This window comes from Oncorhynchus clarkii, unplaced genomic scaffold (genome assembly GCF_045791955.1).
Source record: "Oncorhynchus clarkii lewisi isolate Uvic-CL-2024 unplaced genomic scaffold, UVic_Ocla_1.0 unplaced_contig_708_pilon_pilon, whole genome shotgun sequence".
Taxonomy (NCBI): domain Eukaryota; kingdom Metazoa; phylum Chordata; class Actinopteri; order Salmoniformes; family Salmonidae; genus Oncorhynchus; species Oncorhynchus clarkii.
Genome location: NW_027258332.1, coordinates 8,649 through 79,822, shown reverse-complemented (window position 1 = coordinate 79,822; position 71,174 = coordinate 8,649). Strand labels below are relative to the sequence as shown.

General features: G+C 42.5%; 5 protein-coding genes across 5 annotated transcripts in view; 3 read left to right on the top strand and 2 right to left on the bottom strand.

The window, feature by feature from the left end:
- The first annotated feature begins 20,539 nt into the window (after positions 1-20,539).
- LOC139396687 (E3 SUMO-protein ligase CBX4-like) lies at positions 20,540-28,385 on the top strand. Its single transcript, XM_071143630.1, has 5 exons — positions 20,540-20,898; positions 20,998-21,041; positions 21,930-21,995; positions 24,674-24,740; positions 26,250-28,385. Exons 1-5 carry the CDS (start codon positions 20,554-20,556, stop codon positions 27,687-27,689), a joined length of 1,962 nt encoding a protein of 653 aa, XP_070999731.1. The 5' UTR covers positions 20,540-20,553; the 3' UTR covers positions 27,690-28,385.
- Positions 28,386-37,104: 8,719 nt separating this feature from the next.
- Positions 37,105-41,239, top strand: LOC139396688 (chromobox homolog 8a (Pc class homolog, Drosophila)). The gene is made up of 5 exons (XM_071143631.1): positions 37,105-37,273; positions 37,405-37,448; positions 37,826-37,891; positions 38,051-38,117; positions 38,674-41,239. Exons 1-5 carry the CDS (start codon positions 37,205-37,207, stop codon positions 39,520-39,522), a joined length of 1,095 nt encoding a protein of 364 aa, XP_070999732.1. The 5' UTR covers positions 37,105-37,204; the 3' UTR covers positions 39,523-41,239.
- Positions 41,240-43,994: 2,755 nt separating this feature from the next.
- Positions 43,995-50,633, top strand: LOC139396689 (meteorin-like protein). The gene is made up of 4 exons (XM_071143632.1): positions 43,995-44,264; positions 44,513-44,916; positions 47,117-47,176; positions 48,626-50,633. Exons 1-4 carry the CDS (start codon positions 44,173-44,175, stop codon positions 48,961-48,963), a joined length of 894 nt encoding a protein of 297 aa, XP_070999733.1. The 5' UTR covers positions 43,995-44,172; the 3' UTR covers positions 48,964-50,633.
- A 5,623-nt stretch (positions 50,634-56,256) lies between these two features.
- On the bottom strand, positions 56,257-63,556 carry LOC139396686 (aquaporin-8-like). Its single transcript, XM_071143629.1, has 5 exons — positions 62,926-63,556; positions 62,064-62,190; positions 61,561-61,775; positions 58,372-58,506; positions 56,257-58,067 (listed from the first exon to the last, which is right to left on the bottom strand). Exons 1-5 carry the CDS (start codon positions 63,183-63,185, stop codon positions 58,025-58,027), a joined length of 780 nt encoding a protein of 259 aa, XP_070999730.1. The 5' UTR covers positions 63,186-63,556; the 3' UTR covers positions 56,257-58,024.
- Positions 63,557-65,152: 1,596 nt separating this feature from the next.
- The window catches only part of LOC139396685 (aquaporin-8-like), a 6,849-nt gene continuing 827 nt past the window's right edge, over positions 65,153-71,174 (bottom strand). Inside the window, exons 2-5 of the mRNA XM_071143627.1 lie at positions 71,016-71,142; positions 67,289-67,503; positions 65,898-66,032; positions 65,153-65,195 (exon numbers count right to left, since the gene is read on the bottom strand). Coding sequence (XP_070999728.1) covers positions 65,153-65,195; positions 65,898-66,032; positions 67,289-67,503; positions 71,016-71,142 — 520 coding nt within the window. The remainder of the gene's footprint in view (positions 65,196-65,897; positions 66,033-67,288; positions 67,504-71,015; positions 71,143-71,174) is intronic.

Sequence of the window (71,174 nt, the reverse complement as noted above, 5' to 3'; positions counted from 1 at the left end):
AGTTTTCATCAGTCTGCAGTGTGATCTGGGTCTTGTCTGGCATTCTGCAGTGTTTCTTGTCTGGCATCAGTCTGCAGTGTGATCTGGGTCTTGTCTGGCATTAGTCAGTAGTTTTCATCAGTCTGCAGTGTGATCTCTGGCAGTAGTTTTCATCAGTCTGCAGTGTGATCTGGGTCTTGTCTGGCAGTAGTTTTCATCTGCAGTGTGATCTGGGTCTTGTCTGGCAGTAGTTTTCATCAGTCTGCAGTGTGATCTGGGTCTTGTCTGGCAGTAGTTTTCATCAGTCTGCAGTGCCGTCTGGGTCTTGTCTGGCAGTAGTTTTCATCAGTCTGCAGTGCCGTCTGGGTCTTGTCTGGCAGTAGTTTTCATCAGTCTGCAGTGTGATCTGGGTCTTGTCTGGCATTAGTTTTCATCAGTCTGCAGATCCGTCTGGGTCTTATCTGGCAGTAGTTTTCATCAGTCTGCAGTGTGATCTGGGTCTTGTCTGGCAGTAGTTTTCATCAGTCTGCAGTGTGATCTGGGTCTTGTCTGGCAGTAGTTTTCATCAGTCTGCAGTGCCGTCTGGGTCTTGTCTGGCAGTAGTTTTCATCAGTCTGCAGTGCCGTCTGGGTCTTGTCTGGCAGTAGTTTTCATCAGTCTGCAGTGCCGTCTGGGTCTTGTCTGGCAGTAGTTTTCATCAGTCTGCAGTTTGATCTGGGTCTTGTCTGGCACTAGTTTTCATTAGTCTGCAGAATGATCTGGGTCTTGTCTGGCATTAGTTTTCATCAGTCTGCAGTGTGATCTGGGTCTTGTCTGGCAGTAGTTTTCATCAGTCTGCAGTGTGATCTGGGTCTTGTCTGGCAGTAGTTTTCATCAGTCTGCAGTGTGATCTGGGTCTTGTCTGGCAGTAGTTTTCATCAGTCTGCAGTGTGATCTGGGTCTTGTCTGGCATTAGTTTTCATCAGTCTGCAGATCCGTCTGGGTCTTGTCTGGCAGTAGTTTTCATCAGTCTGCAGTGCCGTCTGGGTCTTGTCTGGCAGTAGTTTTCATCAGTCTGCAGTGCCGTCTGGGTCTTGTCTGGCATTAGTTTTCATCAGTCTGCAGTGCCGCCTGGGTCTTGCCTGGCATTAGTTTTCATCAGTCTGCAGTGCCGTCTGGGTCTTGTCTGGCATTAGTTTTCATCAGTCTGCAATGCCGTCTGGGTCTTGTCTGGCAGTAGTTTTCATCAGTCTGCAGTACCGTCTGGGTCTTGTCTGGCAGTAGGATTTCTGGTCTGAAAACTACTGGTCTGGAACATGTGTTCTCCTAATAGCTTTAATATGGCTGGAAATAAGAGAGGCAGAACCTAGAGTCATAGTCACATGACAATGAACACAGCTAAGGGGTTTTTATAAGCTGCTATAGAACTTGTGTGAGTGTGTATATGTATGTATATGCTGATTGAATGTGAGTGGTAGCAACATGCAGGCAGCTCTTAACCTGAGCCTCTGCTTAATTAGGACTGTCTCTGTTGCCATGGTTCTCCATTAAGGCACTGAGATTAAACACTGATTTGCATGTGAATGGGAGAGGAGAGGAGAGGAGAGGAGAGGAGTCTGAAAAAAAGTCTGAAATATCTTCTAGTTGCATCACCCCTGTCAACTAACTCCATACAACTACAGTGCTTGTTGTGTCAAAATACCCTTTATTGTAGTTGCCTTTACATTGCAGATGTATGTCTTGGCCTTGGACTGTGAACTCTCTCTCTCTCTCTCTCTCTCTCTCTCTCTCTCTCTCTCTCTCTCTCTCTCTCTCTCTCTCTCTCTCTCTCTCTCTCTCTCTCTCTCTCTGGGTGTTTCATTAGCTGTTATCCGCTGTGGTGGCTGTCAGTGTGGTTTCACTCTGTGTAGAATAGCAGCAGGCCACAGCGCAGGGTGCTGCTGTCCCGGTAGACAGCTGGGCTTTTACATACTGTATGTAGGCTGACACTACATCTGCCTCTCTTGGTTTCCTATGAACATCCTGAGAGAGAGGGAAGGAGAGAGAGAGAAAGAAAGGGAAGTAAGGAGAAAGAGAGAGAGGGAAGGATATATATATATATATATATATATATATATATATATATATATATATATATATATATATATATATATATATATATTTAGGAACTTATTTAGAATAGGGAACCAATTTGAAATGTGAAGAAAAATAATTTGATGGCAAAAATGAGCGAGTACAGATGGTGTAATATGTTGTTGATGTTGAGTTTGTTTTTGAGAGATTGCCAGACTGGATCTGAATGGATCTGGGTGCACATAGTCACTGAGGTGATGAGTCATCTCTCTCGCTCTCTCTCACTCTCAGACTCTCTATTCAATTCAATTCAAAGGGCTTTATTGGCATGGGAAACTTATGTTTACATTGTCAAAGCAAGTGAAATAGATAATAAACAAAAGTGAAATAAACAATAAAAAATGTTCAGTAAACATTACACTCTCTCGATCTCTGTCTAGCTCTGTCTCTTTCTCTCTCTGTCTCCCCCTCCTTCCCCCCTCACTCAGGAAGTTAATTAGAAACCAAAAAACAAGAAGTGAAACAAGAGATATTTCTCTTTCATTCTGACTCACCTTTCCACAACACTCAACCCAAAACAATCCTTATGTACATCCAGTCTACAACAACCAAACACTGATTCTAGACTACATATTCATAACAGCACAAACTTCTGCAGTGTCTATAAATTCATAATGATAATCCAGTCTTTGAGTATTCACAACAACAGAAGCCACTAGAGAGTCTGTATATTTTATATTAAAAATAACAAAACTCATACAGAGAGAGAATAAGCATGAATATTAATGCTGAGTACGGGGGAGGCTGAGGAGGCCATAGGGTGGAAAACCTTAAAGCCTCCTCCAAATCCTCAGCAGATAAACGGAGGAGGAAAGAGATCATTACACGCATCGTTTTTCACAGGGCTTCCCAAATCTCATTTTCCGTAGTGTATTTTAATGGGCTCCTCTCTCGCAGCTCTGTGTGTGTGTGTGTGTGTGTGTGTGTGTGTGTGTGTGTGTGTGTGTGTGTGTGTGTGTGTGTGTGTGTGTGTGTGTGTGTGTGTGTGTGTGTGTGTGTGTGTGTGTGTGTGTGTGTGTGTGTGTGTGTGTGTGTGTGTGCAACCTCTGCAAAGGCTCAAGGCTGAGGGTGTCTCCTCCACCAGTGTTCTGATGATTTCCCACATCAAGTGATTTTTTTTCCTGCGTTGGAATTCGGGAGGGAAGGGGAGCCCGGTGAGCCTGTGTGTTCACGGTTTGTAATGCTTGTCAAAATGTTGTCTTTGTACGGTGTCGTGTGGATCCCTGTGTGACATGTAAATGCAGCCTGAGCAAATACAAAGCTCCTGAAGCTAGATAAATGAGATTGGATACAGAATAACTAGGAGAGGAATCAAAGTCATTTCCCTCCAAAAGATTGTGTGATTTATTATTTATTATTATTACCATGTGTAGCACAGATTATTGGGGTGTATTTATCAAATACAGTATCATGGAAACCTAATGTAACAAGGAACTCAATGCTGTATTAGACTGAGAAAGACACCTCAACAAAACCAATCCCAACAGCTAGATGACCTGAAAATAGCTGTGCCGCGACGCTTCTCATCCAACCTGACAGAGCTTGAGAGGATCTGCAGAGAAGAATGGGAGAAACTACCCAAATACAGGTGTGCCAAGCTTGTAGCGTCATACCCAAGAAAATTCAAAGCTATAATCACTGCCAAAGGAACTGAAACAAGGTACTGAGTAAAGGGACTGAATACTTATGTAAATGTGATATTTCCATTTTTTGTATTTCTATAAATTTGCTAAGAAATTCTAAAACCCTGTTTTTGCTTTTTCATTATGGGTTATTGAGTGTAGATTGATGAGGGAAAAATGATTGAATCCATTATAGAATAAGGCTGTAACTTTCCGAATGCACTGTCAAAGATAAGGATATACAATGTACAAGGTATCTTTGACTAGAAAAGTTGTAGGAATGGCAGTGAGTGGGCTACAAGGTCATTGAAGAAAAACTGCTTCGTGCACCTGCTGTGGTTACTGATTGACTCAATTCAACTGACTGGGCACAACAACCCCCAAATAATAAGCTTTTAAAAAATATATATTTAAAAAATTCACCTTTATTTAACCAGGTAGGCTAGTTGAGAACAGGTTCTCATTTACAACTGCGACCTGGATGTCACGTTCTGACCTTAGTTCCTTTGTTTTGTCTTTGTTTTAGTATGGTCAGGGCGTGAGTTGAGGTGGGCAGTCTATGTTTGTTTTTCTATGTTGGTTTTTGTGTTCGGCCTAGTATGGTTCTCAATCAGAGGCAGCTGTCAATTGTTGTCCCTGATTGAGAATCATACTTAGGTAACCTGGGTTTCACTTTTGGTTGGTGGGTGTTTGTTTCCGTGTGAGTGTTTGGGCCACACGGTACTGTTTGGGTTTTGGTAAATTCACGTCATTTATTGTTTAGTGTTCTGAGTTTTAATTAAACATCATCATGAACACTTACCACGCTGCGCTTTGGTCCTCCTCTCTTTCTCCCGACGACAACCCTTACACTGGCCAAGATATAGCATAGCAGTGTGAACAGACAACAACACAGAGTTTCACATGGAGTAAAGTATAAACAAGTCAATAACACAGTAGAAAAAAAAGAAAGAGTCTATATACATTGTGTGCAAAAGGCATGAGGAGGTAGGCGAATAATTACAATTTAGCAGATTAACACTGGAGTGATAAATGATCAGATGGTCATGTGCAGGTAGAGATACTGGTGTGCAAAAGAGCAGAAAAGTAAATAAATAAAAACAGTATGGGGATGAGGTAGGTAAATTGGGTGGGCTATTTACCGATGGACTATGTACAGCTGCAGTGATCGCTTAGCTGCTCAGATAGCAGATGTTTAAAGTTGGTGAGGGATATAAAAGTCTCCAAACTTCAGCGATTTTTGCAATTCGTTCCAGTCACAGGCAGCAGAGAACTGGAAGGAAAGGCGGCCAAATGAGGTGTTGGCTTTAGGGGTGATCAGTGAGATACACCTGCTGGAGCGCGTGCTACGGGTGGGTGTTGCCATTGTGACCAGTGAACTGAGATAAGGTGGAGCTTTACCTAGCATGGACTTGTAGATGACCTGGAGCCAGTGGGTCTGGCGACGAATATGTAGCGAGGGCCAGTCGACTAGAGCATACAGGTCGCAGTGGTGGGTGGTATAAGGTGCTTTAGTAACAAAACGGATGGCACTGTGATAAACTGCATCCAGTTTGCTGAGTAGAGTATTGGAAGCTATTTTGTAGATGACATCGCCGAAGTCGAGGATCGGTAGGATAGTCAGTTTTACTAGGGTAAGTTTGGCGGCGTGAGTGAAAGAGGCTTTGTTGCGAAATAGAAAGCCGACTCTAGATTTGATTTTAGATTGGAGATGTTTGATATGAGTCTGGAAGGAGAGTTTACAGTCTAGCCAGACACCTAGGTACTTATAGATGTCCACATATTCTAGGTCGGAACCATCCCGGGTGGTGATGCTAGTCGGACGTGCGGGTGCAGGCAGCGAACGGTTGAAAAGCATGCATTTGGTTTTACTAGCGTTTAAGAGCAGTTGGAGGCCATGGAAGGAGTGTTGTATGGCATTGAAGCTCATTTGGAGGTTAGATAGCACAGTGTCCAAGGAAGGGCCAGAGGTATACAGAATGGTGTCGTCTGCGTAGAGGTGGATCAGGGAATCGCCCGCAGCAAGAGCAACATCATTGATATATACAGAGAAAAGAGTCGGCCCGAGAATTGAACCCTGTGGCACCCCCATAGAGACTGCCAGAGGACCGGACAACATGCCCTCCGATTTGACACACTGAACTCTGTCTGCAAAGTAGTTGGTGAACCAGGCAAGGCAGTCATTGGAAAAACCGAGGCTACTGAGTCTGCCGATAAGAATATGATGATTGACAGAGTCGAAAGCTTTGGCCAGGTCGATGAAGACGGCTGCACAGTACAGTAAGTAGTTATCAAGCAGAGCATACACATGTTAAAGGATAAGACCTCTCCACATGTTAAATGATAAGACCTCTCCACATTTAAATGATAAGACCTCTCCACATGTTAAATGATAAGACCTCTCCACATTTAAATGATAAGACCTCTCCACATGTTAAATGATAAGACCTCTCCACATTTAAATGATAAGACCTCTCCACATGTTTATTGATAAGACCTTTCCACATTTAAATGATAAGACCTCTCCACATGTTAAATGATAAGACCTCTCCACACGTTAAATGATAAGACCTCTCCACATTTAAATGATAAGACCTCTCCACATGTTAAATGATAATACGTCTTTACTTTCAGAATTCCTCGTACTTCAGAGATTCCGTTGCTCTGCTATATGTCTGAAATCTAAAGACTTCCTAATATGGATGCTCTACTGTTATCTGGTTTCCTCCTTATAGGGTTGATTTGTAATTCTGGAGACTCAGACTCAGACCCCAAACACACACTAGGGAGTGTTTAATTACAAACTCATTCTGCAAGTGTCCATCCATAATTCAATATCTCCAATAAGCTGTGATGAAATCCATAATGCCAATGTGACCTCACTCTGAGACAAGGTCATCTCTATGTAGCTCAACAATACCTTTAGAACCATGTCACTGTTTACCACCTGCTATTTACATTCCAATGACATAGTAATATAGGTACTTACTTAATAATGACCTAATCATTTCTCTGTTGTTAGAGCACAAAAAAATTACAATTTTCTACCAGACAGTTACCCTTAGTTTAGTTCTGTTTGGTAAGTACCAATATTGCTTGTTATGCTTCTCAGTGCAACCTGGTAAACACCTGCTGAAAGAGGTAAGTACATTTTAAAAATCTTTTTCATTCATTTTTAATGATGTGATTTCTGAGTGCCTCATGCAGTGGCTATGAAGTATCGTATTGAGAGACTAAAGCTGTTTATGTTCATCTTCAAACGCTTATCGTTGCCCTGGAATTCCCTGTATGTTCCGTATGTTCCTAAAAGCAGTCTTCTTTGAAGTAGCTAGCGCTTTAGTGCCAAAGAGGGAGTAAGTGTACAGTAGGGAAGGGAGGGACTGTTACGCAGCCGTCAGGTTTTCTACTGTCAACTTCTGTCTCTCAGGTTACCCAGGCTGTAAACAGTAGAGGCGTGTGTATGTGGTGCTAAATGCCCCATCTCTACTCAAACATGCCATCCCTATGTCTGCCTCTCAAAGAGCTGACCATACAAGGCAAATATGCCTATGTGCTTTTAGGAACACACTGTCTGTGTGTGTGTGTGTGTGTGTGTGTGTGTGTGTGTGTGTGTGTGTGTGTGTGTGTGTGTGTGTGTGTGTGTGTGTGTGTGTGTTGTGCAATAGTAAGGGTGTGTGTGTGTGTGTGAGAAGAGAGAGAGAGAGAGAGAGAGAGAGAGAGAGAGAGAGAGAGAGAGAGAGAGAGAGAGAGAGAGAGAGAGAGAGAATAGCACACTGTCAGGCAAGATTGGGGAGGGGAGGATGTGAGTGTTAGATTAACATCATACCTCCCACCCCCAATCTCACCCATCAAACTGACAAAGACCACAAATACACACAGAGGACAAGGAGAAGAAACACAGTGTCAAGTGTGTGTGTGTGTGTGTGTGTGTGTGTGTGCGTGCGTGCGTGCGTGCGTGCCATAGGCTGTGTGTGTGTGTGTGTGTGCGAAATCTGCCCATGCATGAGTACAGCAACAGCGAACATTGCAGTGTGTGTGAGTGTGTGTGTTTGCAAAGGTGTGAGGCACATCCTGTGGCTTGTGGCCTTGAAGGCAAGCAAAGGGCGGTACCTTCTCACTTTCACACTTCGACTGATCATGAGGAAGGTGTCCGCACGAGAGAGAAGAGACATAAACAGCAGAACAACATCACTATGTGCAACATTTTCATGCACCGTTCAACTCAACGTTTCATTTCCAACTTTTCCAATAGCTTTGTCATGATCCTAGAGGAGTACCATTTCCTCCTCTCTCTATCTGACCATTGGTATTCAAATCACATTAGAGACAATCCCATTGAAAAGGCATCAGATAGGTTTTCTCTGGTCCTTTAAAGAGATGAAAATATTGGATTGATGTAGACCGTTCTACCAATTGAGGTGCTCAAATAGCTTTACACAGTAAGGGGGGAACTCACCTCATCCACCACCAATGTGTGGCACCCACCTGGGTGATGCAGGCAACCATTTTTTTGTGCCAGAACGCTCACCACACATCAGCTAGCATAGAATGATCTCCAGGAACCAGAGGGCCTGGCCTAGGGAGCTACCCAGGAGAGAGCTCTCCAATGTAGGCAAAGGGGAGACAATGAGAGGCATTGTCTGACTGGCTGGGAGTGTATGTGGGCAAGAATGGAGAGATATGCAGGAACAATGGCACTGTTGCTGCTATCTGCATCATGCAGTGCCTTCAGAAAGTATTTATACCCCTTGACTTATTCCACATTGTATTGTGTTACAGCCTGAATTCAAAATGGATTATAAATATAGTTTTTTCTCTCACCCACCCCATAGTTACATAGTGAAAACTTATTTTTATAAATGTTTGCAAATATTTACATAAGTATTCACACCCCTGAGTCAATACATGTTAGAGTGTTGAAAATATGAAGAGTGGTGTTCAGTGATGTGTGGTGTTGGATTTGCCCCAAACAACACTTTCTATTGAGGACAAATAGTTCATTTCTTTACCACATTTTTTTGCAGTTTTACTTTAGTGCCGTGTTGCAAAGAGGATGCATGTTTTAGAAATGTTTTATTGTGTACAGGCTTCCTTCTTTTCACTCTGTCATTTAGGCTAGTATTGTGGAGTTACTACAATGTTGTTAATCCATCCTCAGTTTTCTCTTATCACAACCATTAAACTCTGTAACTGTTTTAAAGTACCATTATGGTGAAATCCCTGAAAGGTTTCCTTCCTCTCCGGCAACTGAGTTAGGAAGGATGCCGGGGATATTCAACGCCTGCTTTTGTTTTTTACCCATCTACCAATAGGTGCCATTCTATGCGAGGCAAAGGAAAACCTCCCTGGTCTTTGTGGTTGAATCTGTGTTTGAAATACACTTCTCAACCTTACAGATAATTGTATGTGTGAAGTACACAGATGAGGGAGTCAATCAAAAATCATGGTAAACACTATTATTGCACACAGAGTGAGTCCATGCAACTTGTAATGCAACTTGTTAAGCATTTTTACTTCTAAACATATTTAGGATTCCCATAACAAAGGGCTTGAATACTTATTTAAAAACATAATTCCACTTTGACATTATGGGGCATTGTGTGTAGGCCAGTGACACAAAATATCAATGTAATCTATTTTAAATGCAGGCTGTAACACAACAGCATGTGTAAAAAGTCAAGAGGTGTGAATAATATTTCTAAAGGCGCTGTACCTGAATCATCTAGTAATCTTCCATCCACACCCTCCACCTCCCTAGCCTGGTCTCAGATCTGTTTGTGCTGTGTAGCCAACTCCTATGGTTGTTGGCATTACACTTAGCAAAGGAGTAAACAAGAAAGCACAAACAGATGTGGAACCAAGCTACCACAGAGTGAGAGAAGAACATGAAAATGTGACACAGGCTATCAGCTGTGGTGGTAGAAATAATTAAACAGGATTTAGTGTGATTCCTTGACCCCTACACAAAGCAAAGGTGACGTCAGTGTGAGTGTGGTGACTGAATGGCTGGTGACTCACGCAAGGGTGTGTTGCTGCTGGTTGTTGTGTTAACGATAGGAAGAGAGAGGAGACTGAGATCATGGAAAGGCTTCTTGAGAGGATCCATCCATCTCACCTTCTATGTCATCAAGCATGAGTTCATGACTACAGTGGTGGGTTTTCTTTTTCTCTTTTTCTCTTCTCCTTTTCTCTTCTCTTCTCTTCTCTTCTCCGCTTTTCTCTTCTTCTCCTCTTCTCTCTTCTCTCTTCTCTTATCTCTTCTCTTCTCTTCTTCTCCTCTTCTCTCTCTTCTCTTCTCCTCTTCTCCTCTTATCTCTTCTCTTCTCCTCTTCTCTCTTCTCCTCTTCTCCTCTTCTCTCTTCTCTTCTACTCTTCTATCCTCTTCTCCTCTTCTCTCTTCTCTTCTCCTCTTCTCTTTTCTATTTTACTCTTCTCTCCTCTCTTCTCTTCTCCTCTTCTCCTCTTCTCTTATCTTCTCTCTCCTCCGCTTTTCTCTTCTTCTCCTCTTCTCTCTTCTCTTCTCTCTTCTCTTCTTCTCCTCTTCTCTCTCTTCTCCTCTTATCTCTTCTCTCTTCTCTTCTCCTCTTCTCCTCTTCTCTTCTACACTTCTATCCTCTTCTCCTCTTCTCTCTTCTCCTCTTCTCTTTTCTATTCTACTCTTCTCTCCTCTTCTCTCTTCTCTTCCCTTCTCCTCTTCTCCTCTTCTCTCTTCTCTCTTCTCTCTTCTCTTCTCTCTTCTCTTCTCTCTTCTCTTCTCCTCTCCTCTTCTCTTCTCTTCTCTTCTCTTCTCCTCTCCTCTCCTCTCCTCAGTTTTCATGTTTTCATCTCTGCCCGTACTATTCTGTTTCCCAGAATGAGTTACTGTTCTGTTCCTCTCCCATATTTCAGTGCTGTCGGAAAATGCAGAGAAATTCATAAGTCATGGTAACAACCTGTCCCTCCTCCCTTCCCTTCCCTGGGCCCGTGGAAATATCCCTTTTGGAACATGATGTCAGACGACTGCAAGCTGACAGGATTCTCACACACACGCAGGCTTATGGGTACACATGCGGACGCATGCTCATACACACACACTCGCAAACATACACACTTACACGTTCCCAATCCAAACAAAACAGGAATCGCACACACTTAAACTTCACTCTGTTCTGGCTAGAATGCATCTGCTTTGTACAGCATTTCTCTCTACAACATTCTGTATGTTCTGGCCAATAATAACCTCCAATATTCAAACAACCAAATATTTATTTGTACTTTTTACCCCTTTTTCGCTCCAATTTCGTGGTATCCAATTGGTAGTTACAGTCTTGTCCCATCGCTACAACTCCCGTACGTACTCAGGAGAGGCGAATGTCGAGAGCCATGCGTCCTCTGAAACACGACCCCACCAAGCCACACTGCTTGTTGACACATTGCTCGCTTAACCCAAAAGCCAGCCACAGCAATGTGTCGGAGGAAACACCGTACAGCTGGCGACCGAAGTCAGCGTGCATGCGCCCGGCCCGCCACAAGGAGTAACTAGAGCACGACGGGACAAGGACATCCCGGCTGGCCAAACCCTCCCCTAACCCGGACAACGCTGGGCCAATTGTGCGCCGCCTCATGGCACCACTTCATGGGTCCCCCAGTTTCGTCCGGCTGCGACAGAGCCTGGGATCGAACCCGGATGCAGTGCCTTAGACTGCTGCGCCACTCAGGAGGCCCCAACCAACCATACTTACAGTGATAGGGCGTTGGTGCTCAGTAAAAGTATAAGAAAAAGTCAAACATAAACCAGCCCATTAGATTAAAAACAGCAGTTTAAATATATATTTATTCATATTGTTTCTGTGTTTCCACTTCAATTCCGTCTCCCATCTTTTATCCAGCTAGGCTATTGATTTACCATTAAGTTGAATGGGGGAGAAAATCCATACCGCTCCCTCTAAATAACCATCACACAGACATGAGACATATAGTATGTCATATAGAAACAATATTGGAGACCTTGGGTGAGTCCCAAATGACACCATATTCCCTATATAGTGCACTACATTTGACCAGGGCCCTGGTCCAAAGTAGTGCACTATAAAGGGAATAGGGTGCCATTTGGGGTGCAGGCCATTTGAGAGGCTTGAAATAACCAATGCAATCCTCCTATCCTGGTAAATACCCTCTCTCCTGCTCTCAAATATATTTCTAATGAAAACACCCATAGCATTGTTATCAATTAAACACTTTGCTGAATAAGACCTTTTACAGCTTAAAATGTATCAGCTTTTCATTGCTTACTGTGTAGTGCTTTCCTCTATCTGTGTAGTGGAGGCTGGTGAGGGGAGGACGGCTCATAATAATGTCTGGAATGGAGTCAATGGAATGGTAACCACCACATGGAAACCAGGTGTTTGATGTGGTGGTTACCATTCCATTGACTCCATTCCAGCCATTATTATGAGCCTTCCTCCCCTCACCAGCCTCCATTGTATCTGTGGTATGTTGTCTCTTTGTCTTGGGAAGCACATTATGAAGCAGGGTCTCTATTGTTGGTAAGCTGGTATATGGATGCCACTGGGAGGGTCTGCTAGGTGAAAGAGGGGACAGATTGACTGAGAGTTACACTTCACTGTGGGACATGACAGTGATTTCTTTCTCTTTTTTCAATGCATGTTACAAGGTATGTCAGGCGGATGAGTGGTTGAGACACACACATACACACGCATGCATGTGCACACATAGGCACGAAAGCATGCACACACACACACACATACACATACAAGTGCACACCAACATACACAAACACAGAGAGAGAGAGAGAGAGAGAGAGAGAGAGACAGAGAGAGAGAGAGAGAGAGAGAGAGAGAGAGAGAGACAGAGAGAGAGAGACAGAGAGAGAGAGAGAGAGAGAGACAGAGAGAGAGAGAGAGAGACAGAGAGAGAGAGAGAGAGAGGGGTAGAGAGAGAGAGACAGAGAGAGAGTGAGAGAAAGGAATGCCGTAGGACATCAGCCTCAGGTGTAGGTAAACATGAGAGGAGGAAAGTGGGAAGTACATTTGTGTATTGTGTTATTTGTGTGTGTGTGTGTGTGTGTGTGTGTGTGTGTGTGTGTGTGTGTGTGTGCGCGTGCGTGCGTGCGTGCGTGCGTGCGTGTGCGTGTGCGTGCGTGTGTGTGTGTGTGTGGATATTTACAGTATACGTACTGTATGTTTATGATTTTTGACACACAAGTCCCTCAAAGAAAGAAAGAGAGAGAATACTGAGAGAGGGAGAGAGAGGGAAAAAGAGAGAAAACAAATCCATTCATCCATGTCTTTGTTTCTTATGTGCCAATCCCAAAACGCAGTGGACTGCAAATGTCTAAGTGATTGAAACAAAACGTCAGTCCTCCTACCCCAGCCCTACTGTCTCTATAGATTTAATACAAATCTCTAATCCACATTGTGCTCTTTGCCCAAATAAGAAAGCCAGTCTTATCTCTGGACCATTCTTCTGAACTCCTCTTTGCTTTCCCAGAAGCCAATCAAAATCAAGTCTGAAATAAAAAAAAGAATCAGCATGGCAGGAGCCAGAGTGACTGAATTTCCATATAGATAGGCCGGCACATTAAACTGTCTGTCTGCCTCCTCTCTTCTCCCCTCCACCCTTCCTCTTATTAGACCTGCTCTTTCCATCTACATCATCGACTTCTAACATCCAGCCGCTCTCGCTGTCAATTCTATCTGGCCAGACAGTTGATTGTTTTTGAACCTCCACTGACCTCTCATATACACTATAGAGTAAACCAGGTTGTGATATATACCTGCTGGTTTGTTGTGTTGACTTGGAGACGCGGTGTGGGCTGCGCTTGACATTGCTATTGTTGTATGTTAGAGGTCTCTTAGAATATGAGAGACAGAGAGAGAGAGAGAGAGAGCTTCTCGTCACAGCCTTTCCAGGCTATTGTAAATTAAAATGCAATTAAAACAAGCAAATAAGCCGTCCCAAGAGACGGAAGGGGAAGACAACAAGGATCATAAGCACTCAGCCAAAGACGACGGGCCTAGCTATGCCACTCATCATTAACATAACAGGAGCCAGGAAGAGGAAGTGAATCTGAAGAAAGAGCTCCGGTTATGGGATGTCAGCCTGAGACACTAATGAATGGACCCACTCCACGTTACAAGAACAAAGAGACAGTGGGCTGTAGTTCATAAAGATGAAACCACATCCTAACGGTCAAACATGGAAACAGACATTGTCTCACAGCTGGCGTGGGAAACTGCGTTTGCTACATAGGTATAATTGAGGGCAGTAGTCTGTATTTATTCCTTCTGTATTTGTGTGTTATGCCTGCCCTGTAGAATCCAAAGTGTACATAGACTGCATCCCAGGCCAGCATAGCGCCGTGGCTCGATACACTATTGACAGGTCTGCTACAGCGGATTCCACCACACACACCCTGCTAGACCTCCCATCCCCAGGGAGCATGGTGCTCTCTATCAGCCCCCCTCCCCGCTCCCCGCTCCCCCTCACTCCCACCCACACACCCTGCTAGACCTCCCAACCCCAGGGAGCATGGTGCTCTCTATCAGCCCCCCTCCCCGCTCCCCCTCACTCCCACCCACACACCCTGCTAGACCTCCCATCCCCAGGGAGCATGGTGCTCTCTATCAGCCCCCCTCCCCGCTCCCCCTCACTCCCACCCACACACCCTACTAGACCTCCCATCCTCAGGGAGCATGGTGCTCTCTATCAGCCCCCCCTCCCCGCTCCCCCTCACTCCCACCCACACACCCTACTAGATCTCCCATCCCCAGGGAGCATGGTGCTCTCTATCAGCCCCCTCCCCGCTCCCCCTCACTACCACCCACACACCCTACTAGATCTCCCATCCCCAGGGAGCATGGTGCTCTCTATCAGCCCCCTCCCCGCTCCCCCTCACTCCCACCAACACACCCTACTAGAGCCCCAATCCCCAGGGAGCATGGTGCTCTCTATCAGCCCCCTCCCCGCTCCCCCTCACTCCCACCACACACACCCTACTAGATCTCCCATCCCCAGGGAGCATGGTGCTCTCTATCAGCCCCCTCCCCGCTCCCCCTCACTCCCACCCACACACCCTACTAGAGCCCCAATCCCCAGGGAGCACGGTGCTCTCTATCAGCCCCCCTCCCCGCCACCCGCTCCCCCTCACTCCCACCCACACACCCCTTGCTCAGGCTCCTGGGTATGGGAGTAGAGGGGGGTCGCAGGAGGGGTGGTTAGGGGGGGCGGGGACTGAGCAAGCCCCACACGACGACAGGCAGGCAGGGAGGAAAGTGAGGCAGCCCACCCTCACAGGGAGCTCCTCTCCATGGACCAGCCCCACACGACAACAATGGGCCTGACAAAGACACTGGAGGAGGAATTTCCACTTCCCTCCCGCATTAATACACACAGCCCATACAGCCTGATGCAGAGGCTGTAGGCTACATTAAAGGTCGAATGGAGCCATTTTTATCACAATATCAAATCATTTCTGGGTAATAATTAAGTTCCTTCCCGTGATTGTTTTCAATTAAAATGGTCAAAAAGAAAGAAAAATTGCTTCTTAGCAAAGAGCAATTTCTCAAGCAAGAATTTGGCTTGGACTACCCGGGAGTGGTCTAAGTGAGGAGGGGGAAACTGAAAATGAACTGTTATTGGGAGAGAAGTTTGGAACTCTCTTTCTCTATTTGTCTATTAACTAATTTACCGGCATCATCTGTAACTCCATCCCACCAAAACAAGCAGAAATTTCAGGCGGTCTTTTCAAACAGCTCTTACACTAGAAGGGCATTGTCATCATTTTCACATTTTCACAGTATCATTCCAACCTCATAGTGTGGAAATATATATAAAACACAGGAAATCACGTTTTTGACTACACTGGGCCTTTAACATCTGCAGCGTGCCAAGATTAATTGGATACTAATGGCTTTCATTTGTTACCATTATCATAATTGAACATATGTCAGAAAAAGACCAAGATGAAGGGAGATAGCTGCATTAAAACCTCAATGCTAGGAGTCTGGATTTAAAATGACCAGCTGTATTGTCACATCATTTTCAATGAATTCATATGTTTACTTGGCATATTCAACTATGACAGAATTGATCTAAATGAATGCAGTGATTACAATGCATTGATTATGCTTTTTTTCCAAGCGTGCAAACAAAATCACTTCCTTCCCCATAATAGAGTTGCTAATTCGACAAGGCTTGGAATAAGCTAAACCGCATTGTCGAAAATCCAAGTGTTTCAAGGTTGCCAGATATACAGTGTACAGCTTGAAGAATCTCAAACTGCATTCTCATGGAGGGAAAACGTCCCCTCCTAATTCTGTGCGTCTCCCCCTCTCCCTGCCACATCAGCCTGTTTGATAGGGGGGCTTAATGACCGCCCACTGAGCGTTGTGAGAATGGCTGTAGGGCCCTCTTAACATTTTTGTAATACCCCCCAACCCCTTCTACCCCTCTACCCCTCCACTCTGTCCCCTCATCCAATCCTCTTTTCTTCCATCTTTCTGTGAGAGATGAATCAGATGCTTGGCTGAGCAATGCAGGCATCCGTTGTGGTCCTGCTGCTGTTACTGCTGCTGGTGCTGCTGCCTCTCTCTCTCTCTCTCTCTCTCTCTCTCATATCTCTCTTTTTCTCTCCTCTTTCCCTCCTCCCATCCCTCCCTTTCTAATCCTATTCTCCTTTCCTTTTTGACATTTCCTCTCCCTCTCTTTGCCCTCTTCACTCTCTCCTCTTTCTCTTGTATTCTCTCCCTCTTCTGTCCCACTTTGCCCCGCCACCCAGATCTCTCCATTTCACCAGTTGGCACAGTCTGGGCACTACAAGTGCCAAGCCCTCTCTAAGCAGACACCATTTTGTGGGTTGGATGATTATACAGGCAGGCTGTGAGAGAGAGACTGTGAGCGGAGAGAGAGAGAGGCTCTGGGATGAGTCTGTGAAAAGGTCATAGTCTGGGATCTCACCCAGCATCTCTCTCCTCACCGCCTCATGACTCCCCACGGTGAGGGGAGCAGAGATCACGGTTTAGCCTGACCCTGGGCCCTGCTGAACACACACAGATATACACACACGCACACAGGCACACACACAGGCACACACATACACAAACATGCACACACCTCTTTCTCAATCTCTTTTACTCTCTCACTTCCTGGGGATCTGCAGACCTCTCTTGCCATATGAGGTATAGTGAAGATCTACACACAGCGCAAATGTACACAAGTAATAACGAAATACAACATATGAGACTACAGCATTTGTGTATTCTATAAAGTATGTTCCTGCCCAAAGGCTTAGCCCAGTCTGATAAACAGTGGTAAACCATCAGTTATTTAATGTATTAAATGGCACAGTGCTTCCACCATCCATTCTATGATAAATGAGCTACCCATGGGATGACGGAACAGAAAGCTTCTACATTCTAACCCAGGCCCATGTATGTACATGCATATCTAACATTCGTTTTCTGTAACACCGTCATGGACATTCCAACAGGAGTTGCAATCCACCGCATTTTGACCTTCATATCTGATAGCTTAACAGTAGCAGAAATGTTTTACATTTTTAGAACATGTGCCATGCCATTTCTCATTTGAAAAAATGTATTCTGTCTTTTTGGCTCGACTGTTGTGTCAATTTTACAGTTGCTTTACACCACAAAAACGATGTATTTTGTTTCCCAGACTCGAGAAGTTAGTGTGAATAAGATAACGTAGTAATTGTGGGTTAACATCGTCCACGGTTCATACAAGATGGTATACTTTATCCGGTCACAAATAGACACAATTTATATAGACTTAGACTGTGAACGTATGTCATGGAGAAACGTTGAGATACACTGCGAGCAGCATTGGTACATTGTGCCTACCGTTTTACGCATAGGCCTATTCCCGCTTTATAAAGTGCAATTATCTGTTAATAAACTTCAATCAATTCAAGTATTTTTTTTGTTCAATTACTGCTTTCATAACTATAGAATTATTTTACAATGTTTGGATTCAACCTGGCTAAATAAATGCTCTCTATAAAATAAACAATGTGGTGCTATAGAAACACTGTCGGAATGGAATACCTACTATCTTCAATACACATCCAACAATATGAATTAGAAACGGTTGTATTTAGGCATCCTAATCCTTTATTAGTCGGAATGAACAATCGAAGTTGATTGCCTTTACCTAAAACTATTGGCACAGCTATTGACTAGAGATGCATCAGAGCCTGGAGTCAAACCAGTGAGTTTTTGCACCTGTGTGTTCAGAGGCGGATATAATGATCATATGGTCCGAGAACAACATTGGCTATAGGCCAACACGGCGGGAAACGTTTCATGTAATCAAGGTGTGAGACCATGTATTAAAAGAGTCTACTTGCAAATGTGCAACCACACCCAAATGATTACCAATTCTCGCAGGGTTGGCAGGTTGGTTGATTTAGCCTATACCTGAATTCTCACAGCCTACAGTAGTTTGTGAGTCTGGAATAGGGTTTATTAAATGGGGCGGCATTTGTTTTACTTGAAAAGTAAATGCTGAAACAAAAACAAAAACTACAACATAAAACCATATCACGTAGTTCAAACAGACAAATACCTTCTGAAACAACAATGTATTATGTGCAATGCGTTTCTAAGCCTACTTTAGTAGGCTCGTTCGTTTCTGTTCAGTGGTGATTATACAAGGTTAGTGTGTAGACATTTATGTGGTTGTGCTGACTTGGATGTTTGTATCGACGTGAGAGACAACACAAAAATGCACTTGCGACATTCCATCAAACTCTTATCAGGAAAAAGTCGGCAGCAGCATTGCAGAATGGCTGCGTCAGGAGCAGCCAATGAAAAATGAATGTGTCATAAAATCATCCCTACTAATATCACTTCATGGAAGGGGAATGAGCCTACTACTATATACAATTTAACAGCCATTGAAAATAACACCTATAAATGATAGATATCGTCTTCACTCCACGGCTTCATGTTGCCTCCAGCCATGCATTTCGTTTCTAAAACGCTTAACTAATAAGACAGGAAATTCGCAAACGATAGAAAAACGTGAGCGCTACCTATGACATTTAATTACGGGCTGTATTGGCTCTATAGTCCCAGTTAAATTGTATTTCGCTCCGAATGCTGTTGCTAAGGGAGCAGGGCGTATTCGCTCTCTGACCGCAGTTGAAGGGCAAATGAAAACCGTGAATATGATCCAAATCCGTCGTTTTCACGAGCGCTTTTACGGCAGGTGGTATCAGGACGTCGCCCAGTATGTATTTCGAGTGTGAAATATGGCTTTTAATTATTACACGGTGTGATATTACACTCGTTTCTATCCATTACCTTATAAGGAAGGGCAGCGCTGTATCGTGCCTGGTTGCAATAGGCTGGCGGTTGCCGCTCTATGGAAGATCGTGCATTAACCCCTGTGGTGCTGAATTATAGTTGAGAGGGAAACGCTTTATGTATCAGCTAGAATACTTGGCATTTTGGTGTTGACTTCTCGATTTACCCCTCGTCTAATCGTTTCGAGGTAGACCTGATCAAAATGTGTCACCATTGCGGCATATACACCAAATGCGCAATGGTGTTATCGGTCGTCTAATCAATCATTAATTTCCTACAAACGAGTAGCTTAAATATTAATGGCACAACTATTAAATTAAGTAGTACCCGACACAGCAGGGTAGCATATGAAGTTGCTTTACTATAGCTCGTATCTTTCTACACATGCATTTTAATAGCCTATTGAAATATTATTGAGTTACATTTTAGAGAGCACATTTAGCCATATATGGCTAATATAAGCCTAAAGTTACGCAAAATATCGATTACAGCAGTCGTCTGATGTCTATCAATGTTCAAATGGCATTTGTGAACGACCGGAGCATACGAAAGTGGTTTCGGTGTAGAGTAGCCTAGTGCATGACCTAGATATTTGGTAACCTCATAACCGATAGGCTCTCCACATTTTAAAATAATTCAAGCAGGCTACTGCATTGAGTATGATCATGAAAGTCAAAAGGTAAAGTCAATAGGCAGTTTATGGTCGTCGTTGAAGAACATGACGCATAGCCTAGCCTACTGGGGTCGCATTAAACCAATGCCCACTGAATGCCCCTCTTCATTGAATTGTGCCCATTTCTTTAGGAAACCTTAAAATATGACCCAATTTCCCTTTGAATAATGTAAAGTTATTATTAACATTTTCAGCATCCACAACAACACGTTTATATTAATCTGAAGGTTGACACGTGTTGTCCCACTGACCAATTTCGGCTCTTAGGCTTCATTATGAAAACTCTTTCATAACGTATTTTGATTAGCAATTCTTGAATCCATTGCATAATGTATCTATTACATTTACAGACACGATCATCGTATCGACAGGCTCTTATGTGCCTAACATTCGGAGAACACTTTGCACCTGCGTCTTATATTATATTCTGTTCAATTCCTTTCCATTCCCAGCAAGTTGATGATACAAATTGCCAAGTATAATTTTTGGGGAACATAGACTATAAAGCATCAGTAGCATGTTGTTATACACCTCTGAAAAGTCCTAAACATGAAACATGTTCTCAAACTACATTTTTGTATTTTATTTTTCTAAATGGCATTGGAAGATTCCAATTCAACATACATATTGTGCAGATCGAATGAACCTGGTATAGGATACATATTTAGTCAACAAAGGTATGGTTTGCTCGAGGATGTAAATTATACAGTAATGGATTATCATTTCCATAGCTGCCTGTCTCTTGCAGCCCAACTCTGCTCCACACACACGGAGCGGGTACAAACCTCTGCCTTTCACCTCCCCCTCTTCGCTCTGACGTCATGTGCCTGGCTATTGCATGAAGTGTTCTTGCAGCCTCACTAGTGTGGACTGTGGATATCTTTCTGCTTACTGCCTTCGAGCCAGGACCCAGCGAGAGTGTGTGTGTGAGAGAGAGAGAGGAGAGGGCAAGAGAGCGACAGAGAGAGCGAGAAGGAGCGAGAGAGAGGAGTGGTGGAGGGATTACAGTTTGGTTTCTTATAACTGGAAAATTACCAAAGGAGAGAACGCACCGAGTGAACGAAGGCATCAACGTATTTCAACGTTCGTTCGCTTCAAACGGATTCAAGCCAGAATGGAGCTACCTGCCGCGGGAGAGCACGTCTTTGCGGTGGAGGGTATCGAAAAGAAGCGCATTCGGAAGGTAAAACTTCTCTCCAATGCACATTTCAATAGCGTTGAGCTCAATTAGAATGTTATCGGTTTTCTCACCAAATCTCTCTCTTTCTCCCTTCTCTTACAGGGCAAAATAGAATACCTGGTAAAGTGGAGAGGGTGGTCTCCCAAGTAAGTGTGAAACATTGTATTGCTCATATGATTTTAAATGCTCGGACACACGATAGTACCCATATGTGGATTTTGCAGGCAGCAACCGATTTTGTTTTTCAACAAAAAAATCCTCGCTCGAAAGGCAGCTACGGGGACGCGCGCGCGAGCTAAATAGAGATAGAGGGGAGCGAGAAAGCCAGCGAGAAAGAGAGGGAGAACGATACGGATGCCTTCACTAATTTATGCGAGGGAAGGGGGTAGGCACAGCCATGTAATCCCGTTTTAATTATTTCTGCACTGCCAGCGAATTTACGAGACAGTGGTGTTAAAATGGCCGACTGTAACTCGGTGCACAGTGCAAAGAGTATTGGTCTTATACCGTTCGCGTTTGGATAGAGCAGGGACCCTACCCTGTCTTTTGAATGGTGTACTGCTCTCTCTCTCGCGTAGCCTACTTGAGACACAGCCAGGGTTATTTGCTATGGCAGGCATGATCCGCATTTGTTTTGGAATTGTCTTCCCTTGCGAGACATAGTGAATCATCCAAGAGATGAACCCGTTAGTAGGCTATAACACATTTTTGGAACATGCTGGTGTATAGGCTACTTTACGCATGAAGACTACTGTAACGACGTTGTGGGCTAGAGTCAAGGATAGTATGTAATTCATAAGCTGACAAGGTACAAATCTGTCGTTCTGCCCCTGAACAGGCAGTTAACCCACTGTTCCTAGGCCGTCATTGAAAATAAGAATTTGTTCTTAACTGACTTGCCTAGTTAAATAAAGGTAAAAAAAAAAAAAAACTATAATATATTGAGACAACCTTAGCCTCTATATTGTAAAAGGAAATAGCCTATGTTGTTTTTCTCAACATGAATTACATATTGTTTTCTGTTCTTTCTACAGATACAACACATGGGAACCCGAGGAAAACATCCTTGACCCGCGCCTTCTCGTGGCGTTCCAAAACAGGTGAGAGACCTTGGATATGGCCTAGCAGCCTCGAGTTGAGTCGTGACCTTATATGGTCACGAGAGGAGGGGGGCGGTGGGTATAGCAGCGCATGTTATTCATACACCACACCGCCTCCCATGGGGGGATGTGTTTGAATGTTGGGAGAACTCCAAAGACACGTTTATGGGTTGATTAGATACACGCACGTGTGCATAGTTTTAGGATTCAATTCTGCATTCTGCATTTTAATAGCCTAGACTATTCCATGGGTTGTTGTCAAGGTCTGGGTCTCAATGAGTCCATGATCCACGGCATGGCAGTTAATGTAGGCTAGTCCTATGCAAAGAACTGCTACAAAATAAAATAAACTTGAGAAAAATAAACGGAGGAAGATGTTGTAATTAGACATTCGGTGTGAGGTTGTCCATCAATAAACTGTGTAAATATATGTATAAAGTCAATATCCTTCATTAGCAATCTTCCTATTGGCCTAATTTACCCTCTTACGGCCCTATTGTGTAGCCTATTACAATCGAAGACTTGGGCTGCTGTCAAAAGTGAGCCAGTTTTGGAGAAAATAACGGCGCTGGGATGCCATTGTGAATGAACGACGAATTTGCGCATATAGGCCTAATACTATTTTGATAGTCTGGTCCCTGTGAGTCAATTCATGAATATGTCCTTGTGAAAGTCCTTATAATGACAAAACCACTCTTGTGTAGTCAGAAACATGGGCTGATTTCAACAATTAGCTTTAAGATTCAGGCGACGAATGATTAGGCCTATCGTTTGGCTACATTCAAACGCAATGGGATATTTAAACCACATTTTATTTCATAACTATTGATCGGAATACTCTTTGTATTAGCTAAAACCTTTGGAGTATCTATAAGAGTTGATTATAAGCAAGGCTGCATAAAAGTATCATGTCTGTGCGAAAGCCTATAGGGCTTAAACAATTTTGCCCCGCAAATTCACAAATAGCCTACATCACATGCAATGTCATGCATACTCGATTGCGTTAATGACCACATATGTCGCAATCATTTCACTCCAACAACGTATCACAACAGCATTGCTTGGTGCAGGTGGCTGGTCTCTCTCTCACCCACTGGATAACCTAGGCTACCCGCCCCAAAGGCCACCACCACCACTCCGTGCTTCAAGTCGGTGTGGGGACAGGGAGATGCATAGAAAGCTGAAAGCCTAAAGTACGGGGGATGGGTATCACATTTATGGAAACCGTAATTGACATCCACTGCTCTCCGGCATTTCCAGTTGGCGACCTCATATTCTCCAGTCCCCCGGCGGCCTTGTCTGTGTCGGCTGGACGGTCGGTCTCAGAGCGCTGCCTCTGCGCTGTGTGGGGAGGGAAGGAGCAGGCCTGTGTGTTCGGCTCGCTCTGCTCTGGTCCCGGGGGATGGGGGAGGGGAATCGACATGGGAGGTTGTAATTGCCAAATCTTCTATAAAGGGAGGTTGCCCCGCTGGACGTCTCCGGTGTAAAATTACACCACGTTATTGCTTTATGGTGCAGAAAGTTCACGGGGACTGGCCGTGTCATCACGGGTTTGCTCAGTGTTTTGCTTAAACATTCATACCGTAGCATATAATACCTACTACATTAATGCTGTGTGTTAGCCACATGCGCTAATGCACAGCGGTGCGGGTGCGTCGAGTCCAGCTGCCATTGGGCTAGTGGGTCATATTTACGAGAATGTTATGACATAAGGCCTCAACCAGGGAGCTATTATTTCATATGGACATGACTGTGCATATGATCACAACAGAATAATAACGTCCTGCACAGCTCTCTCTCTTCTTTTTGTGGGAAGAGTTTTGTAAACCCAAACAAATCTAATGTTATTCTTGGTAGGCTATAGTTCTCTGGAATCTAGTTATAAATTCATTTATTCAGTGAGTGTAATTTACTCGGGAATACAACCCAATATATTCAAATGTGCATAGTTAATAATAGACCATTGTGTTCACCTAATCCTTATGCAGGGTAGATGCTGTTGTGCTGCAGTTATTTCATTTTCAGTAAACCTTACTTCAACCTTGTATTTATTCAATTTCATACACACCTTGTCACCTAATTTTTATGCAGTGTAGATGCTGTTGTGCTGCAGTTATTTCATTTTCAGTAAACCCTACTTCAACCTTGTATTTATTCAATTTCATACACACCATGTGACCCTAATTAGGATTTGACTGTGACAGAACCATTGGGAGGTGTAAGGACTGGCGGTGGGAGAGGATGTGGAAGAGAGGGGGAGATTCTCCCCCTGCTGTAGAACTAATTGAAATCCTTCATTATAATGAGAATATGGAATGATGGGCATATTACTATGGAGAGAGTTATGCAAATACAGACAGACCAGAATGCTTTGCAGCATGTCACACACGGGTCTTCATTAGCCTTCAAAATCAGAATTCCACTTTTGACCTTGAAGAGATTATTTCAAAAATAAATTGGTCTAGAGATGCTACGGAATTATTAATAAGACCAATAGAGAGATATATTTGCAAACTTAGTTCTGTTTGTGCACATCTGTCAATGTGTACAGTTCATTCATATTTTGTAAAGCTACCAGTATGTCAATACGTCAAACATCTTTTGATGACACAAGATGATGTTTCCTGCCAACCTCCACCCTCATGGTAAATATATGTTTTTTTCATCATCTTTTACAGAGAGAGACAGGAACAGTTGATGGGATATCGTAAACGTGGACCAAAACCAAAACATCTCTTAGTCCAGGTAACGATCATCATCCCCGCCTTATTGTCCATATTGTTTTTATGTTTAATAGTTCCATTTGTTTAAAAATAACAGGATTTTCAGTCAGCCATTCTGTTGCCATGCCACTGAACAGCAGAGAGAGAGAGAGAGAGAGAGAGAAAGAGAGAGAGAGCGCAGAAGTTCCTGTAACACACCAGTGTCAGGTGTTTTGGAGATCCCTGTCATTATATCTGTGGTTATTTTGAGTAGATTTGCATTAGGAAAGAGAGAGAGAGGTATGGGGCCCTCCAGCTGGTCTGACCTACACACTCATCATGAAACCCAGTTTGTTGCCTCAGGCTCTGGAAGTATTGCTTGAGCGCATTCATTTTATTTTATGCTAATAGCCACATGTGCAAATGGCTGTTTCCCTTTTAAGATTTTACAAGTGTTATTTTCTCCTCCCCAAATGAATAACCATGTTGCCTATGGGACATTTGGTATGCCATTCCATTTTCACGCGAGCAATTTGTTAGCTCTAAAATGTGCCTTTTCTAGAATTATTCAAAGCAGAAGTGAAAGAATAACAGAACATAGTTCACAGTTCCCTGAGGTTGAGTATTTTGTAAGAACACACTTGGAGCCAGATTTAATTACAAAAGGCTAGTGATTTAGTGCCACTGTGTTTATTACTACGAGTAGTCAAGCCCTGAAAGACCCACTTCATTTGAAAAACAACAAAATGGCAGCCCTGCCACTTAGTTTGCTACAAAGCTGATGGATAAGGCTGGAGAAATGTAACCACTCTCAAGTTCATAGATATGGATGCAAGGATAGACAATCCTCAAAAATGTCTGTACAAAGTGGGCCTTTAAGAGACACACCACTTTGCTACAACCACACGTGGTTTGACATCAAGGATCATGCGTGACATGTCTAGTGGCACCTAAGTGACCCTGAGGTCACAGACATAGCGTCTTCCTCCCCTTTCTGAAATAGCATTCTCATGGCCTGGGGGGTGGGTCATGCATGGGAAGTGGAGAGGGAAAGAGGGGGGAGGGATCTGAGAAGATGGAGGAAGGAATCCCAGACCGAGAGCACTGACTGGATGCTCTCCTCACACAAAGTTATAGATCGGTTGTCTGTGTCCTTTATGCCAGGTTAGCCAAGAACTAGAATGTAATGTTCCGATAACATCTGAATCCCAATGTACAAATGTAGCCATTAGCCAAGGCCTGTGTGTTGCATTTAGGCTTACAGTATGTGGATAATTTATGCAATGATATTGTATTCTTGTGCTCCGACAATGTCTTGAATTACCCTTGAGGGGATTTATAATGTCCTTTTGAATTGGATTGGATTGCTGGCTACGGCTAAGGACTAGTTATGAGAAGCAACATAGCATAAATGTAGACTTAGGATAGATTTCTGTTGGTTATCTTTTGCCTTTTCTATTTCCCTCATCAGTTAAACCCGAACAATAAAAGATGAAAGGAGTGCCTTCATTTTTCAGAATAATAACCTTCCATTGTCTTCCGACTTTTTCAGCTTCCCTCGTTTGCACGGAGATCCAGCATCCCTGCTGGATTTGAGGAGACGTCTCCGGAGGCCGAGAACTACCTCAGGTCAGACCCGATCCAGATGCACCGCTCCCAGCCCCAACAGTACCAGCTGAACAGCAAGAAGCACCACCAATACCAGCCCAGCAAACAGGAAGTCTCAGCAGACCAGCTGGGCAACGGGAAGAAGAAGTTATTCTATCAGCTCAACAGCAAGAAACACCACCACTACCAGCCTGACCCTAATATGTACAACACCCAGTCCACCAGGCTCAAAGACATGGTCAAAGGTCAGGAACCCAGTCCGCCCACCAATCCCAACCCTGGGTGGAACCTGCCACCGGCACTGCAGCAGAAATGGGTTCGCGACAAAAACACGGGCTGCCTGAGCAAAGTCAAAGACGTGACGGTGGTGGAGATGAAGAAAGCAGCGGTGCGTGTCAACGAGGCTGAGAGCGAATGCGCCCTGAAGCCCAGCCCAAAGGAGGCAGCCCTTCCCAGTGCTGTCAGCAGCAAGATGAAGATCATCAAGAACAAGAACAAGAATGGACGCATTGTCATCGTCATGAGCAAGTACATGGACGGCAACAAGGCTGGGGCGGCCAAGGGTAAACACTCTTCAGACTTGACTGGAGAAGAGAAACCTCAACACGCTGAGCAGTCAGACATGTCCAAGGTACAGGGAACCACCAATGTCCCTAAAGAGATCTGTAATGCCAGTTCCACGCCGGCCGCTGAGCATCCCAAGAAACGCTCTCCAGAAGACGGACATTTCTCCAAACCATCGCCCAGCACGGCTGAGGAATACAACACAGAGGTTGCGAGGGGCCAGGCGGACTTACCGGATGATCACCCCCTACAGCTAACCACCAACCCAACCCCTTCCCCCTGGGCGATGGATACTAGCCTCCCCACCCCTAGCCCTATGGACCAGACACGGACACTCCCCACCACAAATAACGACCGCAAACGCAAGCTCTCCCACCCCGAGGAGGACAGGGGCGCGTGTAAAACGTTTCTGAGCTCCAGGAGCATCAGTGTCCCCAGTGCTGTGCCCACTCCGCCCCAGGACAAACCCATGGACCTCCACCTCATTGTCCCCCGCCGGAGCAGCAGTAGCGGGTATGGGTATGAGATTACGGACACCAGCATCAGTCAGGAAGAACCTATGGATCTTAGCTGTTCTAGAACCAGAAAGCAACCTGAACCTGAGCCAGTGCCAGAGCCAGAACCGGAGCATAAGGATCCAACTGCAGTGGTACAGGAGTCAGAGACAACAACAACGACAACAACAACAGCAACAACAACAACAGAGGAGGCTAAAGAAGAGTCTGTCTTAATGTTCTCTCCTTTTATGGGCAACATTGTCATCACTGACATCACCACGAACTGTCTCACGGTCACTTTTAAGGAATACGTTTCTGTTTAACAGTCCCTGGACCTATCGAAACAGAGGACTACTGATTTGACGGCCTTATCAATATGTGTATATGTAAAAAGAAACGTGAAGATTTGTACATATGGAGATTTATAATTTATAATTCAAAATCAATACATTTCTTATGATGTTTTATACTTCAACTCTTCGGTAATGTGGTTGCCAAGAAAGTGCCCTCATGGATTTCAGCGACTGCATTCAGGTGGATGTTAATTACTAGTGAAATGTCCATTATGAAATATCAAGTCATATAGAATAGCTTTTGCTGTTGTGGCTTGATGGTATATACCAAACATATACAATCTTAGAAAAAAGGGTTTGAAAAGTTTTTTTTGTCTGTCCCCATATGAGAACCCTTTCTGGTTCCAAGTAGAACCCTTTTGTGTTCCATGTAGAACCCTGTGTGGAAAGGGTTCTACATCGAACCCAAAAGGGTTCTACCTGGAACCAAAAGGGTTCTACCTAGTACCGAAAAGAGTCCTACAAAGGGTTCTCCTATGTAGACAGCCGAATGACCCTTTTAGGTTCTAGATAGCAGCTTTTTTTCCCTAAGAGTTTAGCCTGAGATGTAAGCCGTTTTATACATACAGTATGTTCTACTTAATAATGGCGGTTATTTTGGTCCATAAATAGATGATGTTGAGTAACTATGGTGATCAAAGATCCGTTTAAAAGCACTTCATTGCATTCACCTATGTGTGTATATTAATTTGTACTATGTACTGTATATGTATTCTCCATATGATTTATACGTATTTCCATTGCTTTTACAATCCCCTCCAGCCAGGTGTGCTCAGTCTGAGGCTACTGTGTCATATTTCACGTTGGTGAGTTTTGTTATTGTTTGTGAGTGCAGGAGAAATGAATGGAAGAAGAAATGCAAATATGAATGTTGGGTGTGCCGGGCACCCACAGCAACATCATACAGACCCCGTTTCACCGAGGGGTGTACTCTGACATGAGATTGAAGCCAACTTCCGACAAATCCTCCAATTCTCTCGTTTGAAAACTAGAGTTACACACATATATTTCAACTAACTGAACACCGGTTTCAGCAAACCCTGTCAATCTTAGCCATGAGCTGCTACATTGCATGTTTTCCTTTTGAGAAAACAAAGTGTATAATATAACTTGCACTATTGAATTGCACGGTGGCAGGAAGGCAAACCATTTAAGAAATTAGCTCTCAGAGGTGAGTAATGATGACCAGAGTTTTCATTTATCAACTGAGTCATTTTTCCTTTAAGATAATTTCTGATTAATTGACTTGTGACCCTAATTAGGTTGATGTATTGCATGGGTGAAGACCCCACAGATGGTCTACTAAGCCCATACAGCAGGTCTATGTAGGACTATTTGTGGCAGGTCTATGCAGAACTATTTGTGGCAGGTCTATGTAGGACTATTTTTGCATTTAAGTTGACCTTATGACAGGGTGACATTTTTCTCCAGAGGAGGCTGGTAGGAAAGGCTTCTCGTAATGGCTGGAGTGGAATAAATGGATTGGAGTCAAACATATCAAACATATGGAAACCACATGTTTGACTCCATTCCATTAATTCCATCCCATCCATTATAATGACTGTCCTCCTATAGCTCCTCCCACCAGCCTCCTCTGCATTTCACACATACAGTAGGGGCATTCATCTTAACTTGACGCTTGCTTTACAAAGGCCTGATAGATTGACATGTATAACTTCTTTGTCTTTAGCTTATCGAAGCTATCTGGGTAACAAGTCATACATGTGTATTTTCAGTGTTTCCTAACACCCATCTCTGTGCAAAATAGAAAAGCTAATTGTGAGTCGCTTATGTTTAGAGGCTGATATTTTGATCCTAACACACATGATCCAATGAGCACAAGCTCTTTTGATATTGCTGCTAAAGTGTATGTTAGAGTTGTTTCTTCTGTCGTTGAAACCTTGTTGGATGTAACCTACATTACAGTCTAAATTGCCTTCGATGCACACTGAATGCAAAGCAAGAAAGAAAATGACAGATTATGGATTTACATATGATTGTTATGATGATAATGATTAAATAGATATTATTTATTATCATTATTATTTTGCTGTCCAAAACTAAGCTCACTTAGATGCCCTCTGCATTAGAGGTGGAACATCTTATACCTGTCTGAACATCATTTAGCACAACTTTGTAACGTTTTGAATCCTTTTGGTTACCATTGATTTGTTGGAGCCAGGTTACATTTCCCTGCACTTGTTGGTTCAAAGGCTAAATAATTGTTTTAAGGTGTGTTCCGATGGGGAGGGGCTGGAATTAGTACTGTTGGCACAGCTATGTTATGTTTTACAATAAAGCAAGAGAACTGACCTTTTTCTGACATTGTCTGACTTTGGCCTGCTATGGGGACATGCTGTGCATGACATTCAGTGCTTAAGGCAAATGAATTGAAGTATTATTTCAGTCAGTATGGGAAAAAATATTTTATTTTTAGACTGGCATATTGTAACAGCCATTATAATTGCCTTCAACTACCCCCAAAAATATTATATATATATATATTTTTTTAAATAATTATTCACCTTATTCTACTTATATGCCATGTGATGTTCTTTATTTGGAAACTAAAGTTAATATTTAGGCCTTGGCTACCGACCACGTTTTTTGTTTTCAACTTGACAAAAATGGCTAACTTTCCTTTAAAAAACATTAATGTTGGTAATAATGTGACCTCTGAATGGAACCACATATGAAGTTACATAAGCACATATACAATCCAGAACAAAGGGCCTTCTGTCTTAAATAACTGGTAAATAACTGTTAAATAACTACTGGGCACTTGTGTTATTACTACTTTACTGATGGGTTATTTTTCTGTTGGAGCTAGACAGCTTGACCCTTGGCAGGAATGTAATCAGAACTACCACATAGAGGGGGGGTGAGGGTCTTGTGCAATATCACATTGTGATACCTCTTGTAGAAGGCTTTGTAGAATGGGAAGGAAGACCTCTATTAGACTTTCACTTCTATCAACCAAGTCTCACGCCTTTTACATGAACTTTGAATAAGACGCACGCACAGCTGCACATTTGTAGGCTGTTTGATGTAGGCTACAACTGACGTATTCCCACACTCACTCCATTTTTGTAAGAACACAACTGAGGCTTTTACAAACTCACGTGCCGTTTCAGCAATGTGTCTTGGTCTGACTACATACAAGATTTGTCCTTCTGGTAAGTTCTGTCATGGGGTGGTAGACCTCGACTTCGGTTGTTCTTTTCCCCACACACGCATAACCTTGGCCTATCCAGTAGGCTCGTCTAATGAGCATGCAGTCGATCTATTCATAATTCGGCCTATATAATGGCCGTGAGATGCGTCAGGTTGCCTTGTCTTTTGGTGGGAGACGTGCTGTGAGAGTTATACATTTGTCAACTGTATCTAGGGTTTCCATAATGACCATTTGAGATGTATGCTTAACTCTATTTAGATGTGCATGGTAGCCTACAGTAACTCCCAAAGCCCAATTGATTGACAACCCAAATTATGGATTAGAATGCAGTTGAAAAAAAGCGCACATACCTGGAATTTTGGCTCAAAATGTGTCAATGTATTGCTTCCTGGAACTTTCGAGTTTACAGGCGGGCGCGCTTCTCAATGATTCGGGCCCAGACCAGTCAAGTGTAACAATCAAAGTAGAACTATCTATATTGGGAGGGAGTATGCGTATACATAAACGTTACATGAGCATCAGAACATGTTGAATGGCTTGTTTAGACTTCATAATATGGGCCATGACCTTGTCTATAGACCTAAAACCAGTGTAACCATTACATTGTGAAAGACCTTGGACTGGACTGGAAAACATGCCGAGGTCTTTCATTGGGAGTTGCTTATCAAATAATGTTTTTCGGCACTGGGAGTGTGCCATTCAATCTTGGAACAGATAGATATGTCAATTGATGGGCCAATTTAACACATTTTGAGAAAGGTTTTAATCGGCTGGTAGCCTAGCGGTTAAGAGTGTTGGGCCAGTAATTGAAAGGTTGTTGGTTCTAATCCTAGAGCCAACTAGGTGAAACAATCTGTCGATGTGCCCTGCAAGGCAGTAAATGTTGCTCCTGTATTAAATGTAAATTGGCGATGCACGCACATGGGGAGTGTCCGGTGATGTCCTTATTTGAAAGCATTTTTCGGGAAATAGCTGGTTCTATTAATCCTAAAAGCAGGGACAAATAAAATAATTTCAGCAATTCTCTTTTGGAATGCGTTCGCTTCTAAATTGAATTTCCTTTATTTGATCCATGCACAAAAGTCAAATTACACATTAAACTTTTTTGTAGCTTATCAAATGTTATTTCATATTTTTGCAGATACCTCTCATACACAAAACCAAGCGGAGTTTTTGACAAGTCATGCACATTTCTAGAAGCGCAGCACCGTACCTCTGAATTGCTCTCTGGGCTATATCATGCCAATAAATGTTGAAATTGTCCATAGAATGGAAAACCGTTTCGCCATAGATTTGAGTCTGATCAGGTAGACTATATCGGTGTCATATATCGGCTCACTGACATCCCTTTCCCTATGCATTTGTTGCAAGTTTGAAATCTCACTTTGGGCTTAATCACTTTGGGCTTAATCACAACTTTAAGAATTCAAAGCTCTCAAGTTTGCACTGTCCATGTTCATGGCCACATATTTTAGACATTTTATTTTGTAGGTTAAAGTGTATAACTGTATTATAATCGTGTTAATATAGCCTATATAATTTTACAATCGTCAATGGTTCTTAATCGGATATCATTAGGCTAAGAGCAATAAAGAATGGGTGTATTTTACCTAGAATGGCGGTTCTTTGTTTGGTGAACCATATAGAAAAGTTTCAATTAATTGGTTTGCGTGGCTTCATCATGCATTTCAGGAATGATGACTTTATCGATAGGTGAATGAAGGCTACATTTCGTTTGTTGAGGCATCTACTTTCCAACTGTCCCCCAAGTAGCCTATGTGTTTGTTTTCCGTTTTCAGCGTTAAATGTTTAGATGTTTACAGCTGAAGTAACTTAACTAATGTTTATCATTAAACAATTCGGCACATAGCCAGCTTGTATCAGTCTCCATTTGATTTGCTCTGGAATCCGTTGTAGACGCAAGGGTTAGAGGATAGCTATATTGCATCTACGTTAATAAGTCATAATAAGTCATAATAGGATAATATCTTGGCCCTATAGTCAAAGGTTCCATTATTCATACACAGCGTGTGTGACTTGCTTAAAATGAGACAGCCATTTTCTCTCGTCTATACCCGCTTCAAGCAGCGGATCGAATGTTCGCAGGGGCTTTGCGGTGTATGAAATGGTCGCTCGGCATAACGCGCTGAGAGTTGGAGGTGTAGCCTAATAAACTACAGATTTGAGTTGTGCAATGGGCGTTCCATGTCAGTTTCAATACATAATCACATTCTGAATTTGCTTACTGACCGAAGAAGCACGCCATTTTAGTTTATTACACAGTGTAACATAGGCAAATGCAACGTTGACGTAGGCACATTTCGAGAAATTGTATTTGATCTTAACGAAAGACAGAATCACTAGTAAGGGGAACGTACAACCTTAGTTTTGGACATATGCACTTGGATAGTAAACAACAGAAATGCTTCATCGAAATGCATCAACAAGTCTATTTTCAATCAAGGTGTTAGGTGTGGATAGCAAATAGCCAAAGGTGCACATAATACATATCGGAAAATAGGTTTAAATATATCTGGAGTTGGACATACTCTTGTAAAAATTGGCCCATAAATTGTTATTCTGCTGTCTAAAGGATAACCTAATGTAGTTCCAGGCAGAACACTTTTTGGTTCCAGGTAGACCCCGTTCACCCAACAAATTAACCCGCAATGAATACTTTAAGAACCCTTTTGGTGAAATTGTTCTGTAACTTAAAGGGGTTCTATATTTGGGAGAGCCGAATAACCATTTATGATTCAAGGTAGCCCAATTTTGCCCCATACACACAGTCATATAAAGCGAGGCCACTTGGCGGTCGAATTTGACGAATATATAATTAGGCTACAAGACGGGCCATTGAACTGGAACAAGAAAACACACACAGGACTATCTTTACAAGTGAAGGACATTAAAGAAATAGCCAACCTCAAGATCGCATAAGAGGTCGCATGACTCTGAGATGACTCAGCTTTCTGTAGTCAAACAGAAACCTCGTTGTACACGTTGGAGCATATAAATAGAACAAGTGCGATGTTTCACATTCCCCCTTTATCACCACACCACAACCTTCCAGTGCAGCCAGCCATTGCTGTATCATCTTACATTTACAGACGTAGCCTACTGCAAGGCGTATTTGCCATGAAGCCTAGGGCAAACAACAACTAATAACACCAATCAATTCGAATGACTGTTTTGTGTATTTTTTATGAGATTTTTTAAACACTTCTGATGGGGGCCAGTAGCATACGCCTATATGCCAGTCTAATTATAAAGGATTCACAAATAAGTCAATTAATTTGTGAAGATTACATTTATGTTGTGTTAAATCATTGCCAAACACTAATATAATCCGCCAAGATTTATTTGCAGCATCGTTGTTGAATAAACACGAGAGAGAGAGAGAGAGGCACTGTAAATTCAGTTTGCTTCGAGGCTGTGGTTCTTCTTCTCGAGCTGAAAACATACATGTATTTGATGTGTGTCTGTGGTTTTCCTCTTACTCAGGCTACGCGTTTTGCACAACAGATAATGTCCTCCATGAAAGTAGGACAGCGATCAGCACTTGCGAGTAGTGAGCTGAGTAACCGCGGTTGCCCAGAAACGAGCGAGCCAATAATATTTTACCAACTCGCACTGAGTATCCATGTATGGCTGTCGCCATTGCTGCACTGCAGTAAAGCTGAGACCAATCATCGAGACCACAAAATATGGAGTCCTGCAGTTAGGTGTTACCTAGGCTTAACGCGTTCCCTTAAAATGTAGTCGTTTTAATACCCACATTGTGCTGAAATGTCGGTATCATGGTTTGAGCGTATCAAAATGGTGGTGGCATATGATTTCCAATGCATCCCATGCATCTTTTGTCCGCTGTTCTTTGTCTCCTCGTCCGTAATAAGGCTACAGTGGCCATATCTACGTGTTATATTGAACATGTGTTGTTGGGTAACAGTGTAGGGCGAAATAATCTGGCATCTGAAGGTCAAATACGGAACAAATCCGATGTACATTCTGCTCTCCCCTTCGCATAGGCTCTAGAGCCATTCCACCAAACGAACGAGCGTTTTCTTTCCAAACCCGAAGCATATTGTCGGTTTGATGAACCGCTAAGGCGTTATAAACACTATATTATCACACATTGTGCACACTAGCCATGCTTTGTATGCTATTCAGTAATAGACTGTAATTGTGTAACAGCAGGCTTTCCCTGTTTCTTTTGATATTGTGGAAACGCCTGAGTAATTTAGTCATATATCAAATCACATTGTTGACAGAAACGCTCCATAATTTCGTTATCATACAAAGTTGTAAAATAGCTATAATGTAATGTTTAGTATGATATGTAAGTCTCTCTCGCGTTCTCTCTCTCCTTCTCCCTCTCCCCTCTCCCTCTCTCTCTCTCTACCTCTCTCTATCTAAATCAAATTAATACATATCTCGTTGTCTCATTATATTTTCATAACTCGTATGATTCCTTCTGGTAACTATGCCCATTTTCTATAGATTATTCTCTTACTTGTACAACGTAGTTGTGTACAAAAAAATGCAGGCTACAGTTGATTACTTGATTTTTCCCAATTTCCTTTTCTGAAAAAGTTTAACCTTTGATTTGGACTTGTATAACACTGTACTCTAAAGGCCTACTCTTAAATACATTCAGAAGATAACAAACATGGGTTTTCGCAGTTTGATCTTTATGTAATTCATAGCCCTGCCTTCATTACTCTTTATTTTTCACTAAAGAAAGGTTGTAGTTTGCATGGATCAAGGGACAGAACTCAAGGGGTTTATATTTTTATTAATTTGTTTAATAAGTTACCTAACGAGGACTGATATCCACATTTGGTCAAATACTATAGGTTTCAAATGAATGTGGGTTTCTGTAGGATATGTTTCAGATCTCAGAGTTATCTCTTTATTATAGGAGGCGTAAATCATATTATTCTTTGCTCATGTATAAAAATTCCTTATAAAAAAAAATCGTTATGAAAAACACAAAGCCTAAAAACTTTTGTAAGTAAGCCTAATTATTAAAACATGTATAAGTTCATGAGGCAATTAAAGCAACCATAGCGTCTTGATAATAATAATAATAAACAATAACATTCGTTATAGTAAATACAAAAACTGGTATACATTTTTAACAAACCAACATAATTTATTTGAAGTAATTTGGTTATTTAGCAATGTATTAATATTGTTATCATTATTATTAGTAAGTATACAAATCATTATTGTTATTACCTTGTGCTAGATTATGTTATATGTCATTCTCATGTCATTCTTTTTTCCAAAGACCTGTTTATTCGCGTTATGGCTATGTTATCATATGTTCACATTTCTATGGCTTAGTTGTGTTTGAAATATTTGATCGTTTTCAGTTGTGTTTACCTATTCATCTTCAGACAGTAAAACTTCAAATTCAACTCTTCTTAATTTGACTTTTAATTGTTTTCATCAATTCATAAATCTTCAACTGAATTAGTTTTTTAAAAACTATCGGAAGACCAAAGAGACCAGAGATTCAGCACCCCACAATAAAGTAAATTACCTATGAAAAACAAACAATATCTTCATGAAAATGATACAACTTGAAAGGTCAATTTTAATGGACCTTTATAGAGTTTAGCCTCACGTAGTTGGACATTAATGAACAATAGCGCAAGATTATAAAATAACATACTTTCCCATCTCTAGGCTACACATAGCTATCATATGCATTTGTATTTAGATTGGTGCATGGGATTCCTGGCAACTAGCTTATCAGTTAGATTCGGTGGAAATACAATCGAGCCTCAAGGTCATGTTCTTATTGATTCTCACTTTGATATTTTCATATCAATTAAATTAATGCTCTTTTTTATATTTCTAAATGCCGATGACTGGCTATTTAAAGATCTGTTCAAGGAAATAGTCACAATGCAAGGTAAGAGGTTAGGTAGACTATACAATGAATTTAAATTAACAAATTATTTTCAAATGGATAATACTTTGGTGTGCCATAGTCAGACGGTTATTTATTCGCTTATGCCAAAGACATTCCTGCGCACAAACCAGACAACCACCAAATCAGCGTCATTTCCTTAGACTTAATAGGAATTAACTCCTCCCCTTCACTTAGCAACCCAGAGCACGTAGCAACAGCTGAGCCAATGCGCTCTACCAGATACGGTCCCACCGACTGCGGTGCTTGGCAACCCATATAAAACGTGATGACGTCTTCCTCACTGAGCGTATTATGGGATGTGTGGAATTAAACAGCGAGGGCAGTATATAGAAAAAGAAATAGCTTATAAACGAGGTTGAAGTAAACATGGAGCTATCGGCTGTTGGAGAGCGTGTCTTCGCTGCCGAGTCCATCATCAAACAACGCATAAGAAGAGTACGCAGTTTATTTTCGTTACACATTCGCGTTTCTAACAATAATGTATGCTAATCGTGTGTTTCTGCGCCATGACATTCTATCGACAATAAGTAGGCCTAATTCTCTCCCTATTTGTTGTTATATTGCAGGGTCGAATGGAATACCTTGTGAAATGGAAGGGCTGGTCTAAAAAGTGAGTAGGCTACACTCTGGTTTGGAAGCTGACAGCGGAGCTTCCAGCCTGTCGTGTTATCTCTCGAATGCTTGTTTTTATGTGCACCAACGTGTGCTCATGACATGTTAAGGCCATGTAACCGAGGCTTGTTGATTGCGTAAAGGGCATGGTTTTGGTAACATTCGCGTACTTTGCTTAGGCTATTTTAACGCACAAACACACGACAAGAGTGTTGCTAACATTAGCAGATTGCTACCTCCACATACGTCGCTGTCCGCAAAGGCAATGCCATAATGAAAGCAACGAGATTCTCAGCCGATATTGTTTCATTTGGTGAACGCTTTCGCCACAAATGTGATACTCTTCTTACGCTACCGTATCGTTCTTTTGGATAGATATAGCACCTGGGAACCGGAGGAAAACATTCTAGATGCGCGCCTCTTCGCTGCGTTCGAAGAAAGGTAAGGTTTTGACAGCACAGCAGGCCTCTTCTGGCAGAGTGCGAATATGTCATCTTGGGCTATCCCCAACAGACGACACGCATTTAACAACTCAAATATGACTCAATTATTTCGAGCGAGTTACGTTTCATACGAAATGTGTATGTATTTATTTCACAGGGAGCGTGAAAGGGAGTTATTTGGGCCTAAGAAGAGGGGACCGAAGCCGGAGACATTTCTGCTGAAGGTGGGGGAATTTAACAGTGACTGTCATGAGTTAGTTAGTCCATGTTTCAGTCATATTTATTTTCTTACTCATCAACTATGTTTTCCGACAATTGAATCATGAGTCTTGTGGTCTGATAGAATGTTAGACTACAAAATGTCTGATATTCAGCTAATAAATAGATGAAAGTGCAACATTGTCTGTTATCTTGCTCTTTAATTTGTAATTTTTTACCTCTGCTTTAATTTCCGTTTTGATGTTATTGTTCAAGCTCCAAGTTGAATAAAGTAACACACGTTTCCAAGTTACAGTGGGAAATAAATGTATCGCAAAAGAGTGAATGCATGGGGCTTACTTTTTGTTTAAACATTGTCATTACCAACCAAATTGGCATCATTGTAATAAGGATTTTGGTGTAGGGAAATGGCATGTGGATGAACAATGTCAAATAGGCTATAGGCCTATTTCATTGTTGGAAAATATCTGCAATGATACAGCTTATTAATAACAGGATTTAGCCTTCCAAGTACATGTTTATGAACCCCCATACTTATCTAACTTGACCACCTTTATACAGGCAAAGGCGAAAGCCACAGCAAAGACTTATGAATGCAGAAGAGAAATGCCAAGGGGGATTCGTGTTTCATACCCTGTTCCGATGCCTATGATTACACCGAGAGCTCGAGAAGGACTACGGGCTGTCGTGCCCACAATCTTTCCCCCTAGCACGGTCAACCGAGGAGAGAGCGTGAGGGCCAGACTGCCAGAGACTGAGAGAAGGCCGCGACCGGCGCCTCCGCACCCATTCATGGCTGAGGAATTTGTCAACATCCCTAAAAAAAGGGGACCTAAACCCAAGTTGCGTTTACGATTCAACATGGAGCCAGACAGCTGTCCAACAGAGGAGCCCGCGAAGAGGAGTCGGTTAGAGGAGCAGCAGATCCCATACGGTCTGTCTAAAATGTCCAGACATTGTCATCATGAAGGCGAAACATCTAAGAGAAGTGTCATCCAGTTGACACGCAGGTTTCAAGAGGGAACGAGCATTGTGCCAAAATCAAACAAAGCTCAAAGCACCCATAGCCATGACGGTAGACTCCTCCATAAGGCTAGACTCGATCAACAGAGCCGCAGGACTTTAGAATGCCCTGGGGGCATGTCTGTCCCACACCCCAAACTGAAGCATGTGTCCAATAACCATTTCTACAGAGCCAGTGACTCTTCTTCATCCATGCAACAGTCTAGGCCCATTGTTGTCGCCAAATCACCTGCATCGAGGAGTTCTGGAGAGCAGTCAGCAGTGTCTTGGAGGCCTTGTCTGGATAATGTTGAGAATGTGGTGGTAACCGATGTGACAACAAACTTTTTGACAGTCACCATCAAAGAGAGCAGCACAGACAAAGGTTTTTTCAAAGATAATAGATGAAATGAAGTCAGTATCTGCTTCACATAACATGACTAACAATGCAACAGCTATTTGTAAGAAGTTAGTAATAGCTTAATCATGATCATTTGAGATACATTTTCTATAGGCCTAACTATATCCAGAGTTGTATGTTTAATATGTATTATGTCAAAGTATTTAATGTAATAATGACAAAATTAAACATGTCTATATAGTTTATTTGAATATAATTTTTTGGATAACTATTTCATATTTTAATTTAAACTTTTAAATACATTAATTAAGAGCCTTACATTTTCTCACCTTCTAATGGGGCTTTCAATTCAGCCTGGTTTAAATGTGGTAGGCTATAGAGGTATGTAATAGCTGTTATTTAATATAGCAATAAGGACTTTCCCTAATGTTTCATACCATTTTCTGTACACATTTAAAAAATATATTTAAAAAATATTTTCACATTTTGTATTAACATAATTGCAAGGATAGACATGCATGTAGACCTACCTACCTAGTGTAAAGTAGGCCTAATGTTTAAAAATATTTGGAAAATACCTTCCATTATCCATAGCATATTCTATGCAATAAATCGAGAATATTCGTGTGAAAATGTATGTCAGGTAAGGTTCAATGGACGACCTTGACCTATAATTACCCTTATACACAACTCTGTGCTCCGGTGCAGCAGCCAGTGCAGTTGGAGCTCGGCGGTTGAATTGTTCCCTGGACTCCCTGATGTGTGTCAAATCAGTTCAGCACAGCTGGGACTGGGACTGGCGATATTTTAGTTATGACTTCCACTGAACTGCTTTAGAAAAATGCACGAGCAAAACACATCAGTTTCCGATGCTGAGTTAATTTGTATTGGGATTTGAGGTAATCATTTGTAAAAATTAATTTTGTTGGTTTATTCAAATAGCCATTTGGGAATTGTTTTGCGCAATATTCAAAATAACCCGTCAGTGGATTTTCATGACACGACTAATTGTTTGCTTGAAGAAACCTTCGAACATGATAATTAAATGGGACAACGATTAACTGAGGTTTGGTGTTTCTTCAATCAAACAATTAGTTGAAAATTCGGTGTTTAAGTGGTCAGAGTTGAACTTTTTGACAGTGTCTAAATGGTAGGTTTACTTCAGTTAGGGTAGGTAACAATTAATTACCGTTTAGCTCTGAAGCATTGGTCATGGTGCGAGCTAATGAGTTTTGATGATCTATTGCTCGTTAGACCAATTTTGTCCTTTCTAATTATTTGTTCACAATCTAGATGGATATTTGCATGGGGTCTTGATTAGCAGACAAGGACGTGCATGTATGTAGTCAATATTTTATCACTTGACTTATTATTCTTAGGTCTATTGACAGACTGCCGAAAGAAATGGCACACATGGGGCCACAGACTGCTTCATCTTTTGGATCTTGAATTTGACCACAACCTTTTAATTAAATGAGTCGAACGCTCATTAAAAACAATACAAAATATAATGTCCAACTGCATCTTAGAAGTATTCCTACTTTTGATAATGCCAATATCGAATGGCTTCTGCATTGTAGATTTGCTTAGTTATCTATAGCCTAATATAATACAGGTTTTTACATTCATGTCAGCCTAACAGTTGACTTTTCTATCTTTTGGAAAGTACGAAATATGACTCATCACACACCCTGATGACCCACACCTCCTTTTATAAACTGAGCTATATGACTTGCCTAGTTAAATAAAGGTTAAATATTAATATGTACTGCAATCAATTTCTCTCGCACGCCTGGGACTATAGGCCAACCCATGTGCATGTGCAACGTTATGTCTCCTAATTGTTTTAGGCCTAAGCATATGTATTTTGCGACAAGCAATGTATAGACGGTGCCAGACGCACGGCAGTGGGGTAAGCTATATTACAATACAGGGACCAGAGGGCACGGGAGTCTCATTGCAGGTGGTTGCCGTCGGGGACCGTTTTAGCCAGCCATTGGTTGGTCCTGGGCAGGAGGGCCATGATCGTTCAAAAGGTGCAGATGAAACGCGGATGCTGCTGGATGTGTGTGATGATGGGACGTCTGTGTGGCATATTTGACTATTTTCATATGATGTGGTCGATATGGGATGGGGTGCTTGCCCTTGCAGGTACGGCAGTAACCCTCAAGACCCGGGTGGAGTGTCACAGACTCAACTCTGTTGCCATAAGCCTATGAGCTTTTTATTTTATCATTCACGATTTTAATATATATTATTCAATAGGAGTTATAATACCACATTAAAGAAAAATATTACTTTGGCCAATTAGCATAATGCGTCTTATGGACAGATGATGTAACAAAATGTAAATGACATGCCTGCAGGGAGACAGAAATATTACAGTGCTGGAGCTGAGCTAGAGGCTGACTGTGACCTTCAATCATCTCTGGCATTTCTAACACTCTGGCCCATTATTTTAATTGAGGACCCCAAACGAGCCCATTTTATTGCTTGAGGTCCCCATTATTAGCCAGATAATGATACTTTTGCGAAGAAAAAAACAAGTTATGCAGGCAAAAAATGGACCAGCCCTTCTGGCATTTGCCCGAAATGCCAGATGGCTAGTCTGCCCCTATGGGACACTGAACCACTAGCCTAGAATTCAGTCAGTCTGGGAGCTGAATGCCACTCGGACTAGAGGGTTATTCTCTCTCTTTTCGTAGCATAACAAAGTGTCCATTCATGTTGCTCTCCCCAGGGAACTGGGCTCTGGCCTCCGAACACGTGACTCAAACAGACCAACCTGAGAGCGCGTGTGAAAATGAACCTGGCTGTGACAACAGCGCGAGCCACTCAACTGCCATTGACAGTTACAAGGCTTTCCCTTACAGCTGAATTCTGATAGACGACTGAAAATAATAGCTATTCCTGGGTATAGTTCGGAATACTTTTTATAGACTAAATTAAAATAGTGTATGTTAAGAAATACATACATTATTAATGTTTAAAATTAATGAAAGGGGCCCTATTTTAGCTCTTTGCAATTTTAGCTCTATGTTATTACTACACAGTAGGCCTATGTCTGTTACATTTCCACCTGGTTGAGGAAAGGACATATCCTTTTCGTAAGCCTATACCCTAGCAGAGGACTTTCCCCGCAGCTGAGAAAACATCTGCCTAAATTCTCCATATGAGTGCAATTTACCAAACCACATTCCCATCAAAACGCATAAGCCTTTGATCTCGCACCACCGGAGGGGGCCAACTAAGTCCTGTGAACAACCAACAGTATTATACACATGTGGTTGCTGGAAAACCCCGCAAGATGTCGCCATGGTCTTGACTTGCACCTTTTGTTGCTTGGGCCCAGAAGGATTGCTATTTTGTTCACAGGGTTTTAACCCTCATTAACGTTAAACCGAGACGCGCATGACCTGCATTTTCCAGATGTGCATTACATGTACACGGCCACTAGATCGAGCCCAAGTATCAAAAATACTTTATACATTTTTCAGTTCTTGGCCTGTTCCTGTTCCTGTTCCTAGTTGGATGGATTTCGTCATCATTACCGTTATTCGCCCTCCCCATCTCCTTCACCCCCACTCACCACCCAAACTATACTATCTGTGGCCGTTAGGCCTACCATTCGTTTTTATAGAACCAAGCCTATCATTACAAAATGCGATTTCAATTATCTGCATATATATACAAACAACATCGTATTATTTTGTTCATTTATTTTATGAGTTATTTACTTTTATAGGCCAATGTTTAGGGGTTGAATGTGCAAATATAAAGTGTTCGGAAAATACGTATCAATACTAGCCTACATAAATAAAAGGCTTCTAAATAAGAAGTAATTGGCATTTGTCGGCATTTATTTCCCAAAGTTTCACGAAGGCTCCAATTATCCAGGTGTGGAAAAGTTGTGAGTCACGCAGTGCACTTGAAGGTAACAGATGGCTGGAGCCTGTACTGCGGATCGTCTTTTCACTGAACTAACCTAAAACAAAAGCTAAAAGAGATTGAACGCGTATTAAATCGTGTGGGAATGTAGGCCTAAATTATGCGATTTTATAAATGTAATTACGTTTTGGTCAACCTTTTTCGATTATTGGACCCACAGGCTATTCCGATTGATAGCATATACCTACAATTTGCCACAAATAGCCTACATGTTATTTTTTTTCCATTTTACACAACTTCTATCATTAAATGATGTCACGACAAATAAAAATGACCGCCTTTGAAACGGTTTCGATGTACAAATCTTTGGGCTTGGTAATTACGCCATTGATTGATTGATTGAATTTAAGTTGTAAAATACATACAGAAGGGCGCTCCAGCCAGTGACGCCTCCACATACAATGTAAGAAAATCATCAAGGATAACACAATTAAGCTTATTAGCTTATTTCCATTGTGGTCCAACGGTAATGATGACGAAATCCATTCCCGGTTGTATCAACCTTCATCATCCTCACACATACACACATACAATAGCGAGGACATCCATTTTCTACCAACGCTGTCAGGGGGCTAGGGTGCACATGGCTAATCATACAACGCAGCCGCAGCGTCAGTCACAGGCGTCCACAGATGTTGCTAAGAGAGCATCTCAGTGAGCTAGCAGAAGGATTGGAGCGGAACATTGGTGATGTTTTCTCACCAAGTTGATTTTGGATTCTATTTTTATTCCTATATTTGGTGGTTGCAATGTCGCCAACTCTAAGGCTGATTTTCATGTATGTACTGTTCCTCTGCTGTTTGTCTCCCTGCGCGGCAGACCTATGCAACTGGAGTGGAAGGTGAGGGATTATGCTTTTTTTTTAGTAGCCAGAATTCCAAACTGGTAATTGACTTTGAGATGGCGTTTGCCGTTCTAAAAACTTTGTTGTCTAAATATTTATGGTTATTATCTGTTTAGATAATATAGATAATATACATATTCTCTGTGAGTATAGGCTAATCTCTCGTCGTATATTCTTTTCTGACCTGCGTTGTTTTCTGAGTGAGTGTGCCCATTTGAACCATTCTCCTTGTTCATGGATTGCAGTGGTTTGGCGCGTGAGGCTGAGGCTAACTCGCGGACTGTGCAGCAGGTGCGGCTGCGTTGCACAGAGGGTTCGGTGGAGTGGGTCTACCCGGGCCAGGCGCTTCGGGTCGTCCTGGAACCCAACCTGTCCTCTGCGCGACACACAACGGTCTGCATCAAACCGTTCCGCAGCTTCAACGGTGCCAGCGTCTACATCGAGCGGGCTGGGGAACTTGACCTGTTGATGACGGATGGAGGGCGGCCGGAGCAGGTGTTCTGTTTCCCGGCGGACGGACCTCAGAAGCCAGCCATCTTCCTCCTGGCGAACCCGCAGAGGGATATCAGCCAACGCGCAGTAGGCTTCAGATATGAGTTGCTGGGCAATCGGACCACTGCGAACAACCTCGGCCAAAGTGTGTTGCAGGGTGAGTATTTGACAGTTGTGAAAAAATTACCAAATGTCATAGTTGAGTAAAGGTAAAGGTAAATTCCTTAATATAACATTACTTAAGTAAAAGAGGAAGTCACCCAGTAAAATACTACTTGAGTAAAAGTCTAAAAGTATTTGGCTTTAAATGTACTTAAATATCAAAAGTAAATGTTATTGCAAAACTATACTTAAGCATAAAAAGTAAAGTAAAAGTATAAATAATAAAGAATGGCTTATGTTAAGCAAACCAGACGGCACAAGCTTATTTATCGATAGCCAGGAGCACACTAACACGCAGACATAATTTACAAACGAAGCATTTGTGTTTAGTTAGTTTGCCAGATCAGAGGCAGTAGGGATGAACAGGGATGTTCTCTTGATAAGTGCGTCAATTGGACCATTTTACTGTCCTGCTAACCATTCAAAATGTAACGTATACTTTTGGGTGTCAGGGAAAATGTATGGAGTAAAAAGTACATTATTTTATTTAGGAATGTAGTGAAGTAAAACTAAAAGTTGTCAAAAATATAAAGTGAAGTACAGATACCACAAAAAACGACCTAAGTAGTAGGCTACGTTAAATTATTCGAATTTAAGAACTTTGCACCACTGACATTTGGCGACGATACGAATTCTCTATTTGTATGACATGGTCATAAGATGTTCATTTGACACTTTTGTTGAAGTTGCAATCCCAATTGTAAATAGACCTAATCATTTATTGATATAATAAAAATAATGTATGTTTTGTCAGTTGCATTGGTGTCAAAAAATAACATTGCAGTGAAGAATGAAAGTGATCAACAAGTATCCTTAATGCAAATCATCATGCCTTCAGTTGTTTTTAAATGTTTTTACTTTAGACTCATCTTCTTGACCATCATTTAACCATTTCCAAGCAAGTGCATGAATAATTAAACACTGATACATTCTAACTTAATCATAGAAGACAATAAACTCCTAGCATCACAGCACACGGCACAAGAGGTGGGCCCATTCACTGTGTGGGTGGAGGGGTGTGCTGGGGAGACTGAGGGACAGTTTGGGGCCCAAAGAAATCAGTCAATTATCCAATTAAAAACCAAATCCAATCTTGCCTGGTCTAGGAAGCAGCTGCTGACCGGTCTGTTGTTTTGTCTGGTGGTCTCATTTCCACCGGAGGGACAAAGCTAGGGAGCAGGGGCCAGGGTGGCAGAGGGCCATTGGCCCCCGGGTATCTCAATGGAGACAGTAAATACTTGTTGGATTCTACAGATGCCTCATCTCTGTGTGGGCCTGTCTCAATGGGGTGATGTCATTCTCCTGTCCTGGTGATGTCTGTCTGTCTGAGTCCTTCTCTCCCAATATTGACAGAGTGGAGGAGTTCAGTGGAGGATACTAGTGATTGGGGTCACCAGTCTGGGTCATTCAATTAGACCGCTAAACAATAGAAGTCCAACATGGAGGTTGAGACTCATCAAGGCTTTTGATCTGTGTGGGTAGTGCTAGTATGGTGGAGGAGATGTGAATGGAGTAGAGACGCATGCCAGACATTCCTCCATCTGACCCCTTGGCTTGTTGTCTGGATGAACTGAGGAGGGATGGATGAATGGAGGGATGGAGCTGCTGGTATGTGTGTGTCAATGGAGTGGCAAGGTGTCTGTAATCCTCATCCATCAATCAGTTATCTCAAGCCCAGCCGCCACAGTAGGGTGATGGGTGTGGGCTGAAGTGTTGAAAGTGGACCCTCACAGTAGGGTGTTAGTTGTGGTCTGAAGTGTTGAAAGTGCACCCTCACAGTAGGGTGTTGGGTGTGGTCTGAAGTGTTGAAAGTGGACCCTCACAGTAGGGCGTTGGGTGTGGTCTGAAGTGTTGAAAGTGCACCCTCACAGTAGGGTGTTAGTTGTGGTCTGAAGTGTTGAAAGTGGACCCTCACAGTAGGGTGATAGTGTCCAGTAAGATGATCACTATAAGAAGTGTAGATGATGATGGTTAATATGAGAGAAAGAGAGAAATGGGTGGTGATGCAGAGTATGGAGTGGGCAGAGGGAGAGAGAGAGAGAGAGATTGTGAAGTGAGAGAGAGAGTGATTAGAGAGAGAGAGTTGTGAGATGACAAGTGAAGTGAAAGGATGTGCTTTGGTGCTCCACAGGGTGATGTGTGTCCCTTTCCTCTGCATAGACCAACACTATAAACTTCTCTCTCTCCTCCCACAGCTAGCTGCCGTCCCTGCAATGACACAGAGCTCCTCCTGGCCATCTGCAGCAGTGACTTTGGTATGTATCAATATAACATAAATAATTCATTATTGTTCTTATTTACAAATCTAGATCCTATATCAAACATTTATTAAAACGGTAAACAACTATAGCTTTTGACTCGTTGTGTCCTATCTCCTTAGTTCTCCATAGATCCATGTAGCCCAATCTGTCCCCTCATCAGCTGGGTATCACCACTCATTTATTCTACAAAGGCCTGGGGTGGAGTCAGTGAGTGGGTGTTGGAAAGGAGATTTTGTGTCTGTGTGGATGTGTTATGGTGGGGGGGGGCCTGATCTGTTCCCAGCGAACAGCTTCTGTAGCTGGGCAGAGGGGCCTGACAGATGTGAGGGCTGAGGCTGCACAATGGGAGACCCATTGGCTTAAGGCTGCAACTGAGCAGAAGCAATAGTGCCATTGAGTCCACTTCATTTATAGGCTGACTCCCGTGCCCTGATCTCACAAGTCGCCATCATCGACTTTTTGATGAGAGAAAATAGCTGGCTAATGAAAGTGTAAATGGCCACAGAGAGTGAAAGGAGGGAATGGAGGGATTTCTGTAGAGTGAGTGGGGGACGTGGAGATTGAGAGGAGGGAGAGTGAGTGGGGGATGTGGAGACTGAGAGGAGGGAGAGTGAGTGGGGGACGTGGAGACTGAGAGGAGGGAGAGTGAGTGGGGGATGTGGAGACTGAGAGGAGGGAGAGTGAGTGGGGGATGTGGAGACTGAGAGGAGGGAGAGTGAGTGGGGGATGTGGAGGCTGAGAGGAGGGAGAGTGAGTGGGGGATGTGGAGACTGAGAGGAAGGAGCGTGAGTGGGGGATGTGGAGACAGAGAGAGTGTGAGTGAGTGGGGGATGTGGAGACAGAGAGAGGGTGAGTGAGTGGGGGATGTGGAGACTGAGAGGAAGGAGCGTGAGTGGGGGATGTGGAGACTGAGAGGAAGGAGCGTGAGTGGGGGATGTGGAGACAGAGAGAGGGTGAGTGAGTGGGGGATGTGGAGACTGAGAGGAAGGAGTGTGAGTGGGGGATGTGGAGACAGAGAGAGGGTGAGTGAGTGGGGGATGTGGAGACTGAGAGGAAGGAGCGTGAGTGGGGGATGTGGAGACTGAGAGAGGGTGAGTGAGTGGGGGATATGGAGACTGAGAGGAAGGAGCGTGAGTGGGGGATGTGGAGACTGAGAGTGAAGTTTCTGGAGGGAAGATTTGAATCCTTTTTCCACTCATACTCACACAGCAAGATCCTGTTAACTTTTTAATTTCCCTCTTGGCCCTTTAAAAAAACACATTATTGAAATGCACATAACAATTTAGATCAGCTGAATCATACTGTATTGGTGGCTGTTTAATTGATACATTTCTCATCTTTCTGTTCATATTAATTGGTTTTCATTACAATAAAACATAACCATAAATGATTGGGATGACTGAAAACAGTCACTAATGTTAGTCCCCTCCTCTGCCCCTCCAGTGGTTCGCGGCTCCATCAGGAACGTATCCCACAATGCTGAGCGGCAGACATCGTTGGTGGAGGTCTCAGAGGGGAGGGTGTACCGGCAGCGTAGCGGGGTGTTCGAGCGCCACACTGGCACCATAGGGGTTCCCGGTTCCAGTTCCTCATGGCACGGTCACATCCACACACTGTTACAGTGTCACGTAAAGCCTGGGGGCGGAGAGTTCCTATTCACAGGGACAGAACACTTTGGGGAGGCCTGGCTGGGTTGTGCCCCCCGCTATAAAGACTTCATGTCCCTCTACCAATCAGCTTGGGCGGCTCGTCAGAACCCCTGTGAGTTCCCGCTGGACTGAGGGTGTGTCCCAGTTCCTAGTGGCGATCCATGAGCCCTGTGACCTATATGTAGGGTTTATTTTATTAAATGGAACACATTGAGTCTCTTCTTTCTACCCCAGTTGGCATGGTAGAGATTATGTCGCCGTGGCAGCAAGTGAGCGAGATGAGTTCCTCACGACCACAGCGGTTTGAGAGATGTTGTCCCTTCTACTCCTCATGAATCTATACCGCTCCAAACACCAGCAGGGACAAATCTGTTGGAGCACTTGTAGAGCACAAGGAGTACAAGGCCCAGGGCAGGGGCCCACAGGGGACCCATCCAGCCAGCACTAGAGGGGCCACCACAGCCCCTGCCGGCCCCAGCGGGGAAAGACTTAGAGAGCCTGGCCCTTTGTCTGTCTCTCTTCTCAACGCCCACAGCTCCCAGAGACTAAAAATGGTTTGACTGCTGCTTCACGCTTTCTCTCCCCACACCAACTGCTGCTTCACGCTTTCTCTCCCCACACCAACTGCTGCTTCACGCTTTCTCTCCCCACACCAACTGCTGCTTCACGCTTTCTCTCCCCACACCAACTGCTGCTTCACGCTTTCTCTCCCCACACCAACTGCTGCTTCACGCTTTGTCTCTCACAACACCAACTGCTGCTTCACGCTTTGTCTCTCCCCACACCAACTGCTGCTTCACGCTTTGTCTCTCCAACACCAACTGCTGCTTCACCAACTGCTGCTTCACGCTTTGTCTCTCCCCACACCAACTGCTGCTTCACGCTTTGTCTCTCACAACACCAACTGCTGCTTCATGCTTTGTCTCTCCCCACACCAACTGCTGCTTCACGCTTTGTCTCTCCCCACACCAACTGCTGCTTCACTCTTTGTCTCTCCCCACACCAACTGCTGCTTCACTCTTTGTCTCTCCCCACACCAACTGCTGCTTCACTCCCTCCCCACACCAACTGCTGCTTCACTCTTTGTCTCTCCCCACACCAACTGCTGCTTCACGCTTTGTCTCTCCCCACACCAACTGCTGCTTCACTCTTTGTCTCTCCCCACACCAACTGCTGCTTCACTCTTTGTCTCTCCCCACACCAACTGCTGCTTCACTCTTTGTCTCTCCCCACACCAACTGCTGCTCTCTTCAGGGTCTCGTGTGAGAGGTGTCCTCTGAACTACTGTGGCAGGAAATCCTATGAATTTAATGTCTGATTGTTAGGTTTTATGTGGTCTTGTTTATTCCTTTGTACAATAGGTTTTGAAATATTTTATTGTAATGTAAATGAAGTGTTTTGTAAATTCACAAGGATTTGCTTATTTACATATTGATTGTATCATTTTGGTTTTATTACAGGGTATGGATGATGCTACAGTGTAGGTGCAAACCTTCAGTTTGATTACCATTTATTGCCAAAATATATAAGCAATGCTTGTGGGGATTTCTTGTGTACTTTTTTGATTGACTTGCAATGCACTTTCAAGCAATTACTTAAACTTTTGAACAAGAGATTTATATTATTCTTCATAACATTCTTTATTATGGTTCTTGAGCATTATGGGAAAATATTTGTTGAAAATAGCTCCTCCTGTAGGAAATAATGATCATGAATGTTTGCATTGCAATTTTCTGCAACACATTTAAATGACAAAAACATCTATTGCACTATTGTATCTATTGTCTATTAAAATAATACTGTTAAATATGGTACAGATGTATTTTCATTTCACTCATTGAGCTTTTGGCATTAAGTGTTAGACAACCCTTAGCATTAGAGGGAGAGTTTGAAAGATGAGGGGATGTCAACCCCAAACCCCCTCACCTCTGCCCCCAATCACCAGGCCTCCCCTCAGTGTTAGCCTGGGCGTGGCAGCCCCTCCTGCTCTATTGTGGGTAGTCAGTGGACTGAGTGACGCAGACAGAGTGGGGTTTTACAGAGCTGCTGGGATCGTGAATGAAGAAGACCATTTTTCTTCAGCTTTAAGATTGATTATATGTCTCAGACCCTCTGTCCTTCATCAGCCACATTCAACAGACCTGGGCTTTAGATGGAAGCAGTGGGATTTAAACTCACATCTCAGAAGAGGCTGGAGACAAAACTCAAGGCACTATAAAATATTGTATCACATTAGTATTGCCAGTCTTGCTAGCTCAGCAAACTGTGGACCAGACGGACAGAGAGAAAGCTGAGGTGATGAATGTGGGAGTCTTTATTAGACTGCAGAGGAAGATAGTTTGGGCTCTTTCTCTCAGCAGTGTTGACAGTGGGATTTTTTTAGATAAGAGTTAATAAATACTTAATAGATAGTTAATGGCTAATGTTCAAGGAGATTATTAATATGGCCTCAAATAACCCTCGTGATAGAAAACGGTCCATTTAAAATTTCACTGCTCACAGGTGGAGTGGTTGCTCTAACCAATAATGAGATTTTTCAAAAATCTGAATTTTAAAAGTATTACAACCTGCGTCTGAATGCAAATGATTAATATAGATTTGTATTTAGTCTATCCAGTTCATCTAGCTGTGGTCTATAGTGTTTTACAACAGAGACATGAACAGTAAAGTCCAGAGACATGAGCCCCTCCTAAAGACCAGCATGTAAAAGCACACGGCTGTTGTGTCTTTTGATATATCTGGTATGGAATAGGCTTAAATGGGATGTTATACCCCCATCCATATGCAACACAGTGCATCATCTCTGTTTTATAGGGGAATGGGAGTTTAGAGCCAACTGTCCAACAAGTTTCTACTTTGGCCCCTTTCCACTGCATCCTATACCGGCCTAATTATAAGCAGTGCTAATGTTAATGGAATAACTCAGCGTAAAATGATATACAAATGGCTAAGATGGGGGACAGAAAATGAGTAGGCTGAATCAGTCTATTCTTTTGGGGCTGTTGCTCCCCGATCACAGCCTGGGAAACAGAGTGAGCAGAGGTGGGAGGGGGACTTTTCGGCCCCCAAAAATCTAAGGCCCCTCCCCTAAAAAGATGGAACAATTCATTGACTTTTAAAGCGACTCCTTTTAATGCCTATTCCTCACGTCTACTTGGCTGAGCAGGATTCACAAATTGCTGTGTTGAAAGTTTTATTGGGACTAAATAGCTGCCAATGAAAGTGTAAATGACAGTGGGCTGAATGGGGCCCCCACAATGGGCCCACGGTGACAAGGCCCTGACAGACATAATGATCATTGTCACAGACGCTGTTAGCTAGGAACCACTGGGCCTCATGAATCCAAGGGGGCAATTTCAAGCCATTAGACCGGCCACTTTATCCACCAAGATCAACTCTATCTTTTAACCCCTTCTCTTTCTTTCTTTCGTTCTTTCTTTCGTTCTTTCTTTCTTTCTCTGTTCTCTTTCTCTTTCTATCTCCTCTTAATATCTCTGTTCTCTTTCTATCTCTCTCCTCTTTCTATCTCTTTTCTCTTTCTATCTCTGTTCTCTTTCTCTTCTCTTTCTATCTCCTCTTTCTATCTTCTCTTTCTATCTCTCTCCTCTTTCTATCTCTTTTCTCTTTCTATCTCCTCTTAATATCTCTGTTCTCTTTCTATCTCTCTCCTCTTTCTATCTCTTTTCTCTTTCTATCTCTGTTCTCTTTCTCTTCTCTTTCTATCTCCTCTTTCTATCTTCTCTTTCTATCTCTCTCCTCTTTCTATCTCTTTTCTCTTTCTATCTCCTCTTTTTATCTCTGTTCTCTTTCTCTTCTCTTTCTATCTCTCTTCTCTTTCTTTCTTCTCTTTCTATCTCTCTCCTCTTTCTATCTCTTTTCTCTTTCTATCGCTGTTCTCTTTCTCTTCTCTTTCTATCTCCTCTTTCTATCTCTGTTCGCTTTCTCTTCTCTTTCTATCTCCTCTTTCTCTCTCTTCTCTTCTCTTTCTATATTTCTTCTCTTCTCTTTCTATCTCTCCTCTTTCTTTCTATCCATCTTCTCTTTCTATCTCTCTTCTTTCTGTCTCTTCTCTTTCTCCTTTCGGTTCGTCCGGTTATTGTCAAACGTAGTTTCTTGGTGAGGTTTTAATCATAATAACTCCTGATACTAATATCCACTAGGCTTCATCTCTTCACTCTTTTTTGTTTATCTCACTTTCCTCTTTCTTCTCCTCCCACTTGATGAGGTTAAGGTTAAACCTATAAGATCAAACTGCTTAAATCCACTTTGTTTGCTGTTCGCCAACTCAGGCAGGACATTTTTCTTAGAAAAGCACCCTTGAAAAACCCTAAATGGCAGAGCATTTTAACCAACATTTTAAATATTAAACATATTAAATACAAAACTGAGGTGTGAAAAAATGATGAACCCTTTTGAACTCTAACTCATATCTCCTAAAGTCTCCAAAAAAGTATATTTTCAAACCCAGATCTCCCTCACCAAGTCACCATTGTCCTCCTGAGGGGCGTACCATACCAAATTTCCGAGCTGAATATTGTCTACTCTCCGGGGCTTTTGAGGTCACACAATTCTCATCTTTGGGAATTCTCCAGACGGAATCTGAGGGAACGACGTCCCGGGGGTTTCCAGGAGCGCCTGGAAGAGGGAGGCCGAGAGCCCCTCGGATGGTGTGCCGGCAGGAGTCCCCTCCATCTGGGGGGTAATTGGTTTATCCCGCCGCCTGGCCAGCTTTCCCATGTGGGCCACTGCTGTGGGGAGGCCCGGGGTACAATGTGGAAACAGCATGAGACCCTCCAGGCCAGCCTTTGACTGGGTCTCCTTTACAGGCTATAGGACCAGGAGCATGGGAGCACAACGCTCATGCCAGAGATGGACCCTGTGGTTTTGAAAAGGTCCTTCATTATTTTGCCGTCTGTTGTTTGCGTTTGAACTGAGTGTTTTGGTAATTGACTTATGGGGAAAGTTAATTTGTTTTAGTTTTTTTATATCCCCACTGATTTATAAGGTAATGAGATGGAGAGTTGGGCCAAAGATTTACAAATTGGTGAAGCCCTCCATACACAAAACACCTGGTTGGAAATGGGCTTTTCTACAAAATGTTCTGCATTTGGGCAGTCTTTTGTTGGTCTTCTAAAAGGGAATGCTGAAATTGAGTATCAGTATCTGACAGAACACATTTCTACTATTCCTGGGTGTTTGCAATAGTCCTCGACACAAACTGTTCCGTGCTGATAATAACTTGACAATAACTTGATATACGCTGAGTGTACAAAACATTAAGAACACCTTTCTAATATTGAGTTGCACCCCCCCCCCCCCCCCTTGCCCTCAGAACTGCCTCAGTTTGTCAGGGCATGGACTCTATAAGGTGTTGAAAGCGTACCACAGGGATGCTGGCCCATGTTGACTCCAATGCTTCCCACAGTTGAGTCAAGTTGGCCGGATGTCCTTTCGGTGGTGGACCGTTCTTGATACACACGGGAAACTGTTGAGCATGAAAAACTCAGCAGCATTGCAGTTCCTGACACAAACTGGTTCGCCTGGCACCTACTACCATACCCCGTTCAAAGGCACTCAAATCCTTTGTCTCAATTGTCTCAAGGCTTTAAAATCCTTCTTTAACCCGTCTTATCCCCTTCATCTACACGGATGGAAGTGGATTTAACAAGTGACATCAATAAGGGATCATATCTTTCACCTGGATTCACCTGGTCAGTCTATGTCATGGAAATAGCAGGTGTCTTTTAAATATTTTGTACACTAAGTGTACAGTGCCTTGCGAAAGTATTCGGCCCCCTTGAACTTTGCGACCTTTTGCCACATTTCAGGCTTCAAACATAAATATATAAAACTGTATTTATTTGTGAAGAATCAACAACAAGTGGGACACAATCATGAAGTGGAATGACATTTATTGGATTTCAAACTTTTTTAACAAACCAAAAACTGAAAAATTGGGCGTGCAAAATTATTCAGCCCCCTTAAGTTAATACTTTGTAGCGCCACCTTTTGCTGTGATTACAGCTGTAAGTCGCTTGGGGTATGTCTCTATCAGTTTTGCACATCTGAGAGACTGAATTTTTTTCCCATTCCTCCTTGCAAAACAGCTCGAGCTCAGTGAGGTTGGATGGAGAGCATTTGTGAACAGCAGTTTTCAGTTCTTTCCACAGATTCTCGATTGGATTCAGGTCTGGACTTTGACTTGGCCATTCTAACACCTGGATATGTTTATTTTTGAACCATTCCATTGTAGATTTTGCTTTATGTTTTGGATCATTGTCTTGTTGGAAGACAAATCTCGGTCCCAGTCTCAGGTCTTTTGCAGACTCCATCAGGTTTTCTTCCAGAATGGTCCTGTATTTGGCTCCATCCATCTTCCCATAAATTTTAACCATCTTCCCTGTCCCTGCTGAAGAAAAGCAGGCCCAAACCATGATGCTGCCACCACCATGTTTGACAGTGTGTTCAGGGTGATGAGCTGTGTTGCTTTTACGCCAAACATAACGTTTTGCATTGTTGCCAAAAAGTTCCATTTTGGTTTCATCTGACCAGAGCACCTTCTTCCACATGTTTGGTGTGTCTCCCAGGTGGTTTGTGGCAAACTTTAAACAACACTTTTTATGGATATCTTTAAGAAATGGCTTTCTTCTTGCCACTCTTCCATAAAGGCCAGATTTGTGCAATATACGACTGATTGTTGTCCTATGGACAGAGTCTCCCACCCCAGCTGTAGATCTCTGCAGTTCATTCAGAGTGATCATGGGCCTCTTGGCTGCATCTCTGATCAGTCTTCTCCTTGTATGAGCTGAAAGTTTAGAGGGACGGCCAGGTCTTGGTAGATTTGCAGTGGTCTGATACTCCTTCCATTTCAATATTATCGCTTGCACAGTGCTCCTTGGGATGTTTAAAGCTTGGGAAATCTTTTTGTATCTAAATCCGGCTTTAAACTTCTTCACAACAGTATCTCGGACCTGCCTGGTGTGTTCCTTGTTCTTCATGATGCTCTCTGCGCTTTTAACGGACCTCTGAGACTATCACAGTGCAGGTGCATTTATACGGAGACTTGATTACACACAGGTGGATTGTATTTATCATCATTAGTCATTTAGGTCAACATTGGATCATTCAGAGATCCTCACTGAACTTCTGGAGAGAGTTTGCTGCACTGAAAGTAAAGGGGCTGAATAATTTTGCACGCCCAATCTTTCAGTTTTTGGTTTGTTAAAAAAGTTTGAAATATCCAATAAATGTCGTTCCACTTCATGATTGTGTCCCACTTGTTGTTGATTCTTCACAAAAAAATACAGTTTTATATCTTTATGTTTGAAGCCTGAAATGTGGCAAAAGGTCGCAAAGTTCAAGGGGGTCGAATACTTTCGCAAGGCACTGAATGTTAAAAATACATGATTGACAATAGCTTGTCACTTTGTTTATAAAAAGCTTTTAATCTCAAATAGTCACAGGAAAATAGTGTCCCCAAAATATACTGGGAAAACAAAAAAGGTGAAAATATAACAATAATGGTGATAATATATTCAACAACAATGGTGATAATATAACAGTAATGGTGATAATATAACAACAACAATGGTGATAATATAACAATTATGGTGATAATATATTCAACAACAATGGTGATAATATAGCAATAATGATGATAATATACAATACCAGTAAAACACACCTACTCATTGAAGGTTTTTCTTTATTTGTACTATTTTCTACATTGTATAATAATAGTGAAGACATAAACTATGAAATAACACATATGGAATCATGTAGTAACCAAAAACGTGTTAAACAAATCTAAATATATTTTATATTTGAGATTTTTCAAAGTAGCCACCGTTTGCCTTGATGGCAGCTTTGCACACTCTTGGCATTCTCTAAACCAGCTTCATGAGGTAGTCACCTGGAATGCATTTCAATTAACAGGTGTGCCTTGTTAAACATTCATTTGTGGAATTTCTTTCCTTCTTAATGCGTTTGAGCCAATCAGTTGTGACAAGGTATGGGTGGTATACAGAAAATAGCCCTATTTGGTAAAAGACCAAGTCCATATTATGGCAAGAACAGCTCAAATAAGCAAAGAGAAAGGACTGTCTATCATTACTTTAAGACATGAAGGTCAGTCAATCCGAAAATTTCAAGAACTGTGAAAGTTTCTTCAAGTGCAGGATGAAAAAACCATCAAGCGCTAAGATGAAACTGGCTCTCATGAGGACCGCTACAGGAAAGGAAGACCCAGAGTTACCTCTGCTGCAGTGGATAAATTCATTAGAGTTACCAGCCTCAGATTGCAGCCCAAATAAATGCTTCACAGAGTTCAAGTAACAGACACATCTCAACATCAACTGTTCAGAGGAGACCGTGTGAATCAGGCCTTCATGGTCAAATTTCTGTAAAGAAACCACTACTTAAGGACACCAATAATAATAATAAGAAACTTTCTTGGGCCAAGAAACATGATTAATGGACATAAGACCGGTTGAAATTTGTCCTTTGGTCTGATGAGTCCAAATGTGAGATTTTTGGTTCCAACTGCTATGTCTTTGTGAGACACAGAGTAGGTGAATGAATGATCTCTGCATGTGTGGCTCCCACCGTAAATCATGGAGGAGGTGTGATGGTGTGGGGGTGCTTTGCTGGTGACACTGTCAATGATTTATTTAGATTTCAAGGCACACTTAACCAGCATGGCTACTACAGCATTATGCAGTTATTCGCCATCCCATCTGGTTTGTGCTTAGTGGGACTATAATTTGTTTTTCAACAGGACCAAGAAGGACAGTGATGGAGTGCTGCATCAGATGACCTGGCATCCACAGTCCCCCGACCTCAACCCAATTGAGATGGTTTGGGAAGAGTTGGACCGCAGAGTGAAGGAAAAACAGCCAACAAGTGCTCAGCATATGTGGGAAAAGCATTCCAGGTGAAGCTGGTTGGGAGAATACCAAGAGTGTGGAAAGGGTGGCTATTTTGAAGAATCTAAAATCCAAAATATATTTTGATATGTTTAACACTTTTTTGGCTGTGTTATTTCATAGTTTAGATGTCTTCACTATTATTCTACAAAGTAGAAAATAGTAAAAATAAAGACAAACCCTTGAATGAGTAGGTGTGTCCAAACTTTTGACTGGTACTGTATGTAACAACAATGGTAATCTCAGACCTGTCAACTCGATATGTGGTATTACTTCATGAGAATACGTGTCTTCCGGTCTCCAAGCAGTAGTCTGAAAAAAACAGATAGCATAAGAGGTTCTGAAGATGATGCTTTATTGTGACATTATAGATCTTCATTCAGTATGCTAGCTTTCACATCAGTAATAATAAGACTACACATTGAGGAACATGAGAAAACACATACAGTGAAATGGTGTGCGAGTACTTCAGTTTCTCCGTGCATCATCCTGTACAATCTTGAACACATTCTTACAGTATAGCTGCTGAACCAGACTATTCTGTCTGGGATGTAGCCTCATAGAATTATATATTAGAAGTCATTTAGTAGGATCTCTGTGAGTAGTCTATCCTCACCTAACCAGTGCAGCAGCCACCAGTCCACCAGTGATAGGTCCTACCCAGTAAACCCAGTGGTAGGTCCAGTAGTTGGCCACTATAGCAGGACCCAGGGCTCTGGCCGGGTTCAGACAGGTTCCAGACACATCTCCACTGAAGAAATAATAACGACAAAGAGTTTCAGAACTATGATAGTATTAAACATGATTATCTCCAGGTATGCAGCAGAATCATGTCCATCAAAACAAACATGTGCTGTATCTCTACCCATGATGCTATGAAACTAAATGTTGAGATAACAAGTATTTCATGTTTTGCCATGATCATGGTGTCATGTGGGAACAGTAAATATGTTACTTAGAAATGCCCAGAAGGTCATAATTGCAATGTAATGAGCGTGTTATCTACTACCTATCTAAGATGTTTATCTAATCTTTATGTCACAATAATGCACATTTTAGCAATGGCTGTTCCATATCTTCAGTTGTGGATGTAATCATTGATGACAACTCTACTTGAACGTTTGTTTATCTTCCATTATTTCTTTGTTCATTATTAGTTAACATTTCATAAATCAGTAGATAATTTGTTTAAACAGTGTATAATAATGCATGTTATATCCATGTAATTAATTTATAACAAACTCTATTTAATAGGTAACAAATGATATAATAGTGGTTTATAAATAGTTAATAAACAAACCTTCAAACAAACTTTTTCCAAACCTTATCTATCCAGGCTAATTATTAAGAGAACAAATTATTTTTGGAGAATTACTTGTACCAGGCCCAGGAAAACTTCTAGGCCCTAGTAACCCTATAGCAAGAACTGACCAGGTAGCCAGGAAAACCTCTAGGCCCTAATAACCCTATAGCAAGAACTGACCAGGTAGCCAGGAAAACCTATAGGCCCTAATAACCCTATAGCAAGAACTGACCAGGTAGCCAGGAAAACCTCTAGGCCCTAATAACCCTATAGCAAGAACTGACCAGGTAGCCAGGAAAACTTCTAGGCCCTAGTAACCCTATAGCAAGAACTGACCAGGTAGCCAGGAAAACCTCTAGGCCCTAATAACCCTATAGCAAGAACTGACCAGGTAGCCAGGAAAACCTCTAGGCCCTAATAACCCTATAGCAAGAACTGACCAGGTAGCCAGGAAAACCTCTAGGCCCTAATAACCCTATAGCAAGAACTGACCAAGTAGCCAGGAAAACCTATAGGCCCTAATAACCCTATAGCAAGAACTGACCAGGTAGCCAGGAAAACCTCTAGGCCCTAATAACCCTATAGCAAGAACTGACCAGGTAACCAGGAAAACCTCTAGGCCCTAATAACCCAATAGCAAGAACTGACCAGGTAGCCAGGAAAACCTCTAGGCCCTAATAACCCTATAGCAAGAACTGACCAGGTAGCCAGGAAAACCTCTAGGCCCTAATAACCCTATAGCAAGAACTGACCAGGTAGCCAGGAAAACCTCTAGGCCCGAATAACCCTATAGCAAGAACTGACCAGGTAGCCAGGAAAACCTCTAGGCCCTAATAACCCTATAGCAAGAACTGACCAGGTAGCCAGGAAAACCTCTAGGCCCTAATAACCCAATAGCAAGAACTGACCAGGTAGCCAGGAAAACCTCTAGGCCCTAATAACCCTATAACAAGAACTGACCAGGTAGCCAGGAAAACCTCTAGGCCCTAATAACCCTATAGCAAGAACTGACCAGGTAGCCAGGAAAACCTATAGGCGCTAATAACCCTATACCAAGAACTGACCAGGTAGCCAGGAAAACCTCTAGGCCCTAATAACCCTATAGCAAGAACTGACCAGGTAGCCAGGAAAACCTCTAGGCCCGAATAACCCTATAGCAAGAACTGACCAGGTAGCCAGGAAAACCTCTAGGCCCTAATAACCCTATAGCAAGAACTGACCAGGTAGCCAGGCAGGAAAACCTCTAGGCCCTAATAACCCAATAGCAAGAACTGACCAGGTAGCCAGGAAAACCTCTAGGCCCTAATAACCCTATAACAACAACTGACCAGGTAGCCAGGAAAACCTCTAGGCCCTAATAACCCTATAGCAAGAACTGACCAGGTAGCCAGGAAAACCTCTAGGCCCTAATAACCCTATAGCAAGAACTGACCAGGTAGCCAGGAAAACCTCTAGGCCCTAATAACCCTATAGCAAGAACTGACCAGGTAGCCAGGAAAACCTCTAGGCCCTAATAACCCTATAGCAAGAACTGACCAGGTAGCCAGGAAAACCTCTAGGCCCGAATAACCCTATAGCAAGAACTGACCAGGTAGCCAGGAAAACCTCTAGGCCCTAATAACCCTATAGCAAGAACTGACCAGGTAGCCAGGAAAACCTCTAGGCCCTAATAACCCAATAGCAAGAACTGACCAGGTAGCCAGGAAAACCTCTAGGCCCTAATAACCCTATAACAAGAACTGACCAGGTAGCCAGGAAAACCTCTAGGCCCTAATAACCCTATAGCAAGAACTGACCAGGTAGCCAGGAAAACCTATAGGCGCTAATAACCCTATACCAAGAACTGACCAGGTAGCCAGGAAAACCTCTAGGCCCTAATAACCCTATAGCAAGAACTGACCAGGTAGCCAGGAAAACCTCTAGGCCCGAATAACCCTATAGCAAGAACTGACCAGGTAGCCAGGAAAACCTCTAGGCCCTAATAACCCTATAGCAAGAACTGACCAGGTAGCCAGGAAAACCTCTAGGCCCTAATAACCCAATAGCAAGAACTGACCAGGTAGCCAGGAAAACCTCTAGGCCCTAATAACCCTATAACAACAACTGACCAGGTAGCCAGGAAAACCTCTAGGCCCTAATAACCCTATAGCAAGAACTGACCAGGTAGCCAGGAAAACCTATAGGCCCTAATAACCCTATAGCAAGAACTGACCAGGTAGCCAGGAAAACCTCTAGGCCCTAATAACCCTATAGCAAGAACTGACCAGGTAGCCAGGAAAACCTCTAGGCCCTAATAACCCTATAGCAGGAACTGACCAGGTAGCCAGGAAAACCTCTAGGCCCTAATAACCCTATAGCAAGAACTGACCAGGTAGCCAGGAAAACCTCTAGGCCCTAATAACCCTATAGCAGGAACTGACCAGGTCAAGTAGCCAGGAAAGACGTTGGGCCTAGTTACAGTACACGTGATAAATTCCACTCTAGGCCCTCTCAGTATCTCACCCAGCCAGGATGTTGATGATGACAGTACAGCCCACCATGAAGGGAACCATGGGGCTGCTACTCTTGGCGTTGACCGCCCCCAGCAGCACCACCATGGTGACCAGGCAGGTCATGGCTATCTCCCCAAACAGAGCCCCCCACAGCTGATCTTGTGATTGCAGCAGGGCAAAGGCTGCCCCCTGGGCCTTGGAGTAGTTCTCTGTTGTGGTCATCAGCTGAGGAACAATGGATTCAGGTTCATTTACTGGCAGTGATGTCATTATATTACTACAAAACCCAATGCATTGTCTGACGAGCTAAACTGGGGTAATGACAGTTGTCTGCATATCTAATCACTGTAGTTGTGAATATTCATTTTATAGTTTTGATTTGATTCAATCCAACTGATATTTTTTTTCTGCATTTCAAATCATTTCAAGGTGCAAGACAAAATTCTACCTCCACAGATACTGTTAGTCATAGATGTGCATTGAATGACCACTGATATCAGGTTTAACCCTCACCTTTGACATGGAAGCACCTAGCACACCCCCTATGAGCTGACTGATGAGGTAGGGCCCCACCATATTCAGCTTCATGCCTCCACACAGGTAGATAGCAATGGTAAACGGTGGGTTAAAATGGGAGCCGCTGTGGAGGTCAGAGAGAAATAGCAGAAGAATGGTCAGATAGCCCAGGAGGGTTGGGTTTTACACAGTATATTTCACAGTTTAACATTACTCACCTTCACACTTTCACCTTTGTATCAGTTCAAGGAGATTGGCTTTAGATATTGATTAGACATTGTTAATATGTTCACTCAATTATTAGGTATAACAATATGAATGGGGTCACAGTTGCTTTATAAACTTGGGATATGTATGTGTCAGGTCCATCTGTGAAATCATAACACATTACACCATAATGGCCACTGTTTATAAGTTGAATGGCACTCACTGGAATGAGAATGGTTTTACAACCTTAGGTGTGTTACCTTTATCTGTGAAAGACTGTTTTTGAACTCTGCACATGATGAAGAAACACACAATCACCACAAAAAGAATACGGGACTTATGGGTTTCCACTCCGTGTGTGTTCAGTATTTTGACCCCAAAATTGTAGCAATATAGAACATTGCAAATATAATGGAATACTGGGCATGCATTACACTCAAATACATTCATTCCACTCATATTAAAGCACACAACATACTGTTCATGCAAAATATAAATGCTCTATTGAAAACAAATGACTAACGTTAATCTCAAAAGGAGACCAAAGTACAACACTGTAATGATGTAAAATGAGACACTTTACAGACACTTATCCAAAACAGCACAGTACAGTGAGACAGTGTATCAATACACTGTATATAAACACACAGACCTGATCTCTGCCATGCACGCCACCATGACTGCCACAGCCAGACCATGGACCAGAGCTGGCTGCAGCCTCCCTGCTGCCTCCACGTTCTCTATGACCGACACACAGCCGATGAACACAAAGAACATGGTCCCCACCAGCTCAGCCAGACACGGCTGGACCAGGCGCTCAAACTTGTTGGGAGGCTGGACCGGTGCTTTCTTAGAGTCTGATGCCATCAGGGATGTCCCCATGTCACCCAGTTCCATTGTCCCTTCTGTCATAGTGGAAAGGGGTTTGGAGAGATAGAGTGAGAATAGAGGAGAGAGCGAATGGAGGAGTTTGGAGGGAAAATAGAGGAGAGAGCGAATGGAGGAGTTTGGAGGGAAAATAGACGAGAGAGAGAATGGAGGAGTTTGGAGGGAAAATAGACGAGAGAGAGAATGGAGGAGTTTGGAGGGAAAATAGACGAGAGAGAGAATGGAGGAGTTTGGAGGGAAAATAGACGAGAGAGAGAATGGAGGAGTTTGGAGGGAAAATAGACGAGAGAGAGAATGGAGGAGTTTGGAGGGAAAATAGACGAGAGAGAGAATGGAGGAGTTTGGAGGGAAAATAGACGAGAGAGAGGAAGGAGTCTTTGTATATAGAGATGCAGTGCAGCACTGGCGAGAATGTCCGCAGGTGTGTGTCCAAATATCTACCTGCGATGCTAATCACTTGAACTTTGGTAAGTTCAAAGAACGAAAGGGTGAGATAGAGAGTGGAGAGAGAGAAAGAGAGCGAGAGAGAGAGCATAAAATTGAATTGCTCCATTGACCAACGATGGACTCTTTGACACTGATATCCATGTTATGATTAATCCAAGTCAGTTTACTCTAGTGAACACAGTACAACAGACAACCAGTTCACAGTTTAAAAGTATAGTAAGTCCAGCAGACAGATATTTTGTTGGCACTGATTTGAAAACAACATTTTCAGGGTAGAGCATATATGACTATGATATGTTTTTACTATTTAAATCAACTAAATGTTTTGTTAGTTTGTTAATACAGCAGCCTACTACTAGACATAATGTTCTAGATTTCCAGGCCAAACAAAAAAGTTCAATCTTGGTTAACCTGTTTGTATTAATCATGCATAGATCATTGATGTTAGCCAGTCCCAGCTAGATAAGATAAAGCATTAAAACTAGACAGTTTGACGAAGTCTCTGCACCTGTGCAAAGTCTGCTCCTGTTATTCTCTGAAGGGAGTAAAAGACAATCCAGTAAAACATGAAACTGGCTTTTTACACTTTAGTGTAATATCTTATTATTTGTCCTAAATGGTAGACACATCCATCAGCAAATAACAGGGGATAAATGCATTGACATTGTAAATGATAAATTCACATTGTAAATGTGTAGAATGTGGCAAAATCAGACTGTTACTGTGCATCATGTACAGTATGTACTTATTCTTGAGGGGGCACTAATGGAATTCATGAATTCATTTAATAATTCATTTGTATTAATTGCGTATGAAAGAAACAGTATCTTCTATATTTCCAACATACAAATCAATAAATGGACACTCCTCTGCTGTACACATTTATACTTCATTTCTTGAATCTTCACTGCAACATTTTTTGAACGTTCACATACTACTGTCTCCAATGAGTGTCTGCCATAGAAATATAATTACTAGAAGAGAGGTCCCCGTTCAAGTCCATGAGTCCATTGTCTGAGGGGCTATGGCCTTTCTAGTAATTATATTTCTATGGCTGAGACTTTCAGTCAAGATAGCAATTACAGTGTCAAATTCAATGTTATCTAATGTGGCTAGTTTTTGGATGTCTGTGTGCAGATAATCAGTGAAAAGGCATGACGCATATGGAAGGTTGTATGACAGGACAGTGAGAGTCAGACCAATGCAAGGCTGTAGTTCACCACATAACCAAAAGGTGGCGGTATAAAACACAGACTACGGGCCAGAAGTCACTTCTACTATGTCAAAAGGGATCAATCATAGAAAAAAATATACAATGCAATATTGAATGTACAAAATGTGTTTATACAAATGGCATTGAATAAAATAGATTGCATTTATGGACAATAGATCATCTATATATACCGGTATAGAATAAAGTTACATTGGTAAGATTATTTTAAACTAAGAGACATGGAAATAGTAACACAAAAATACTGTTAGAATTTATGTGGATTTTGGAAATTGACTTTTTTATGGACTTGAACTGGAAACCTACATCTGTATCACATCAAGATAACTCTGGTTTTCTCATCCCCAAGCAGTAGTCTGAAAATAGAAAAAACACACCATCAAAATAGTACAGAATTGTTGAATGTAACATCACTCGACAAGTTGTTGCTTCCACACATTATTTCTTTAGTTATTTTTAACATAAATGTAAATAATTCCCCAAAATATGTCTTAGACAACACAAGACTTTAACAAGGAAAGTCAAGATAAAAAGGTGTTAAATCCACACATTGTTAAAACTAGGTTAATGACTCTCCCAGACTTAAGAATTGTATAAAAGCACCCATTGTAGGAGTAACTTTCCATCCCATAGCTAGCCATTGATTTTAGAGGGACAGTTCATGTTTATCAAGTTGAGGACAAACAGCCCTGTCTTACAGCCATGTTACAATACAGTGCTTTATCGCACAAGGCAACACATCCCGATATGGAGGTGGTAGATTCTCTTGCTGATTTGCCAGAATTTATGGGCAGACAAGGCTTCTAATCCCACACTTGCAGCTAGTGGAGGCAACTTCCATTCTATAGTAAATATATTCCATTCTAATCTATGGAGCTCCAGTTGGGTCATTATTTTAGTATTAATGGTCATTTCAAGGACAAAGATTAAGATTGCTTTCCCAACCAAAGTGTTTCAATAGTAGCTTGGGCTCCAGTCTGTTTCTGATTAAAACCAAACAGGACAATGATGTAAACAGCCAGGTATCCAGGCCCCAGAAGATCAGAGCTGTACAGTACCGTATGAAGCTGGCGGTTAGCAGGGCTCCAGACATGGGTCCCACCCAGTAGATCCAGTGATAGCTCCAGTAGTCGGCCACCACAGCCGGGCCAAAGGCACGAGCTGGGTTCATACATGCCCCAGACACTGCTCCCCTGTAGAGGACGTGATATAAAAGCGATGCATGAATGAATGATAGAGCATGTGGTGTCTTACGGTACACAGTAAGCAGTGTATTGTGGTGTACATTGTGTTTTATTGGTAGTGTACAGGTATTTATCTCAGTAGTAGTTAACTATACTGTACAAAGGTAGGCCATTACATCAAACATCAAGACAAAGGAGATGATTGTGGACAACAGGAAAAGGAGGACCGAGCACGCCCCCATTCTCATCGACGGGGCTGCAGTGGAGCAGGTTGAGAGCTTCAACTTCCTTGGTGTCCATTTCACCAACAAACTAACATGGTCCAAGCACACCAAGACAGTCGTGAAGAGGTCACAACAAAACCTATTCCCCCTTAGTAGACTGAAAAGATTTGTCATGGGTCCTCAGATCCGCAAAAGGTTCTACAGCTGCACCATCGAGAGCATCCTGACTTGTTGCATCACTGCCTGGTATGGCAAAGGCTCGGCCTCCGACACTACAGAGGGTAGTGCGAACATCCCTGGATCAAGCTTCCTGCCATCCAGGACCTCTATACCAGGCGGTGTCAGAGGAAGGCCCTAAAAATGGTCAAAGACTCCAGCCACCCTAGTCATCTAGTCATAGACTGTTCTCTCTGCTACCGCACGGCTTGTGCGCTCTTGTTCTTGTTCCAAGAGGCTTCTAAACAGCTTTTACCCTCAAGCCATAAGACTCCTGAACATCTAGTTAAATGGCTCCCCAGACTATTTGCAGTGTCCCCCCCTCTTTACACCACTGCTATTCTCTGTTGTCATCTATGCATAGTCACTTTAATAACTCTACTTACATGTACATATTACCTCAACTAACCGGTGCCCCCGCACACTGACTCTGTACCGGTACCCCCTGTATATAGTCCCGCTATTGTTATTTTACTGCTGCTCTTTAATTGCTTGTTACTTTTATCTCTTATTCTTATAATTTTTTAAAACTTCATTGTTGGTTAGGGGCTCGTAAGTAAGCATTTCACTGTAAGGTGTAAGGTGTAAGGTGTAAAGTTCACTGGTGTTTTCGGCGGATGTGACTAATAACATTTGATTTGATTTGTTTGTATCTGAAAAGTTGTTCTGCAGAATGTACAGTACAGTCTTTCTCCAGGCTAATTTCTCAAACCTTTCCAGCCCTCCTCCCATCCTATCCCTTACCCACACACCTTACATCAATCCACCCCACGACCACCCCACCCACCGCTCTTACACCACACCTTCTACCCCATGGGTCCTCACCCTGCCAGGATGTCTGCGGTCACGGTCAGCCCGATGCAGAGAGGGGCCAACAGGCTGCGCGTGCGTCCATTCACGGCCCCCATACACACCACCATCGTCAGGAACAGAGTCATGATCACCTCTGCCACCGTGGCTGGTACTATCTGGGTGTCGGCCTGCACTGTGTCGAATGCTGCCCCTGAAACTTTGGCATAGTTCATGGATGGGGAAATCACCTGGAGAAGGAGATATTACTGATATGAATATAGGATCTGTAGGGAGAAAAGTATAGGTCCAGATACAGAAGAACATTATTTAACATTTGCTTATCGACTGCTACTTTCCACTGGTCATATTCTACATCTGTTCAGAGTTTGTCTTTTCAAGTGTGATAAAAGATAATATACAGTACGAGCCAAAAGTTTGGACACACCTACTCATTCAAGGGTTTGTCTTTATTTGTACTATTTTCTACCTTGTAGACTAATAGTGAAGACAATCAAACTATGAAATAACACATGGAAACGTGTACTAACCAAAAAAGTGTTGAACAAATCAAAATACATTTGATATTTTATCTTCTTCAAAGTAGCCACCCTTTGCCTTGATGACAGCTTTGCACACTCTTGGCATTCTCTCAAACAGCTTCACCTGGAATGCTTTTCCAACAATCTTGAAGGAGTTCTCACATATGCTGAGCACTTTCTGGCTGCTTTTCCTTCACTCAGCGGTCCAACTCATCCCAAACCATCTCAATTGAGTTGAGGTCGTGTGATTGTGGAGGCCAGGTCATCTGATGCAGCACTCCATCACTCTCCTTCTTGGTCAAATAGCCCTTACACAGCCTGGAGGTGTGTTGAGTCATTGTCCTGTTGAAAAACAAATGATAGTCCCACTAAGCGCAAACCACCAGCAAAGTGGTCCCACACCATCACACCTTCTCCTCCATGCTTCACAGTGGGTACCACACATGCGGAGGTCATCCGTTCACCTACTCTGCGTCTCACAAGGACACAGCGGTTGGAACCAAAAATCTCAAATTTGGACTCATCAGACCAAAGGACAGATTTCCACCAGTCTAATGTGCATTGCTCGTGTTTCTTGGTCCAAGCAAGTCTCTTCTTCTTATAAGTGTCATTTAGTAGTGGTTTCTTTGCAGCAATTTGACCACGAAGGCCTGATTCACTCCGTCTCCTCTGAACAGTTGATGTTGAGATGTGTTACTTGAACTCTGTGAAGCATTTATTTGGGCTGCAATCTGAGGCTTGTAACTCTAATGAACTTATCCTCTGCAGCAGAGGTAATGTTACGGATACAGGTATCCTGTGTCTGTGTGTATCCTGTGTGTGTTTCTTTTCTCTCCTTCTCCCCTCACAGGTGAAAAATCATCACTCCCCAATCAGTCAACAATCAACCCATCAATCAGAAGACACACCTCCTCCTGTTTCCTACCCTATCACAGTTCCTTTCCCTTGGTTTAAAAACCCTATCATTTGTTTGCTCTAGAGCTCAATCTTTGTAATGCCATGTTGGTAGATCTCTGCTCTTGATAGATTTCAGTAGCTCAATCTCTTTGTAATGCCATGTTAGTAGATCTCTGTTCTTTGTAGATTTCAGGAGAGCTCAATCTCTTTGTAATGCCATGTTAGTAGATCTCTGTTCTTTGTAGATTTCAGGAGAGCTCAATCTCTTTGTAATGCCATGTTAGTAGATCTCTGCTCTATATAGATTTCGAGCACAATCTCTTTGTAAATGCCATGTTTGTAGATCTCTGTTCTTCGCTCGCTCTCTGTGTATTAATTAACCTCTCTTTTGTTTGAGCACCTCCATATCACTTTGTCATCTCCTGTGAGTATTGTTTTTGCTTATGGTGTTTGCTGGTGGGAAAAGGGGAAACCAAGACAAGTCGCCCATGGGCATACACTACCCGTAGGTAAACTTTGTTAAAAACACTAGTTAGAACTGGGTGGACCACCCACTGTATTTTTGGTTAGTTAGTTAGCTGTTGTTGAAATAGGCTAGTCTAGCTTAGGGGTGTTTTTGCATATTTGTTTCTTTCCTTGGGTCCAGCTCAGCCCCTTTTCCTGCTCCCCCCCCATTACCGTGTGTTTATAAATAAACCCTGAGTTTGACGGTATTATTTCGGTTGTCGTGGTTATTTCGTTCACACGTACTTTGTCACAATTATAATTTACATGAGTTATGTTACGGGTCTCACTACCATCCCCCCCTAGATTGTCGGGCCAAAAGGGATTCGTAACAGGTAACTCTGGGTCTTCCTTTCCTGTAGCGGTCCTCATGGGAGCCAGTTTCATCTAAGCCCTCGATGGTTTTTGCGACAGCACTTGAAGAAACTGTAAAGTTCTTGAAATGTTTTGGATTGACTGACCTTCATGGCTTAAAGTAATGATGGACTGTCATTTCTCTTTGCTTATTTGAGCTGTTCTTGCCATATTATCAACTTGGTATTTTACCAAATAGGGATATCTTCTGTATACCAACCCTATCATGTCACAACACAACTGATTGGCTCAAACGCATTAAGAAGGAAAGGAATTCCACAAATTAACTTTAAACAAGGCACACCAGTTAATTGAAATGCATTCCAGGTGACTACCTCATGAAGCTGGTTGAGAGAATCCCTAGTTTTCAAAGCTGTCATCAAGGCAAAGGGTGGCTACTTTGAAAAATATAAAATGTTAAATATATTTTGATTTGAACATATACACTACCGTTCAAAAGTTTTGGGTCAAAAAAGAAAGAAAAGCAATTTTTTTTTGTCCATTAAAATAACATCAAATTGATCAGAAATACAGTGTAGACATTGTTCATGTTGTCAATGACTACTGTAGCTGGAAACGGCAGATTTTGAATGGAATATCTACATAGGTGTGCAGAGGCCCATTATCAGCAACCATCACTCCTGTGTTCCAATGGCACGTTGTGTTAGCTAATCCAAGTTTATAATTTTAAAAGGCTAATTGATCATTAGAAAAACCTTTTGCAATTATGTTAGCACAGCTGAAAACTTGTTCTGATTAAAAAGCAATAAAACTGGCCTTCTTTAGACTAGTTGAGTATCTGGAGCATACGCATTTGTGGGTTTGATTACAGGCTCAAAATGGCCAAAAACAAAGCACTTTCTTCAGGGTAATGGCCAATGAGCTCTTGACTTTACAAGGTGGTGAAACACAGACTCAACTGATCTTGTTCATCTCTAAGGACACTGTACTGTACATGTACATGACTGCCAATAGAGTAGAGTGGGTGACTGCCTGGTCACTCAACCCTCATGGACGCCAATTGCTTTATCGTTTTACTGTCCTGATAGCAGCCAAGAGAAGAGCAGGGTAGGTGCAGAAAGAGATTATTGTCATGATCCATATCTGAAGTGTTGACAGAATGAGGATGGTCATACTGTTAGGATAAGTGCAGATTGTACAAGTGTTATGGGATGATCAAACCTCTGAAAGTGTGAAAGATCTAGCTGATATTTTCCTGATGTTTACATAGTCTTTAGTGACAGTAGGCCTACCCATTTGGTGCCAGGTAGTTACCAAATACTGTATATTGAATTCTTGAATGTTTGTACTAGAAAGTACATATTGTTACCAAATAATTAAGTTAAATAAATGCACATGTCTTCAATGTCAATAAATAAGAACAATTATAATTAAGATCCTATTAAATACCAAGTTAGTACGAGTAGAAGTGCAACAAACCTTTTAGTAGGCTACAGAGTACCCACCTTGGCTAGTCCTGCCCCTATCATCCCTCCACACATCTGAGCCAGTATGTAGGGGACCAGCAGTATGATGTTGAGACCCCCGATCAGAAACACAGACACAGACACTGCTGGGTTGAAGTGGCCCCCACTGCAGAGAGAGACATGGAACAATTGAATTAC

Coding starts and splice junctions, on each gene's coding strand:
- LOC139396689 (XM_071143632.1), top strand. CDS start 44,173: ATGTCGCCAACTCTAAGGCTGATTTTCATGTATGTACTGTTCCTCTGC. Junction 44,265..44,512: donor CTATGCAACTGGAGTGGAAG/GTGAGGGATTAT, acceptor CATGGATTGCAG/TGGTTTGGCGCGTGAGGCTG. Junction 44,917..47,116: donor CGGCCAAAGTGTGTTGCAGG/GTGAGTATTTGA, acceptor CTCCTCCCACAG/CTAGCTGCCGTCCCTGCAAT.
- LOC139396688 (XM_071143631.1), top strand. CDS start 37,205: ATGGAGCTATCGGCTGTTGGAGAGCGTGTCTTCGCTGCCGAGTCCATC. Junction 37,274..37,404: donor TCAAACAACGCATAAGAAGA/GTACGCAGTTTA, acceptor GTTATATTGCAG/GGTCGAATGGAATACCTTGT. Junction 37,892..38,050: donor TTCGCTGCGTTCGAAGAAAG/GTAAGGTTTTGA, acceptor TTTATTTCACAG/GGAGCGTGAAAGGGAGTTAT.
- LOC139396686 (XM_071143629.1), bottom strand. CDS start 63,185: ATGACAGAAGGGACAATGGAACTGGGTGACATGGGGACATCCCTGATG. Junction 61,776..62,063: donor TAGGTGCTTCCATGTCAAAG/GTGAGGGTTAAA, acceptor ATTGTTCCTCAG/CTGATGACCACAACAGAGAA. Junction 58,068..58,371: donor GTGGCTGCTGCACTGGTTAG/GTGAGGATAGAC, acceptor TGTTTTTTTCAG/ACTACTGCTTGGAGACCGGA.
- LOC139396687 (XM_071143630.1), top strand. CDS start 20,554: ATGAAGTGTTCTTGCAGCCTCACTAGTGTGGACTGTGGATATCTTTCT. Junction 20,899..20,997: donor AAAAGAAGCGCATTCGGAAG/GTAAAACTTCTC, acceptor CTTCTCTTACAG/GGCAAAATAGAATACCTGGT. Junction 24,741..26,249: donor CAAAACATCTCTTAGTCCAG/GTAACGATCATC, acceptor CGACTTTTTCAG/CTTCCCTCGTTTGCACGGAG.